Source organism: Phyllobates terribilis, unplaced genomic scaffold (genome assembly GCF_046119375.1).
Source record: "Phyllobates terribilis strain yellow unplaced genomic scaffold, ASM4611937v1 Scaffold_11__3_contigs__length_659146591, whole genome shotgun sequence".
Taxonomy (NCBI): Eukaryota; Metazoa; Chordata; class Amphibia; order Anura; family Dendrobatidae; genus Phyllobates; species Phyllobates terribilis.
In genome coordinates this window covers 596317451-596389539 of record NW_027362771.1, presented here as the reverse complement: position 1 = coordinate 596389539, position 72089 = coordinate 596317451, and the positions used below count along the sequence as shown (strand labels likewise).

The 72089-nt window shown below is 37.2% G+C and overlaps 1 protein-coding gene across 1 annotated transcript; it reads left to right on the top strand.

Moving 5' to 3' along the window:
* The first annotated feature begins 17679 nt into the window (after positions 1 to 17679).
* On the top strand, positions 17680 to 61475 carry NAT16 (N-acetyltransferase 16 (putative)). Its single transcript, XM_073654417.1, has 4 exons — positions 17680 to 17824; positions 57916 to 58270; positions 59662 to 59886; positions 60067 to 61475. Exons 2-4 carry the CDS (start codon positions 58073 to 58075, stop codon positions 60616 to 60618), a joined length of 975 nt encoding a protein of 324 aa, XP_073510518.1. The 5' UTR covers positions 17680 to 17824; positions 57916 to 58072; the 3' UTR covers positions 60619 to 61475.
* The last annotated feature ends 10614 nt before the right edge of the window (positions 61476 to 72089 follow it).

Here is a 72089-nt window from a genome sequence, read left to right as displayed (position 1 = left end):
CCCCATAGTGTATCCAACCTGCCCCACATAGTGTCTCCATTCTGCCCTCATAGTGTTTCCATTCTGCCCTCATAGTGTCTCCATTCTGCCCTCATAGTGTCTCCATTCTGCCCCATTGAGTCTCTATTCTGCCCCCATAGTATCTCCAACCTGCCCCCATAGTGTCTCCATCCTGACCCCATAGTGTCTCCATCCTGCTCCCATAGTGTCTCCATTCGGCCCCCATAGTGTGTCCATCCTGCCCCCATAATGTCTCCATCCTGCCCCAATAGAGTCTCCATCCTTCCTATAGTGTCTCCATTCTGTCCCCATAGTGTCTCCATTGTGCCCTCATGTGTCCATCCTGCCCCCATAGTGTCTCCATCTTGCCCCCATAGTGTCTACATCCTTCCAATAGTGTCTCCATCCTGCCCCCATAGTGTCTCCATCGTGCCCTCATGTCTCCATCCTGCCCCCCATTGTGTCTCCATCCTGCCCACATAGTGTCTCCATACTGCCCCCATAGTGTCTCCATCGTGCCCCCATAGTGTCTCTATCCTTCCTATAGTTTCTCCATCCTGCCCCCATAGTGTCTCCATCGTGCCCTCATGTCTCCATTCTGCCCCCCATAGTGTCTCCATCCTGCCCACATAGTGTCTCCATCCTGCCCCCATAGTGTCTCCATCGTGCATTCATGTCTCCATTCTGCCCCATTGTCTCCATTCTGCCCCCATAGAGTCTCTATTCTGTCCCCATAGTGTCTCCAACCTGCCACCATAGTGTCTCCAACCCGCCCCCGTAGTGTCTCCAACCCACCCCCATAGTGTCTCCATTCTGTCCCATAGTCTCTACATCCTGCCCCCATAGTGTCTCCATTCTGCCCCCATAGTGTCTCCATCCTGCCCCCATAGTGTCTCCATTCTGCCCCATTGTCTCCATTCTGCCCCCATAGACTCTCTATTCTGCCCCCATAGTGTCTCAAACCGGCCCCCATAGTGTCTCCATCCTTCCCCCATAGTGTCTCCATCCTTCCCCCATAGTGTCTCCATTCTTCCTCCATAGTGTCTCCATCCTGCCCCCATAGTGTCTCCATTCTGCCCCATAGTGTCTCCATTCAGCCCCCATAGTGTGTCCATCCTGCCCCCATAATGTCTCCATCCTGCCCCAATAGAGTCTTCATCCTTCCTATAGTGTCTCCATTCTGTCCCCATAGTGTCTCCATAGTGCCCTCATGTCTCCATCCTGCCCCCATAGTGTCTCCATCTTGCCCCCATAGTGTCTCCATCCTGCCCCCATAATGTCTCCATCTTGCCCCCATAGTGTCTCCATCCTTCCTATAGTTTCTCCATCCTGCCCCCATAGTGTCTCCATCGTGCCCTCATGTCTCCATTCTGCCCCCCATAGTGTCTCCATCCTGCCCACATAGTGTCTCCATCCTGCCCCCATAGTGTCTCCATCGTGCATTCATGTCTCCATCCTGCCCCATAGTGTCTCCATCGTGCCCCCATAGTGTCTCCATCCTGCCCCCCATAGTGTCTCCATCCTGCCCCCATAGTGTATCCAACCTGCCCCACATAGTGTCTCCATTCTGCCCTCATAGTGTCTCCATTCTGCCCTCATAGTGTCTCCATTCTGCCCTATTGAGTCTCTATTCTGCCCCCATAGTATCTCCAACCTGCCCCCATAGTGTCTCCATCCTGACCCCATAATGTCTCCATCCTGCTCCCATAGTGTCTCCATTCGGCCCCCATAGTGTGTCCATCCTGCCCCCATAATGTCTCCATCCTGCCCCAATAGAGTCTCCATCCTTCCTATAGTGTCTCCATTCTGTCCCCATAGTGTCTTCATTGTGCCCTCATGTGTCCATCCTGCCCCCATAGTGTCTCCATCTTGCCCCCATAGTGTCTACATCCTTCCTATAGTGTCTCCATCCTACCCCCATAGTGTCTCCATCGTGCCCTCATGTCTCCATCCTGCCCCCCATAGTGTCTCCATCCTGCCCCCATAGTGTCTCCATACTGCCCCCATAGTGTCTCCATCGTGCCCCCATAGTGTCTCCATCCTGCCCCCCATAGTGTTTCCATCCCACCCCCATAGTGTCTCCATCCTGCCCCCATAGTGTATCCAACCTGCCCCACATAGTGTCTCCATTGTTCCCCCATAGTGTCTCCATTCTGCCCCATTGTCTCCATTCTGCCCCCATAGAGTCTCTATTCTGCCCCCATAGTGTCTCCAACCTGCCTCATAGTGTCTCCATTCTGCCCCCATAGTGTCTCCATTCTGCCCCATAGTGTTTCCATCCTGCCGCCATAATGTCTCCATCCTGCCCCCATAGTGTCTCCATTCTGCCCCATTGTCTCCATTCTGCCCCATAGAGTTTCTATTCTGCCCCCATAGTGTCTCCATTGTGCCCCATAATGTCTCCATTGTGCCCCATAGTGTCTCCATCCTGCCCCCATAATGTCTCCATCCTGCCCCCATAGTGTCTCTATCTTGTCCCCATAGTGTTTCCATTCTGCCCCCATCGTGTGTCCATTCTGCCCCCATAATGTCTCCATCCTGCCCCCATAGTGTCTCTATCCTTCCTATAATGTCTCCGTTCTATCCCCATAGAGTCTCCATCGTGCCCTCATGTCTCCATCCTGCCCCCATAGTGCCTCCATCCTGCCCCTATAGTGTCTCCATCCTGCCCCCATAGCGTCTCCATCCTGCCCCCATAATGTCTCCGTTCTGCCCCCATAGTGTCTCCATCCTTCTTATAGTGTCTCCATCCTGCCCCATAGTGTCTCCATCGTGCCCTAATGTCTCCATCCTGCCCTCATAGTGTCTCCATCCTATCCTCCATAGTGTCTCCATTCTGCCCCCCATAGTGTCTCCATCCAGCCCCATAGGGTCTCCATCCTGCCCCCATAGTGTCTCCATCCTTCCTATAGTGTCTCCATCCTGCCCCCATAGTGTCTCCATCGTGCCTTCATGTCTCCATCCAGCCCCCATAGTGTTTTCATGCTTACAAAAAAAAGTGAAAAAAAAGTTTCTCGTTACCTTGCGGTGCTCCAGCACCCGGCTCTTCCATCACCCAAAGCACAATCGCTGGCACATGGCAGTGACTTCATTCGCCAGCGACGTGCGTGCTGATGTCAGCTGCCGGCCTGTGATTGGCTGGCGGCTGTTAACTATTGCCGTGCCGGAAGCCTCTCCATTCTGCCCCCATAGTGTCTCCATTCTGCCCCCATAGTGTCTCCATTCTGCCCCCATAGTGTCTCTAACCTGCCCCCATAGTGTCTTTAACCCGCCCCTATAGTGTCTCCATTCTGTCCCATAGTCTCTACATCTTGCCCCCATAGTGTCTCCATTCTGCCCCCATAGTGTCTCCATCCTACCCCATAGTGTCTCCATTCTGCCCCATTGTCTCCATTCTGCCCCCATAGAGTCTATATTCTGCCCCCATAGTGTCTCCAACCTGCCCCCATAGTTTCTCCATCCTTCCCCCATAGTGTCTCCATTCTGCCCCCATAGTGTCTCCATCCTGCCCCCATAATGTCTCCATCCTGCCCCAAAGAGTCTCCATCCTTCCTATAGTGCCTCCATCCTGCCCCCATAGTGTCTCCATCGTGCCCTCATGTCTCCATCCTGCCCCCATAGAGTCTCCATCCTGTCCCCATAGTGTCTCCATTGGGCCCTCATGTCTCCATCTTGCCCCCATAGTGTCTCCATCCTACCACCATAATTTCTCTATCTTGCCCCCATAGTTTCTCCATCCTTCCTATAGTGTCTCCATCCTGCCCCCATAGTGTCTCCATCCTGCCCCCATAGTGTCTCCATCGTGCCCTCATGTCTCCATCCTGCCCCCATAGAGTCTCCATCCTGCCCCCATAGTGTCTCCATCCTGCCCCCATAGTGTCTCCATCCTGCCCCCATAGTGTCTCCATCGTGCCCCCATAGTGTCTCCATCCTGCCCCCCATAGTGTTTCCATCCTGCCCCCATAGTGTCTCCATCCTGCCCCCATAGTGTCTCCATTGTGCCCCCATAGTGTCTCGATCCTGTCCCATAGTGTCTCCATCCTGCCCCCATAGTGTCTCCATCATGCCTTCATGTCTCCATCCTGCCCCCATAGTGTCTCCATCCTGCCCCCATAGTGTCTCCATCCTGCCCCCATAGTGTCTCCATCGTGCCTTCATGTCTCCATCCTGCCCCCATAGTGTCTCCATCCTGCCCCCATAGTGTCTCCATCCTGCCCCCATAGTGTCTCCATCCTGCCCCCATAGTGTATCCAACCTGCCCCACATAGTGTCTCCATTGTTCCCCCATAGTGTCTCCATTCTGCCCCATTGTCTCCATTCTGCCCCCATAGAGTCTCTATTCTGCCCCCATAGTGTCTCCAACCTGCCTCATAGTGTCTCCATTCTGCCCCCATAGTGTCTCCATTCTGCCCCATAGTGTTTCCATCCTGCCGCCATAATGTCTCCATCCTGCTCCCATAGTGTCTCCATTCTGCCCCATTGTCTCCATTCTGCCCCATAGAGTTTCTATTCTGCCCCCATAGTGTCTCCATTGTGCCCCATAATGTCTCCATTGTGCCCCATAGTGTCTCCATCCTGCCCCCATAGTGTCTCCATCCTGCCCCCATAATGTCTCCATCCTGCCCCCATAGTGTCTCTATCTTGTCCCCATAGTGTTTCCATTCTGCCCCCATCGTGTGTCCATTCTGCCCCCATAATGTCTCCATCCTGCCCCCATAGTGTCTCTATCCTTCCTATAATGTCTCCGTTCTATCCCCATAGAGTCTCCATCGTGCCCTCATGTCTCCATCCTGCCCCCATAGTGCCTCCATCCTGCCCCTATAGAGTCTCCATCCTGCCCCCATAGCGTCTCCATCCTGCCCCATAATGTCTCCGTTCTGCCCCCATAGTGTCTCCATCCTTCTTATAGTGTCTCCATCCTGCCCCATAGTGTCTCCATCGTGCCCTAATGTCTCCATCCTGCCCTCATAGTGTCTCCATCCTATCCTCCATAGTGTCTCCATTCTGCCCCCCATAGTGTCTCCATCCAGCCCCATAGGGTCTCCATCCTGCCCCCATAGTGTCTTCATCCTTCCTATAGTGTCTCCATCCTGCCCCCATAGTGTCTCCATCGTGCCTTCATGTCTCCATCCAGCCCCCATAGTGTTTTCATGCTTACAAAAAAAAAGTGAAAAAAAAGTTTCTCGTTACCTTGCGGTGCTCCAGCACCCGGCTCTTCCATCACCCAAAGCACAATCGCTGGCACATGGCAGTGACTTCATTCGCCAGCGACGTGCGTGCTGATGTCAGCTGCCGGCCTGTGATTGGCTGGCGGCTGTTAACTATTGCCGTGCCGGAAGCCTCTCCATTCTGCCCCCATAGTGTCTCCATTCTGCCCCCATAGTGTCTCCATTCTGCCCCCATAGTGTCTCTAACCTGCCCCCATAGTGTCTTTAACCCGCCCCTATAGTGTCTCCATTCTGTCCCATAGTCTCTACATCTTGCCCCCATAGTGTCTCCATTCTGCCCCCATAGTGTCTCCATCCTGCCCCCATAGTGTGTCCATCCTGCCCCCATAGTGTCTCCATTCTGCCCCATTGTCTCCATTCTGCCCCCATAGAGTCTATATTCTGCCCCCATAGTGTCTCCAACCTGCCCCCATAGTTTCTCCATCCTTCCCCCATAGTGTCTCCATTCTGCCCCCATAGTGTCTCCATCCTGCCCCCATAATGTCTCCATCCTGCCCCAAAGAGTCTCCATCCTTCCTATAGTGCCTCCATCCTGCCCCCATAGTGTCTCCATCGTGCCCTCATGTCTCCATCCTGCCCCCATAGAGTCTCCATCCTGTCCCCATAGTGTCTCCATTGGGCCCTCATGTCTCCATCTTGCCCCCATAGTGTCTCCATCCTACCACCATAATTTCTCCATCTTGCCCCCATAGTTTCTCCATCCTTCCTATAGTGTCTCCATCCTGCCCCCATAGTGTCTCCATCGTGCCCTCATGTCTCCATCCTGCCCCCATAGAGTCTCCATCCTGCCCCCATAGTGTCTCCATCCTGCCCCCATAGTGTCTCCATCCTGCCCCCATAGTGTCTCCATCGTGCCCCCATAGTGTCTCCATCCTGCCCCCCATAGTGTTTCCATCCTGCCCCCATAGTGTCTCCATCCTGCCCCCATAGTGTCTCCATTGTGCCCCCATAGTGTCTCGATCCTGCCCCATAGTGTCTCCATCCTGCCCCCATAGTGTCTCCATCATGCCTTCATGTCTCCATCCTGCCCCCATAGTGTCTCCATCCTGCCCCCATAGTGTCTCCATCCTGCCCCCATAGTGTCTCCATCGTGCCTTCATGTCTCCATCCTGCCCCCATAGTGTCTCCATCCTGCCCCCATAGTGTCTTTATCCTGCCCCCATAGTGTCTTTATCCTGCCCCCATAGTGTCTTTATCCTGCCTCCCATAGTGTCTCCATCCTGCCCCCATAGTGTCTCCATCCTGCCCCCATAGTGTCTCCACAAAAAGTGAAGAAAAAAAGTTTCTCCTTACCTTGCGGTGCTCCAGCACCCGGCTCTTCCATCACCCAAAGCACAATCGCTGGTAGCAACAGTCCTTTAAGAAAGTTTATCAAATCCAGACTACAAATCTCACAACTGTAGCAAGTTTATCTAGCCTAGTCGGCAGCCGATCTCTATTCGATAAGCCATCGATCCATCCATGGTTCAGGTCCTCAGACTACAACCCCTGGCAAATATTATGGAATCACCGGGCTCGGAGGATGTTCATTCAGTTGTTTAATGTTGTTGAAAAAAAGCAGATCACAGACATGACACAAAACTAAGGTCATTTCTAATGGCAACTTTAGGGCTTTAAGAAACACTAAAAGAAATCAAGATTAAAAATGTGGTACTCAGTAAGGGTATTTTTTTTTCAGACCAAGCAGAGGGAAAAAATTATGGAATTACTCAATTATGAGGAAAAAATTATGGAATCACCCTGTAAATTTTCATTTCCAAGACTAACACCTGCATCAAATTAGATCTGCTCGTTAGTCTGCAGCTAAAAAGGAGTGATCACACCTTGGAGAGCTGTTGCACCAAGTGGACTGACATGAATCATGGCTCCAACACGAGAGATGTCAATTGAAACAAAGGAGAGGATTATCAAACTCTTAAAAGAAGGTAAATCATCACGCAATGTTGCAAAAGATGTTGGTTGTTCACAGTCAGCTGTGTCTAAAATCTGGACCAAATAAAAACAACATGGGAAGGTTGTTAAAGGCAAACATACCGGTACACCAAGGAAGACATCAAAGCGTCAAGACCGGAAACTTAAAGCAATATGTCTCCAAAACAGGAAATGCACAACAAAACAAACGAGGAACGTATGGGAGGAAACTGGAGTCAATGTCTATGACCGAACTGTAAGAAACCGCCTAAAGGAAATGGGATTTACATACAGAAAAGCTAAACATAAGCCATCATTAACACCTAAACAGAAAAAAACAAGGTTACAATGGGCTAAGGAAAAGCAATCATGGACTGTGAATGACTGGATGAAAGTCATATTCAGTGATGAATCGCGAATCTGCATTGGGCAAAGTGATGATGCTGGAACTTTTGTTTGGTGCCGTTCCAATGAGATTTATAAAGATGACTGCATGAAGAGAACATGCAAATTTCCACAGTCATTGATGATATGGGGCTGCATGTCAGGTAAAGGCACTGGGGAGATGGCTGTCATTACATCTTCAATAAATGCCCAAGTTTACATTGATATTTTGGACAGTTTTCTTATTCCATCAAGTGAAAGGATGTTTGGGGATGATGACATCATTTTTCAAGATGATAATGCATCCTGCCATAGAGCAAAAACTGTGAAAACATTCCTTGAAAGAAGACACATAAGGTCAATGTCATGGCCTGCAAATAGTCCGGATCTCAATCCAATTGAAAATCTTTGGTGGAAGTTGAAGAAAATGGTCCATGACAAGGCTCCAACCTGCAAAGCTGATCTGGCATCAGCAATCAGAGAAAGTTGGAGCCAGAATGATGAAGAGTACTGTTTGTCACTCATTAAGTCGATGCCTTAGAGACTGCAAGCTGTTATTAAAGCCAGAGGTGGTGCAACAAAATACTAATGATGCATTAGAGTGTTCTTTTATGTGTTTGTTTTTCATGATTCCATAATTTTTTCCTCAGGATTGAGTGATTCCATAATTTTTTCCCACTGCTTGGTCTGAAAAAAATTACCCTTACTGAGTACCACATTTTTTATCTTGATTTCTTTTAGTGTTTCTTAAAGCCCTAAAGTTGCCATTTGAAATGACTTTAGTTTTGTACCATGTCTGTTTTCTGCTTTTTTTCAACAACATTAAACAACTGAATGAACATCCCCCGAGCCCAGTGATTCCATAATTTTTGCCAGGGGTTCATCCAGTTTTCTCAAAGCATATTCCATGTCGCCCCTTGCGAATAAACTCCAGAATCCCCATTCCTCCCCGGTGTACATCAGTATAATACAGAAAATTAATTCATCTCACACTCATAAAATAGTTGCAGTGTATATTTATTAACAGGCAAAATAAACCAAACCATAGGCGTACTTCACTATGTAATGGTGACATTTGTGTTGTGTCTCGGCTGTTACATTGTATCACTGTGTGATGGTGACATTTGTGTTGTGTCTCGGCTGTTACATTGTATCACTGTGTGATGGTGACATTTGTGTTGTATTCCGACTGTTATGTTGCATGTCTGTGTGATGGTCACATTTGTGATGTGTCCTGGCTGTTACATTGTATCACTGTGTGATGGTGACATTTGTGTCGTGTCCCGGCTGTTACATTGTATCACTGTGTGATGGTGACATTTGTGTTGTATCCCAGCTGTTACATTGTATCACTATGTAATGGTGACATTTGTGTTGTGTCTCGGCTGTTACATTGTATCACTGTGTGATGGTGACATTTGTGTTGTGTAGTGGCTGTTACATTGTATCTCTGTGTGATGGTGACATTTGTGTTGTGTCTCGGCTGTTACATTGTATCACTGTGTGATGGTGACATTTGTGATGTGTCCTGGATGTTACATTGTATCACTGTGTGATGGTGACATTTGTGTTGTGTCTCGGCTGTTACATTGTATCACTGTGTGATGGTGACATTTGTGTTGTGTCTCGGATGTTACATTGTATCACTGTGTGATGGTGACATTTGTGATGTGTCCTGGATATTACATTGTATCACTGTGCGATGGTGACATTTGTGTTGTGTCTCGGCAGTTACATTGTATCACTGTGTGATGGTGACATTTGTGATGTGTCCTGGATGTTACATTGTATCACTGTGTGATGGTGACATTTGTGTTGTGTCTCGGCTGTTACATTGTATCACTGTGTGATGGTGACATTTGTGATGTGTCCTGGATGTTACATTGTATCACTGTGTGATGGTGACATTTGTGTTGTGTCTCGGCAGTTACATTGCATCACTGTGTGATGGAGACATTTGTGTTGTATCGCAGCTGTTACATTGTATCACTATGTAATGGTGACATTTGTGATGTGTCCTGGATGTTACATTGTATCACTGTGTGATGGTGACATTTGTGTTGTATCCCAGCTGTTACATTGTATCACTGTGTGATGGTGACATTTGTGATGTGTCCTGGATGTTACATTGTATCACTGTGTGATGGTGACATTTGGGTTGTGTCTCGGCTGTAACATTGTATCACTGTGTGATTGTGCCATTTGTGTTATGTCTCAGCTGTTACATTGTATCACTGTGTGATGGTGACATTTGTGTTGTTCTTCAGCTGTTACATTGTATCACTGTGTGATGGTGACATTTGTGTTGTGTCCTGACTGTTACATTGTATCCATGTGTGGTGACATTTGGGTTGTGTCCTGGATGTTGCATTGTATCACTGTGTGATTGTGCCATTTGTGTTATGTCTCAGCTGTTACATTGTATCACTGTATGATGGTGACATTTGTGTTGTGTCTCGGATGTTACATTGTATCACTGTGTGATGGTGACATTTGTGATGTGTCCTGGATGTTACATTGTATCACTGTGTGATGGTGACATTTGTGTTGTGTCTCGGATGTTACATTGTATCACTGTGTGATGGTGACATTTGTGATGTGTCCTGGATGTTACATTGTATCACTGTGTGATGGTGACATTTGTGTTGTGTCCTGACTGTTACATTGTATCCATGTGTGGTGACATTTGGGTTGTGTCTCGGCTGTAACATTGTATCTCTGTGTGATGGTGAAATTTGTGTTGTGTCCTGGATGTTGCATTGTATCACTGTGTGATTGTGCCATTTGTGTTATGTCTCAGCTGTTACATTGTATCACTGTGTGATGGTGACATTTGTGTTGTGTCTCGGATGTTACATTGTATCACTGTGTGATGGTGACATTTGTGATGTGTCCTGGATGTTACATTGTATCACTGTGCGATGGTGACATTTGTGTTGTGTCTCGGCAGTTACATTGTATCACTGTGTGATGGTGACATTTGTGATGTGTCCTGGATATTACATTGTATCACTGTGTGATGGTGACATTTGTGTTGTGTCTCGGCTGTTACATTGTATCTTTGTGTGATGGTGACATTTGTGTTGTGTCTCGGATGTTACATTGTATCACTGTGCGATGGTGACATTTGTGTTGTGTCTCGGCAGTTACATTGTATCACTGTGTGATGGAGACATTTGTGTTGTATCGCAGCTGTTACATTGTATCACTATGTAATGGTGACATTTGTGATGTGTCCTGGATGTTACATTGTATCACTGTGTGATGGTGACATTTGTGTTGTATCCCAGCTGTTACATTGTATCACTGTGTGATGGAGACATTTGTGTTGTATCGCAGCTGTTACATTGTATCACTATGTAATGGTGACATTTGTGATGTGTCCTGGATGTTACATTGTATCACTGTGTGATGGTGACATTTGTGTTGTATCCCAGCTGTTACATTGTATCACTGTGTGATGGTGACATTTGTGATGTGTCCTGGATGTTACATTGTATCACTGTGTGATGGTGACATTTGGGTTGTGTCTCGGCTGTAACATTGTATCACTGTGTGATTGTGCCATTTGTGTTATGTCTCAGCTGTTACATTGTATCACTGTGTGATGGTGACATTTGTGATGTGTCCTGGATGTTACATTGTATCACTGTGTGATGGTGACATTTGGGTTGTGTCTCGGCTGTAACATTGTATCACTGTGTGATTGTGCCATTTGTGTTATGTCTCAGCTGTTACATTGTATCACTGTGTGATGGTGAAATTTGTGTTGTTCTTCAGCTGTTACATTGTATCACTGTGTGATGGTGACATTTGTGTTGTGTCCTGGTTGTTACATTATATCACTGTGTGATGGTGACATTTGTGTTATGTCTCGGCTGTTACATTGTATCACTGTGTGATGGTGACATTTGTGTTGTGTCTCGGCTGTTACATTGTATCACTGTGTGATGGTGACATTTGTGTTGTATTCCGACTGTTATGTTGCATGTCTGTGTGATGGTGACATTTGTGATGTGTCCTGGCTGTTACATTGTATAACTGTGTGATGGTGACATTTGTGTCGTGTCCCGGCTGTTACATTGAATCACTGTGTGATGGTAACATTTGTTTTGTATCCCAGCTGTTACATTGTATCACTGTGTGATGGTGACATTTGTGTTGTGTCTCGGCTGTTACATTGTATCACTGTGTGATGGTGACATTTGTGTTGTGTCTCGGCTGTTACATTGTATCACTGTGTGATGGTGACATTTGTGTTGTGTCCTCGCTGTTACATTGTATCTCTGTGTGATGGTGACATTTGTGATGTGTCCTGGATGTTACATTGTATCACTGTGTGATGGTGACATTTGTGTTGTGTCTCGGCTGTTACATTGTATCACTGTGTGATGGTGACATTTGTGTTGTGTCTCGACTGTTACGTTGTATCACTGTGTGATGGTGACATTTGTGTTGTGTCTCGGCTGTTACATCGTATCACTGTGTGATGGTGACATTTGTGTTGTGTCTCGGCTGTTACATTGTATCACTGTGTGATGGTGACATTTGTGTTGTTCTTCAGCTGTTACATTGTATCACTGTGTGATGGTGACATTTGTGATGTGTCCTGGCTGTTACATTGCATCACTGTGTGGTGACATTTGTGTTGTGTCCTGGCTGTAACATTGTATCTCTGTGTGGTGGAGATATTTAAGATGTTTTCCGACTTTTATGTTGTATCACTATGTAATGGTGACATTTGTGTTGTGTCTCGGCTGTTACATTGTATCACTGTGTGATGGTGACATTTGTGTTGTGTCTCGGCTGTTACATTGTATCACTGTGTGATGGTGACATTTGTGTTGTATTCCGACTGTTATGTTGCATGTCTGTGTGATGGTGACATTTGTGATGTGTCCTGGCTGTTACATTGTATCACTGTGTGATGGTGACATTTGTGTTGTATCCCAGCTGTTACATTGTATCTCTGTGTGATGGTAACATTTGTGTTGTATCCCAGCTGTTACATTGTATCACTATGTAATGGTGACATTTGTGTTGTGTCTCGGCTGTTACATTGTATCACTGTGTGATGGTAACATTTGTGTTGTATCCCAGCTGTTACATTGTATCACTATGTAATGGTGACATTTGTGTTGTGTCCTGGCTGTTACATTGTATCTCTGTGTGATGGTGACATTTGTGATGTGTCCTGGATGTTACATTGTATCACTGTGTGATGGTGACATTTGTGTTGTGTCTTGGCTGTTACATTGTATCACTGTGTGATGGTGACATTTGTGATGTGTCTCGGCTGTTACATTGTATCACTGTGTGATGTTGATATTTGTGTTGTGTCTCGGCTGTTACATTGTATCACTGTGTAATGGTGACATTTGTGTTGTGTCTCGGCTGTGACATTGTATCACTGTGTGATGGTGACATTTGTGATGTGTCCTGGATATTACATTGTATCACTGTGCGATGGTGACATTTGTGTTGTGTCTCGGCAGTTACATTGTATCACTTTGTGATGGAGACATTTGTATTGTATCCCAGCTGTTACATTGTATCACTATGTAATGGTGACATTTGTGATGTGTCCTGGATGTTACATTGTATCCATGTGTGGCGACATTTGTGTTGTGTCCTGGCTGTTACATTGTATCACTGTGTGATTGTGACATTTGTGTTGTGTCTCGGCTGTAACATTGTATCACTGTGTGATTGTGCCATTTGTGTTATGTCTCAGCTGTTACATAGTATCACTGTGTGATGGTGAAATTTGTGTTGTTCTTCAGCTGTTACATTGTATCACTGTGTGATGGTGACATTTGTGATGTGTCCTGGCTGTTACATTGCATCACTGTGTGGTGACATTTGTGTTGTGTCCTGGCTGTTACATTGTATCACTGTGTGATGGCGACATTTGTGTTGTATCCCTGCTGTTACATTGTATCACTGTGTGATGGTGACATTTGTGATGTGTCCTGGATGTTACATCGTATCACTGTGTGGTGGAGATATTTAAGTTGTATTTCGACTTTTATGTTGTATCTCTGTGTGATGGTGACATTTGTGTTGTGTCTCGGCAGTTACATTGTATCACTGTGTGATGGAGACATTTTGTTGTATCCCAGCTGTTACATTGTATCACTATGTAATGGTGACATTTGTGATGTGTCCTGGATGTTACATTGTATCACTGTGTGATGGTGACATTTGTGTTGTATCCCAGCTGTTACATTGTATCACTGTGTGATGGTGACTTTTGTGATGTGTCCTGGATGTTACATTATATCACTGTGTGATGGTGACATTTGTGTTGTGTCTCGGCTGTTACATTGTATCCATGTGTGATGGTGACATTTGTGTTGTGTCCTGGCTGTAACATTGTATCTCTGTGTGGTGGAGATATTTAAGTTGTATTCCGACTTTTATGTTGTATCTCTGTGTGATGGTGACATTTGTGTTGTGTTTCGACAGTTACATTGTATCACTATGTAATGGTGACATTTGTGTTGTGTTCCGACTGTTACGTTGTATCACTGTGTGATGGTGACATTTGTGATGTGTCCCGGCTGTTACATTATATCACTGTGTGATGGTGACATTTGTGTTGTGTCCCGGTTGTTACATTGTATCACTGTGTGATGGTGACATTTGTGTTGTGTCCCGGTTGTTACATTGTATCACTGTGTGATGGTGACATTTGTGTTGTGTTCCGACTGTTAGGTTGTATCACTGTGTGATGGTAACATTTGTGATGTGTCCCGGCTGTTACATTATATCACTGTGTGATGGTGACATTTGTGATGTGTCCCGGCTGTTACATTATATCACTGTGTGATGGTGACATTTGTGTTGTTTTCCGACTGTTACGTTGTATCACTGTGTGATGGTGACATTTGTGTTGTGTTCTGACTGTTACATTGTATCACCATGTGATGGTGACATTTGTGTTGTGTCCTGGCTGTTACATTGTATCTCTGTGTGGTGGAGATATTTAAGTTGTATTCCGACTTTTATGTTGTATCACTGTGTGATGGTGACATTTGTGTTGTGTTTCGACAGTTACATTGTATCACTATGTAATGGTGACATTTGTGATGTGTCCTGGCTGTTACATTATATCACTGTGTGATGGTGACATTTGTGTTGTGTCCCGGCTGTTACATTATATCACTGTGTGATGGCGACATTTGTGATGTGTCCCGGCTGTTACATTATATCACTGTGTGATGGTGACATTTGTGTTGTGTCCCGGCTGTTACATTGTATCACTATGTAATGGTGACATTTGTGATGTGTCCCGGCTGTTACATTATATCACTGTGTGATGGTGACATTTGTGATGTGTCCCGGCTGTTACATTATATCACTGTGTGATGGCGACATTTGTGATGTGTCCCGGCTGTTACATTATATCACTGTGTGATGGTGACATTTGTGTTGTGTCCTGGCTGTTACATTATATCACTGTGTGATGGTGACATTTGTGTTGTGTTCCGACTGTTACATTATATCACTGTGTGATGGTGACATTTGTGATGTGTCCCGGCTGTTACATTATATCACTGTGTGATGGCGACATTTGTGATGTGTCCCGGCTGTTACATTATATCACTGTGTGATGGTGACATTTGTGTTGTGTCCTGGCTGTTACATTATATCACTGTGTGATGGTGACATTTGTGTTGTGTCCCGGCTGTTACATTATATCACTGTGTGATGGCGACATTTGTGATGTGTCCCGGCTGTTACATTATATCACTGTGTGATGGTGACATGTGTGTTGTGTTCCGACTGTTACGTTGTATCACTGTGTGATGGTGACATTTTTGTTGTGTCCTGGCTGTTACATTGTATCACTGTGTGATGGTGACATTTGTGTTGTGTCCCGGCTGTTACATTGTATCACTGTGTGATGGTGACATTTGTGTTGTGTCCCGGCTGTTACATTGTATCACTGTGTGATGGTGACATGTGTGTTGTGTCCTGGCTGTTACATTGTATCACTGTGTGATGGTGACATGTGTGTTGTGTCCTGGCTGTTACATTCTATCACTGTGTGATGGTGACATTAGTGTTGTGTCCCGGCTGTTACATTCTATCACTGTGTGATGGCGACATGTGTGTTGTGTCCCGGCTGTTACATTGTATCACTGTGTGATGGTGACATTTGTGTTGTGTCCCGGCTGTTACATTGTATCACTGTGTGATGGTGACATTTGTGTTATGTCCTGGCTGTTACATTCTATCACTGTGTGATGGTGACATTAGTGTTGTGTCCCGGCTGTTACATTGTATCACTGTGTGATGGTGACATTTGTGTTATGTCCTGGCTGTTACATTCTATCACTGTGTGATGGTGACATTAGTGTTGTGTCCCGGCTGTTACATTGTATCACTGTGTGATGGTGACATGTGTGTTGTGTCCCGGCTGTTACATTGTATCACTGTGTGATGGTGACTTGTGTTGTGTCCCGGCTGTTACATTGTATCACTGTGTGATGGTGACATTTGTGTTGTGTCCCGGCTGTTACATTGTATCACTGTGTGATGGTGACATTTGTGTTGTGTCCTGGCTGTTACATTCTATCACTGTGTGATGGTGACATTAGTGTTGTGTCCCGGCTGTTACATTGTATCACTGTGTGATGGTGACATGTGTGTTGTGTCCTGGCTGTTACATTGTATCACTGTGTGATGGTGACATTTGTGTTGTGTCCCGGCTGTTACATTGTATCACTGTGTGATGGTGACATTTTTGTTGTGTCCTGGCTGTTACATTGTATCACTGTGTGATGGTGACATTTGTGTTGTGTCCCGGCAGTTACATTATATCACTGTGTGATGGTGACATTTGTGTTGTGTCTCGGATGTTACATTGTATCACTGTGTGATGGTGACTTGTGTTGTGTCCCGGCTGTTACATTGTATCACTGTGTGATGGTGACATTTGTGTTGTGTCCCGGCTGTTACATTGTATCACTGTGTGATGGTGACATTTGTGTTGTGTCCTGGCTGTTACATTCTATCACTGTGTGATGGTGACATTAGTGTTGTGTCCCGGCTGTTACATTGTATCACTGTGTGATGGTGACATGTGTGTTGTGTCCTGGCTGTTACATTGTATCACTGTGTGATGGTGACATTTGTGTTGTGTCCCGGCTGTTACATTGTATCACTGTGTGATGGTGACATTTTTGTTGTGTCCTGGCTGTTACATTGTATCACTGTGTGATGGTGACATTTGTGTTGTGTCCCGGCAGTTACATTATATCACTGTGTGATGGTGACATTTGTGTTGTGTCTCGGATGTTACATTGTGTCACTGTGTGATGGTGACATTTGTGTTGTGTCCTGGCTGTTACATTGTATCACTGTGTGATGGTGACATTTGTGTTGTGTCCCGGCTGTTACATTGTATCACTGTGTGATGGTGACATGTGTGTTGTGTCCCGGCTGTTACATTGTATCACTGTGTGATGGTGACATTTGTGTTGGGTTTTGACTGTTACATTGTATCACTGTGTGATGGTGACATGTGTGTTGTGTCCCGGCTGTCACATTGTATCACTGTGTGATGGTGACATTTGTGTTGGGTTTTGACTGTTACATTGTATCACTGTGTGATGGTGACATGTGTGTTGTGTCCCGGCTGTTACATTGTATCACTGTGTGATGGTGACATGTGTGTTGTGTCCCGGCTGTTACATTCTATCACTGTGTGATGGTGACACATTTGTTGTGCTCCAGATGTTATATTGTATCAGTATATTATTGTCGCTTAGCATCATTTTTTTTACTTTCTTACATCTTTTTCTCCACCTGTTTTTTTTTCTTTGCCCTTCATCTTTACCCTTCATGTTGGGTACCAGAGGAGAGAGCCGTCCAGGCCCCCTGCCCCTCATTGATGCCTGGTACAGACATTCCCTTTATGTCAGAACCGAGCATGGAGGGGGTCGGAGACGTGCAATCACCCACAGAAGAAACAGATGAATGCTCCTCATCCTCGCCATGATCTCAGAGGCCGGCATTTCTCGCCATCCTTGTGCCCATTTCATGCCTGGCCCTCTGAATGGAAGCTGGGAGGGATGGAGGGATAGAGAGAGAGATGGAGGGAGGGTGAGAGAGATGGAGGGAGGGTGAGAGAGATGGAGGGGGCGCTTTTCTTTCTTCCATAGAGGGGGAGGGGAGCAGAAAAGGTTTTCGCATTGGGGAGGGCGCATAGAGATGATATAGACAGAAGCGCAGGGAACAGGAGCGAGAAGGACATAGGAAGAAATCCAAGGACGGCCGCCCTCGCCTCATCGGTAACACTGACTATATTCTATGTATCCTGCACTGCATATAGGGGGCTGAGGTCTGAGTATGGGGGGATGTGGGGTGTATGAGCGCAGGGACCCCAGATGTGACACCTGCACAGAGGAGAGGCATGGATCCGGACAGGTGACACTTCTACAAATGATGGTAATATAGAGAGGGCTCCTGGAGACGGAGGAGGAGGAGGAGGAGGTCACCAGCAGCGAGGAGAAGGTGAAAGCAGCGGGGCAGAGAGAAGGACAGGTGGCGAGTCAGTGACACGGTATGAGGTGACAGGGAGGTCTGTGTATTAGGAGGAGGAGGAGAGGTCTGTGTGTCCTGATGTCTGTGTATTAGGAGGAGGAGGAGAGGTCTGTGTGTCCTGATGTCTGTGTATTAGGAGGAGGAGAGGTCTGTGTGTTCTGATGTCTGTGTATTAGGAGGAGGAGGAGAGGTCTGTGTGTCCTGATGTTTGTGTATTAGGAGGAGGAGGAGAGGTCTGTGTGTCCTGATGTCTGTGTATTAGGAGGAGGAGGAGAGGTCTGTGTGTCCTGATGTCTGTGTATTAGGAGGAGGAGGAGAGGTCTGTGTGTCCTGATGTCTGTGTATAAGGAGGAGGAGGAGAGGTCTGTGGTCCTGATGTCTGTTGATGTCTGTGTATTAGGAGAGGAGGAGAGGTCTTGTGTGTACTGATGTCTGTGTATTAGGAGGAGAGGTCTGTGTGTCCTGATGTCTGTGTATTAGGAGGAGGAGGGAGAGGTCTGTGTGTACTGATGTCTGTGTATAGAAGGAGGAGAGGTCTGTGTGTCTGATGTCTGTGTATTAGGAGGAGGAGAGAGGTCTGTGTGTCCTGATGTCTGTGTATAAGGAGGAGGAGGAGAGGTCTGTGGTCCTGATGTCTGTGTATTAGGAGGAGGAGGAGAGTCTGTGTGTCCTGATGTCTGTGTATTAGGAGGAGGAGGAGAGGTCTGTGTGTCCTGATGTCTGTGTATAAGGAGGAGGAGGAGAGGTCTGTGGTCCTGATGTCTGTGTATTAGGAGGAGGAGAGGTCTGTGTGTCCTGATGTCTGTGTATTAGGAGGAGGAGAGGTCTGTGTGTCCTGATGTCTGTGTATTAGGAGGAGGAGGAGAGGTCTGTGTGTCCTGATGTCTGTGTATTAGGAGGAGGAGGAGAGGTCTGTGTGTCCTGATGTCTGTGTATTAGGAGGAGGAGGAGAGGTCTGTGTGTCCTGATGTCTGTGTATTAGGAGGAGGAGGAGAGGTCTGTGTGTCCTGATGTCTGTGTATTAGGAGGAGGAGGAGAGGTCTGTGTGTCCTGATGTCTGTGTATTAGGAGGAGGAGGAGAGGTCTGTGTGTCCTGATGTCTGTGTATAAGGAGGAGGAGGAGAGGTCTGTGGTCCTGATGTCTGTGTATTAGGAGGAGGAGGAGAGGTCTGTGTGTCCTGATGTCTGTGTATTAGGAGGAGGAGGAGAGGTCTGTGTGTCCTGATGTCTGTGTATTAGGAGGAGGAGGAGAGGTCTGTGTGTTCTGATGTCTGTGTATTAGGAGGAGGAGGAGAGGTCTGTGTGTTCTGATGTCTGTGTATTAGGAGGAGGAGGAGAGGTCTGTGGTCCTGATGTCTGTGTATTAGGAGGAGGAGGAGAGGTCTGTGTGTCCTGATGTCTGTGTATTAGGAGGAGGAGGAGAGGTCTGTGTGTCCTGATGTCTGTGTATTAGGAGGAGGAGGAGAGGTCTGTGTGTCCTGATGTCTGTGTATTAGGAGGAGGAGGAGAGGTCTGTGTTTCCTGATATCTGTGTATAAGGAGGAGGAGGAGAGGTCTGTGGTCCTGATGTCTGTGTATTAGGAGGAGGAGGAGAGGTCTGTGCGTCCTGATGTCTGTGTATTAGGAGGAGGAGGAGAGGTCTGTGCGTCCTGATGTCTGTGTATTAGGAGGAGGAGGAGAGGTCTGTGTGTCCTGATGTCTGTGTATTAGGAGGAGGAGGAGAGGTCTGTGTGTACTGATGTCTGTGTATTAGGTGGAGGAGAGGTCAGTGTGTCCTGATGTCTGTGTATGAGGAGGAGGAGGAGAGGTCTGTGTGTCCTGATGTCTGTGTATAAGGAGGAGGAGGAGAGGTCTGTGGTCCTGATGTCTGTGTATTAGGAGGAGGAGGAGAGGTCTGTGTGTCCTGATGTCTGTGTATGAGGAGGAGGAGGAGAGGTCTGTGTGTCCTGATGTCTGTGTATTAGGAGGAGGAGGAGAGGTCTGTGCGTCCTGATGTCTGTGTATGAGGAGGAGGAGGAGAGGTCTGTGTGTCCTGATGTCTGTGTATAAGGAGCAGGAGAGGTCTGTGTGTCCTGATGTCTGTGTATGAGGAGGAGGAGGAGAGGTCTGTGTGTCCTGATGTCTGAGTATAAGGAGGAGGAGGAGAGGTCTGTGCGTCCTGATGTCTGTGTATAAGGAGGAGGAGAAGAGGTCTGTGTGTCCTGATGTCTGTGTATAAGGAGGAGGAGAAGAGGTCTGTGTGTCCTGATGTCTGTGTATAAGGAGGAGGAGGAGAGGTCTGTATGTCCTGATGTCTGTGTATAAGGAGGAGGAGAAGAGGTCTGTGTGTCCTGATGTCTGTGTATTAGGAGGAGGAGGAGAGGTCTGTATGTCCTGATGTCTGTGTATTAGGAGGAGGAGAGGTCTGTGTTTCCTGATGTCTGTGTATTAGGAGGAGGAGGAGAGGTCTGTGTGTCCTGATGTCTGTGTATGAGGAGGAGGAGGAGAGGTCTGTGTGTCCTGATGTCTGTGTATAAGGAGGAGGAGGAGAGGTCTGTGCGTCCTGATGTCTGTGTATTAGGAGGAGGAGGAGAGGTCTGTGTGTCCTGATGTCTGAGTATAAGGAGGAGGAGGAGAAGAGGTCTGTGCATCCTGATGTCTGTGTATAAGGAGGAGGAGGAGAGGTCTGTGCATCCTGATGTCTGTGTATAAGGAGGAGGAGGAGAGGTCTGTGTGTCCTGATGTCTGTGTATAAGGAGGAGGAGGAGAGGTCTGTGTGTCCTGATGTCTGTGTATTAGGAGGAGGAGGAGAGGTCTGTATGTCCTGATGTCTGTGTATTAGGAGGAGAGGTCTGTATGTCCTGATGTCTGTGTATTAGGAGGAGGAGGAGAGGTCTGTGTGTCCTGATGTCTGTGTATTAGGAGGAGGAGGAGAGGTCTGTATGTCCTGATGTCTGTGTATTAGGAGGAGAGGTCTGTATGTCCTGATGTCTGTGTATTAGGAGGAGGAGGAGAGGTCTGTGTGTCCTGATGTCTGTGTATTAGGAGGAGGAGGAGAGGTCTGTGTGTCCTGATGTCTGTGTATTAGGAGGAGGAGGAGAGGTCTGTGTGTCCTGATGTCTGTGTATTAGGAGGAGGAGGAGAGGTCTGTGTGTCCTGATGTCTGTGTATAAGGAGGAGGAGGAGAGGTCTGTGTGTCCTGATGTCTGTGTATAAGGAGGAGGAGGAGAGGTCTGTGTGTCCTGATGTCTGTGTATAAGGAGGAGGAGGAGAGGTCTGTGCGTCCTGATGTCTGTGTATAAGGAGGAGGAGGAGAGGTCTGTGCGTCCTGATGTCTGTGTATAAGGAGGAGGAGGAGAGGTCTGTGCGTCCTGATGTCTGTGTATAAGGAGGAGGAGAAGAGGTCTGTGCGTCCTGATGTCTGTGTATAAGGAGGAGGAGAAGAGGTCTGTGTGTCCTGATGTCTGTGTATAAGGAGGAGGAGGAGAGGTCTGTATGTCCTGATGTCTGTGTATAAGGAGGAGGAGAAGAGGTCTGTGTGTTCTGATGTTTGTGTATTAGGAGGAGGAGGAGAGGTCTGTATGTCCTGATGTCTGTGTATTAGGAGGAGGAGAGGTCTGTGTTTCCTGATGTCTGTGTATTAGGAGGAGGAGGAGAGGTCTGTGTGTCCTGATGTCTGTGTATGAGGAGGAGGAGGAGAGGTCTGTGTGTCCTGATGTCTGTGTATAAGGAGGAGGAGGAGAGGTCTGTGCGTCCTGATGTCTGTGTATAAGGAGGAGGAGAAGAGGTCTGTGCGTCCTGATGTCTGTGTATAAGGAGGAGGAGAAGAGGTCTGTGTTTCCTGATGTCTGTGTATTAGGAGGAGGAGGAGAGGTCTGTGTGTCCTGATGTCTGTGTATTAGGAGGAGGAGGAGAGGTCTGTGTGTCCTGATGTCTGTGTATTAGGAGGAGGAGGAGAGGTCTGTGTGTCCTGATGTCTGTGTATGAGGAGGAGGAGGAGAGGTCTGTGTGTCCTGATGTCTGAGTATAAGGAGGAGGAGGAGAGGTCTGTGTGTCCTGATGTCTGTGTATAAGGAGGAGGAGAAGAGGTCTGTGTGTCCTGATGTCTGTGTATAAGGAGGAGGAGGAGAGGTCTGTGTGTCCTGATGTCTGTGTATTAGGAGGAGGAGGAGAGGTCTGTATGTCCTGATGTCTGTGTATTAGGAGGAGAGGTCTGTATGTCCTGATGTCTGTGTATTAGGAGGAGGAGGAGAGGTCTGTGTGTCCTGATGTCTGTGTATTAGGAGGAGGAGGAGAGGTCTGTATGTCCTGATGTCTGTGTATTAGGAGGAGGAGGAGAGGTCTGTGTGTCCTGATGTCTGTGTATTAGGAGGAGGAGGAGAGGTCTGTATGTCCTGATGTCTGTGTATTAGGAGGAGGAGGAGAGGTCTGTGTGTCCTGATGTCTGTGTATTAGGAGGAGGAGGAGAGGTCTGTGTGTCCTGATGTCTGTGTATTAGGAGGAGGAGGAGAGGTCTGTGTGTCCTGATGTCTGTGTATTAGGAGGAGGAGGAGAGGTCTGTGTGTCCTGATGTCTGTGTATTAGGAGGAGGAGTAGAGATCTGTTTCCTGATGCCTGTGTATTAGGAGGAGGAGGAGAGGTCTGTGTGTCCTGATGTCTGTGTATTAGGAGGAGGAGGAGAGGTCTGTGTGTACTGATGTCTGTGTATTAGGAGGAGAGGTCTGTGTGTCCTGATGTCTGTGTATTAGGAGGAGGAGGAGAGGTCTGTGTGTACTGATGTCTGTGTATAAGGAGGAGGAGGAGAGGTCTGTGTGTCCTGATGTCTGTGTATTAGGAGGAGGAGGAGAGGTCTGTGTGTCCTGATGTCTGTGTATTAGGAGGAGGAGGAGAGGTCTGTGTGTCCTGATGTCTGTGTATTAGGAGGAGGAGGAGAGGTCTGTGTGTCCTGATGTCTGTGTATTAGGAGGAGGAGGAGAGGTCTGTGTGTCCTGATGCCTGTGTATTAGGAGGAGGAGGAGAGGTCTGTGTGTCCTGATGCCTGTGTATTAGGAAGGGGAGAGGTCTGTGTTGCCTGATGTCTGTGTATTAGGAGGAGGAGGAGAGGTCTGTGTGTCCTGATGCCTGTGTATTAGGAGGAGGAGAGGTCTGTGTTGCCTGATGTCTGTGTATTAGGAGGAGGAGGAGAGGTCTGTGTGTCCTGGTGCCTGTGTATTAGGAGGAGGAGGAGAGGTCTGTGTTTCCTGATATCTGTGTATTAGGAGGAGGAGGAGAGGTCTGTGTGTCCTGATGTCTGTGTATTAGGAGGAGGAGGAGAGGTCTGTGTGTCCTGATGTCTGTGTATTAGGAGGAGGAGAGGTCTGTGTGTCCTGATGCCTGTGTATTAGGAGGAGGAGAGGTCTGTGTTGCCTGATGTCTGTGTATTAGGAGGAGGAGGAGAGGTCTGTGTGTCCTGATGTCTGTGTATTAGGAGGAGGAGGAGAGGTCTGTGTGTCCTGATGTCTGTGTATTAGGAGGAGGAGGAGAGGTCTGTGTGTCCTGATGTCTGTGTATTAGGAGGAGGAGGAGAGGTCTGTATGTCCTGATGTCTGTGTATTAGGATATGTCCATATCTGCATGGCTTCCCCTTCTATCCCCATATTTGTCCATAGCAGTGAGCTCCCCCTAGTGGTGGCTGCAGGATGGCAGAATGTTATTATCCAGCTCCTTTGTGGGTGTACAGGGTGATGAGGTGGGATTAATCTTCTGACCCCTCCGTCCTGGGTGGTATCAGCTACTTTCCATAGTTATTATTGATTGTGATAGTTTAGCCTTTACCCAATTTCCAGTATCGTTTCCTGGAGATGGACGATATTCTGGAGGTCCCAGCCTCTTGGGGGGATGAGAGTGCTGAGAGGAAAGCTCTGGTGATTGTTGGCAAGCAATGCAGAATGTGTGTCTGTTGCGGTGTGACCACCGGCGCGGTGACATGGTGAGATGTGGGGGGCGACGCACTTATCTCTGGGCTTACGTATTAATCCGTGGAGGATATATTTATGGCGTCCTGTATGTAATGTGCTGTCCAGCTGCTGCGGGGACGGGGTGACGGCTCGGCCGCTCCGCTGGATCCTTATATTACCTCTCACTGTGTACAGAATAAAGAATGTCCTCCTCCATCATTAATACTGACTCATCTGTCATTCATTCTTCATCAGTCAAGCTACCTATCTATATACAATGCTTCGAAAAAGTATTCATACCCGTGAACTTTTCTACATGTTTTAACATTACACCCACAAACTCCATGGGATTTGGGTCTGGACTGCGCCGTTCACACCTAGGAATATGCTCTGATCTAAACCCTCCATTGTAGCTCTGGCAGGATGTTTAGGGTCGTTGTCCTGCTGGAAGGTGAAAATATGCCCAATCTCAAGTCTTTTGCAGCCTCTAACAGGTTTTCCTCCAGGATTGTCCTGTATTTAGCTCCATCCATCTTCCCAAAACTCTGACCACCTTCCCTGTCCTTGCTGAAGAAAAGCCTCCCCACAGCATGATGCTGCCACCACTATGTGTGACTGTGGGGATGGTGTTTTCAGGGTGATGTGCAGTGTTGGTCTTCTGCGACAAATAGTGTTTTGCATTTAGCTCCAAAATTTCTGCTTTGGTCTCATCTGACCAGAGCACCTTCTCACTGTGTCCCCTACATGGCTTTTTACAAACTGCAAACAGGACTTCATATGGCTTGATTTAAAAAATGGCTTTCTTCCTACCACTCTCCCATAAAAGCCTGATTTGTGGAGTATACAACTAACAGTTGTCCTGTGGACAGATTCAACCCCCTGAGCTGTGGATCTCTGCAGCTCCTCCAGAGAGACCATCGGCATCTTGACTGCTTCTCTAATTAGTGCTCTCCTTGCTTGGGATGTCAGTTTAATTGGACGGCCATGTCTTGGTAGGTTTGCATTTGTGCCATAGTCCTTCCATTTTTGGATGATGGATTGAACAGAGCTCCGTGAGATGTTCATAGCTATTTTTTATAACCTAACCCTGTACTCCGCTTCAGCACAACTTTATCCCTAACTTGTCTGACGTGCTCCTTGGTTTTCATGATGCTTTATTATGATCTCTAAAGTTCTCAAACAAACCTCTGAGGCCTTCACAGAACATCTGTAGTTCTACTAAGGATAAATTACACCCAGGTGGAATTAAGTTACTAATTGTAACTTCGGGAGGGAAATGGTCATTCAGGATTTTATTTAGGAGTATCAGACTACAGGAGGCTAAATACAAATGCACATCACAATTCTCAGATTTATATTTCTAAAATAATTAGAAAACCATGTGTCATTTTCTTTACACGTCACAAATACTCGTTACCTTCTGCAATAAAATATATGTCAGTTTGTGGGTGTAATGTGAACAATGTGCAAACGTTCACGGGGTATGAATACTTTTTCTAGATATTGTATCATATCCATCTATCTATATATTATCTATCCATCTATCCATCATCTATTATCTATCTATTATCTATCATCTATCTATCATCTATTATCTATCTATTATCTATCTATCATCTATCATCTATCTATTATCTATCTATCATCTATCTATTATCTATCATCTATTATCTATCTATCTATCTATTATCTATCTATCTATTATCTATCTATCTATTACCTATCTATTATCTATCTATCTATCATCTATTATCTATCTATCTATCTATCTATCATCTATTATCTATCTATCTATCATCTATTATCTATCTATCTATCATCTATTATCTATCTATTATCTATCTATCTATTATCTATCTATCATCTATCTATCTATTATCTATATATCTATCTATCATCTATCTATCTATCATCTATCTATCATCTATCTATCTATCATCTATTATCTATCTATCTATCTATCTATCTATCATCTATCTATCATCTATTATCTATCTATCTATCTATTATCTATCTATCTATTATCTATCTATTTATTATCTATTATCTATCTATCATCTATCTATTATCTATCTATTATCTATCTATCTATCTATCATCTATCTATTATCTATCTATCTATTACCCATCTATCTATTATCTATCTATCTATTATCTATCTATTATCTATCATCTATCTCTCTATTATCTATCTATTATATATCTATCTATCATCTATCTATCATCTATCTATTATCTATCATCTATTATCTATCTATTATCTATTATCTATCATCTATCTCTCTATTATCTATCTATTATATATCTATCTATTATCTATTATATATCTATTTATTATCTATCTATCTATTATCTATCATCTATCTATCTATTATCTATCTATCTATTATCTATCATCTATCTATCTATCATCTATCAATATATCTATTATCAATCTATCATCTATCTATTATCTATCTATTATCTATCTATTATCTATCATCTATCTCTCTATTATCTATCTATTATCTATCTATCTATTATCTATCTATCTATTATCTATTATATATCTATCTATTATCTATCTATCTATTATCTATCATCTATCTATTATCTATCTATCTATTATCTATCTATTATCTATCTATTATCTATCATCTATCTATCTATTATCTATCTATTATCTATCTATTATCTATCATCTATCTCTCTATTATCTATCTATTATCTATCTATTATCTATCTATCTATCTATTATCTATCATCTATCTATTATCTATCTATCTATTATCTATCTATTATCTATCATCTATCTATCTATTATCTATCTATTATCTATTATCTATCTATTATCTATCTATTATCTATCTATTATCTATCTATCTATTATCTATTATCTATCTATTATCTATCTATTATCTATCTATTATCTATCTATTATCTATCCATGTTAAATGTCTCTGTATTGTGATTAATTTGCACTAGAAAACATGAAAGGTCTGATGCAGCAGCTGCCTTTAGTGGCCTCTCTGCATCCCCCTTTGTGCTCAGACTTCACAGCATTTCTAATTTAGTCGGAAGTTGCAGCCAGTAACATATTGTGGATGCAGGAAGTTATAATATAACATGTGGGCAATCACTGCAACACTAGGATATAACGAAAGAACCAGCAGTCAGTGGTAATTAGGTATAGAGAGCATGTCATATCCATGTTATAGTCCAAAGAGTGCAGTATGAAGTATACATATTCCTGTCAATAGGGGGCAGTATTATAGTAGTTATATTCCTGTACATAGGAGCAGTATTATAGTAGTTATATTCTTGTACATAGGAGCAGTATTATAGTAGTTATATTCTTGTACATAGGGGCAGTATTATAGTAGTTATATTCTGGTACATAGGGGGCAGTATTATAGTAGTTATATTCTTGTACATAGGAGCAGTATTATAGTAGTTATATTCTTGTACATAGGAGCAGTATTATAGTAGTTATATTCTGGTACATAGGGGGCAGTATTATAGTAGTTATATTCTGGTACATAGGGGGCAGTATTATAGTAGTTATATTCTTGTACATAGGAGCAGTATTATAGTAGTTATCTTCTTGTACATAGGGGCAGTATTATAGTAGTTATATTCTTGTACATAGGGGGCAGTATTATTGTAGTTATATTCCTGTCAATAGGGGGCAGTATTATAGTAGTTATATTCCTGTACATAGGAGCAGTATTATAGTAGTTATATTCTTGTACATAGGAGCAGTATTATAGTAGTTATATTCTGGTACATAGGGGGCAGTATTATAGTAGTTATATTCTTGTACATAGGAGCAGTATTATAGTAGTTATCTTCTTGTACATAGGGGCAGTATTATAGTAGTTATATTCTTGCACATAGGGGGCAGTATTATAGTAGTTATATTCTTGTACATAGGGGGCAGTATTATAGTAGTTATATTCTTGTAGATAGGAGCAGTATTATAGTAGTTATATTCTTGTGCATAGGGAGCAGTATTATAGTAGTTATATTCTTGTACATAGGGGGCAGTATTATAGTAGTTATATTCTTGTACATAGGAGCAGTATTATAGTAGTTATATTCTTGTACATAGGAGCAGTATTATAGTAGTTATATTCTTGTACATAGGGGCAGTATTATAGTAGTTATATTCTTGTACATAGGGGCAGTATTATAGTAGTTATATTCTTGTACATACGGGCAGTATTATAGGAGTTATATTCATGTACATAGGAGCAGTATTATAGTAGTTACATTCTTGTACATAGGGGGCAGTATTATAGTAGTTATATTCTTGTACATAGGAGCAGTATTATAGTAGTTATATTCTTGTACATAGGAGCAGTATTATAGTAGTTATATTCTTGTACATAGGAGCAGTATTATAGTAGTTATATTCTTGTACATAGGGGGCAGTATTATAGTAGTTATATTCTTGTACATAGGGGCAGTATTATAGTAGTTATATTCTTGTACATAGGGAGCAGTATTATAGTAATTATATTCTTGTACATAGGGGCAGTATTATAGTAGTTATATTCTTGTACATAGAGGGCAGTATTATAGTAGATATATTCTTGTACATAGGAAGCAGTATTATAGTAGTTATATTCTTGTACATAGGGGCAGTATTATAGTAGTTATATTCTTGTACATAGAGGGCAGCATTATAGTAGTTATATTCTGGTACATAGGGGGGCAGTATTATAGTAGTAATATTCTTGTACATAGAGGGCAGTATTATAGTAGTTATATTCTTGTACATAGGGAGCAGTATTATAGTAGTTATATTCTTGCACATAGGGGGCAGTATTATAGTAGTTATATTCTTGCACATAGGGGGCAGTATTATAGTAGTTATATTCTTGTACATAGGGAGCAGTATTATAGTAGTTATATTCTTGCACATAGGGGGCAGTATTATAGTAGTTATATTCTTGCACATAGGAGCAGTATTATAGTAGTTATATTCTTGTACATAGGAGCAGTATTATAGTAGTTATATTCTTGTACATAGCAGCAGTATTATAGTAGTTATATTCTTGTACATAGAGGGCAGTATTATAGTAGTAATATTCTTGTACATAGAGGGCAGTATTATAGTAGTTATATTCTTGTACATAGGGAGCAGTATTATAGTAGTTATATTCTTGTACATAGGGGCAGTATTATAGTAGTTATATTCTTGTACATAGGGGGCAGTATTATAGTAGTTATATTCTTGTACATAGAGGGCAGTATTATAGTAGATATATTCTTGTACATAGGGTCAGTATTATAGTAGTTATATTCTTGTACATAGGAGCAGTATTATACTAGTTATATTCTTATACATAGGAGCAGTATTATAGTAGTTATATTCTTGTACATAGGGGCAGTATTATAGTAGTTATATTCTTGTACATAGGGGGCAGTATTATAGTAGTTATATTCTTGTACATAGGGGGCAGTATTATAGTAGTTATATTCTTGTACATAGGAGCAGTATTATACTAGTTATATTCTTATACATAGGAGCAGTATTATAGTAGTTATATTCTTGTACATAGGGGGCAGTATTATAGTAGTTATATTCTTGTGCATAGGTGCAGTATTATAGTAGTTATATTCTTGTACATAGGGGGCAGTATTATAGTGGTTATATTCTTGTACATAGGTGCAGTATTATAGTAGTTATATTCTTGTACATAGGTGCAGTATTATAGTAGTTATATTCTTGTACATAGGGGGCAGTATTATAGTAGTTATATTCTTGTACATAGGGGCAGTATTATAGTAGTTATATTCTTATACATAGGAGCAGTATTATAGTAGTTATATTCTTGTACATAGGGGGCAGTATTATAGTAGTTATATTCTTGTACATAGGTGCAGTATTATAGTAGTTATATTCTTGTACATTGGAGCAGTATTATATTAGTTATATTCTTGTACATAGGGAGCAGTATTATATTAGTTATATTCTTGTACATAGGGGTAGTATTATAGTAATTATATTCATGTACATAGGGGGCAGTATTAAAGCAGTTATATTCTTGTACATAGGAGCAGTATTATCGTAGTTATATTCTTGTACATAGGGGCAGTATTATAGTAGTTATATTCTTGTACATAGAGGGCAGTATTATAGTACTTATATTCTTGTATATAGGAAGCAGTATTATAGTAGTTATATTCTTGTACATAGGGGCAGTATTATAGTAGTTATATTCTTGTACATAGAGGGCAGTATTATAGTAGTTATATTCTTGTACATAGGAAGCAGTATTATAGTAGTTATATTCTTGTACATAGAGGGCAGTATTATAGTAGATATATTCTTGTACATAGGAAGCAGTATTATAGTAGTTATATTCTTGTACATAGGGGCAGTATTATAGTAGTTATATTCTTGTACATAGAGGGCAGTATTATAGTAGTTATATTCTTGTACATAGGTGGGCAGTATTATAGTAGTAATATACTTGTACATAGAGGGCAGTAATATAGTAGTTATATTCTTGTACGTAGAGAGCAGTATTATAGTAGTTTTATTCTTGTACATAGAGGGCACTATTATAGTAGTTATATTCTTGTACATAGGGAGCAGCATTATAGTAGTTATATTCTTGTACTATAGTAGTTATATTCTTGTACATAGGGGGCAGTATTATAGTAGTTGTATTCTTGTACATAGAGGGCAGTATTATAGTAGATATATTCTTGTACATAGGGTCAGTATTATAGTAGTTATATTCTTGTACATAGGGAACAGTATTATAGTAGTTATATTCTTGTACATAGGGGTAGTATTATAGTAGTTATATTCATGTACATAGGGGGCAGTATTATAGCAGATATATTCTTGTACATAGGAGCAGTATTATAGTAGTTATATTCTTGTACATAAGGGGCAGTCTTATAGTAGTTATATTCTTGTACATTGGAGCAGTATTATAGTAGTTATATTCTTGTACATAGGGGGCAGTATTATAGTAGTTATATTCTTGTACATAGGAGCAGTATTATAGTAGTTATATTCTTGTACATTTGAGCATTATTATAGTAGCTATATTCTTTTACATAGGAGCAGTATTATAGTAGTTATATTCTTGTACATAGGAGCAGTATTATAGTAGTTATATTCTTGTACATAGGGGGCAGTATTATAGTAGTTATATTCTTGTACATTGGAGCAGTATTATATTAGTTATATTCTTGTACATAGGGAGCAGTATTATATTAGTTATATTCTTGTACATAGGGGTAGTATTATAGTAGTTATATTCATGTACATAGGGGGCAGTATTATAGCAGTTATATTCTTGTACATAGGAGCAGTATTATCGTAGTTATATTCTTGTACATAGGAGCAGTATTATAGTAGTTATATTCTTGTACATAGAGGGCAGTATTATAGTAGTTATATTCTTGTATATAGGAAGCAGTATTATAGTAGTTATATTCTTGTACATAGGGGCAGTATTATAGTAGTTATATTCTTGTACATAGAGGGCAGTATTATAGTAGTTATATTCTTGTACATAGGAAGCAGTATTATAGTAGTTATATACTTGTACATAGAGGGCAGTATTATAGTAGATATATTCTTGTACATAGGAAGCAGTATTATAGTAGTTATATTCTTGTACGTAGAGAGCAGTATTATAGTAGTTTTATTCTTGTACATAGAGGGCAGTATTATAGTAGTTATATTCTTGTACATAGGGGCAGCATTATAGTAGTTATATTCTTGTACATAGGAGCAGTATTATAGTAGTTATATTCTTGTACATAGGGGGCAGTATTATAGTAGTTATATTCTTGTACATTGGGGGCAGTATTATAGTAGTTGTATTCTTGTACATAGAGGGCAGTATTATAGTAGATATATTCTTGTACATAAGGGGCAGTCTTATAGTAGTTATATTCTTGTACATTGGAGCAGTATTATAGTAGTTATATTCTTGTACATAGGGGGCAGTATTATAGTAGTTATATTCTTGTACATAGGGGGCAGTATTATAGTAGTTATATTCTTGTACATAGGAGCAGTATTATAGTAGTTATATTCTTGTACATTTGAGCATTATTATAGTAGTTATATTCCTGTACATAGGAGCAGTATTATAGTAGTTATATTCTTGTACATAGGAGCAGTATTATAGTAGTTATATTCTTGTACATAGGGGGCAGTATTATAGTAGTTATATTCTTGTACATAGGAGCAGTATTATACTAGTTATATTCTTGTACATAGGAGCAGTATTATAGTAGTTATATTCTTGTACATAGGGGGCAGTATTATAGTAGTTATATTCTTGTACATAGGGGGCAGTATTATACTAGTTATATTCTAGTACATAAGGGCAGTATTCTAATAGTTATATTCTTGTACATAGGGGCAGTATTATAATAGGCATATTCTTGTACATAGGGGGCAGTATTATAGTAGTTATATTCTTGTACATAGAAGCAGTATTATAGTAGTTATATCCTTGTACATAGGAGCAGTATTCTAATAGTTATATTCTTGTACATAGGGCAGTATTATAATAGTTATATTCTTGTGCATAGAGGCAGTATTATAATAGTTATATTATTGTGCATAGGGGCAGTATTATAATAGTTATAATCTTGTGCATAGGGGCAGTATTATAATAGTTATATTCTATTACAAAGAAGCAGTTTTATAGTAGTTCTATTCTTGTATATAGGGAGCAGTATTATAGTAGTTCTATTCTTGTACATAGGAGCAGTATTATAGTAGTTATATTCTTGTACATTGGAGCAGTATTATAGCAGTTATATTCTTGTACATAGGGGCAGTATTATAGTAGTTATATTCTTGTACATAGAAGCAGCATTATAGTAGTCATATTCTTGTACATAAGGGCAGTATTCTAATAGTTATATTCTTGTACATAGGGGCAATATTATAGTAGTTATATTCTTGTACATACGAGCAGTATTATAGTAGTTATATTGTTGTACATAGGGAGCAGTATTATAGTAGTTATATTCTTGTACATAGAAGCAGTATTATAGTAGTTATATCCTTGTACATAGGAGCAGTATTCTAATAGTTATATTCTTGTACATAGGGGGCAGTATTATAGTAGTTATATTCTTGTACATAGGGGGCAGTATTATAGTAGTTATACTCTTGTACATAGGGGCAGTATTATAGTAGTTATATTCTTGTACATAGGAGCAGTATTATAGTAGTTATATTCTTGTACATAGGGAGCAGTATTATAGTAGTTATATTCTTGTACATAGAAGCAGTATTATAGTAGTTATATCCTTGTACATAGGAGCAGTATTCTAATAGTTATATTCTTTTACATAGGGGCAGTATTATAGTAGTTATGTTCTTGTACATAGGGGCAGTATTCTAGTAGTTATATTCTTGTACATGGGAGGCAGTATTATATTAGTTATATTCCTGTACATAGGGAGCAGTATTATAGTAGTTATATTCCTGTACATAGGGGGCAGTATTATAGCAGTTATATTCTTGTACATAGGGGGCAGTATTATAGTAGTGATATTCTTGTACATAGGAGCAGTATTATAGTAGTTATATTCTTGTACATAGGGGCAGTATTATAGTAGTTATATTCTTGTATATGGGAGGCAGTATTATAGTAGTTATATTCCTGTACATAGGGAGCAGTATTATAGTAGTTATATTCTTGTACATAGGGGCAGTATTATAGTAGTTATATTCCTGTACATAGGGAGCAGTATTATAGTAGTTATATTCCTTTACATAGGGGGCAGTATTATAGTAGTTATATTCTTGTACATAGGGGGCAGTATTATAGTAGTTATATTCCTGTACATAGGGGGCAGTATTATAGTAGTTATATTCTTGTACATAGGGGCAGTATTATAGTAGTTATATCCTTGTACATAGGGGCAGTATTATAGTAGTTATATTCTTGTACATGGGAGGCAGTATTATAGCAGTTATATTCCTGTACATAGGGAGCAGTATTATAGTAGTTATATTCCTGTACATAGGGGGCAGTATTATAGTAGTTATATTATTGCACATAGGGGGCAGTATTATAGTAGTTATATTCTTGTACATAGGGGCAGTATTATAGTAGTTATATTCTTGTACATGGGAGGCAGTATTATAGTAGTTATATTCCTGTACATAGGGAGCAGTATTATAGTAGTTATATTCTTGTACATAGGGGGCAGAATTATAGTAGTTATATTCTTGCACATAGGGGGCAGTATTATAGTAGTTATATTCTTGTATATAGGAGCAGTATTATAGTAGTTATATTCTTGTACATAGCTGGCAGTATTATAGTGGTTATATTCTTGTACATAGGGGGCAGTATTATAGTAGTTATATTCTTGTACATAGGGAGCAGTATTATAATAGTTATATTCTTGTGCATAGAGGCAGTATTATAATAGTTATATTCTTGTGCATAGGGGCAGTATTATAATAGTTATATTCTTGGGCATAGGGGCAGTATTATAATAGCTATATTCTATTGCAAAGAAGCAGTATTATAGTAGTTATATTCTTGTGCATAGGGGCAGTATAATAATAGTTATATTCTTGTGCATAGGGACAGTATTATAATAGTTATATTCTTGTACATTGGAGCAGTATTAGAGTAGTTATATTCTTGTACATTAGAGCAGTATTATAGTAGTTATATTCTTGTACACAGGAGGCAGCATTATAGTAGTTATATTCTTGTACATAGGGGGCAGTATTATAGTAGTTATATTCTTGTACTTAGGAGCAGTATTAAAGCAGTTATATTCTTATACATAGGAGCCGTATTATAGTAGTTATAATCTTGTGCATAGGGGCAGCATTATAGTAGTTATATTCTTGTACAAAGAAGCAGTATTATAGTAGTTATATTCTTGTACATAGGAGCAGTATTATAGCAGTTTTATTCTTATACATAGAATCTATATTATAGCAGTTTTATTCTTATACATAGAATCTATATTATAGCAGTTATATTCTTGTACTTAGGAGCAGTATTATAGTAGTTATATTCTTGTACATAGGAGTAGTATTATAGCAGTTATATTCTTGAACATAGAGGGCAGTATTATAGTAGTTATACTCTTAAATATAGGGGTCAGTATATACGTAGTTATATTCATATATATGGGGTGAAGTATTATAGTGGTTATATTCTTCTACATAAGGGGCAGTATTATAGTTGTTATATTCTTGTACATAGGAGCACTATTTTACTAGTTATATTCTTGTGCAGAGGTGCAGTTTTATACTAGTTATATTCTTGTACTTGGGAGCAGTATTATAACAGTTATATTCTTGTACATAGAGGGCAGTTTTATAGTAGTTATACTCTTTTACATAGGGGCAGAATTATAGTGGTTATATTCTTTTACATAGAGGCAGTATTATAGTAGTTATATTCTTGTACTTAGGAGCAGTATTATAGTAGTTATATTCTTGTATATAGAGGGTAGTTTTATAGCAATTATACTCTTTTATATAGGGGGCAGTATTATAGTAGTTATATTCTTGTATATAGAGGGCAGTTTTATAGTAATTATACTCTTTTATATAGGGGGCAGTATTATATTAGTTATATTCTTGTTTATAGAGGGTAGTTTTATAGTAATTATACTCTTTTATATAGGGGGCAGTATTATAGCAGTTATATTCTTGTATATAGAGGGCAGTTTTATAGTAATTATACTCTTTTATATAGGGGGCAGTATTTTACTAGTTATATTTTTGTACATAGGGGTAGAATTATAGTAGTTATATTCTCTTACATAGAGGGCAACATTATAGTAGTTTTATTCTTGTACATAGGAGCAGTATAATAGTAGTTATATTCTTGTACATAGGAGCAGTATTATAGCAGTTATATTGTTGTACATAGGGGGTAGTATTATATTAGTTATATTCTCGTACATAGGAGCAGTATTATAGTAGTTATATTCTCGTGCATAGGTGCAGTATTATAGTAGTTATACTATTTTACATAGGAGCAGTATTATAGTGGTTATATTCTTGTACATAGGAGCAGTATTATAGTAGTTATATTCTTGTACATAGGAGCAGTATTATAGTAGTTATATTCTTGTACATAGGAGCAGTATTATGGTAGTTATATTCTTGTACATAGGAGCAGTGTTATAGTAGTTATGTTCTTGTACATAAGAGCAGTATTATAGTAGTTTTATTCTTGTACATAAGTGGCAGTATTAGAGTAGTTATATTCTTGTACATAGGAGCAGTATTATAGTAGTTATATTCCTGTGCATAGGAGCAGTATTATAGTAGTTATATTCTTGTACAAAGAAGCAGTATTATAGTAGTTATATTCTTGTACATGGGAGCAGTATTATAGCAGTTTTATTCTTATACATAGAAGCTATATTATAGCAGTTATATTCTTGTACTTAGGAGCAGTACTATAGCAGTCATATTCTTGAACATAGAGGGCAGTTTTATAGTAGTTATACTTTTAAATATAGGGGTCAGTATGTAAGTAGTTATATTCATATATATGGGGTGCAGTATTATAGTGGTTATATTCTTCTACATAAGGGGCAGTATTATAGTTGTTATATTCTTGTACATAGGGGTACTATTATACTAGTTATATTCTTGTGCAGAGGTGCAGTATTATACTAGTTATATTCTTGTACTTGGGAGCAGTATTATAACAGTTATATTCTTGTACATAGAGGGCAGTTTTATAGTAGTTATACTTTTTTACATAGGGGCAGTATTATAGTAGTTATATTCTTGTACATCTGGCAGTATGATAGTGGTTATATTCTTGCACATAGGAGCAGTATTATAGTAGATATATTCTTGTACATAGGAGCAGTATTATAGTAGTTATATTCTCGTGCATAGGTGCAGCATTATAGTAGTTATACTATTTTACATAGGGGGCAGTATTATAGTAGTTATATTCTTGTACATTAGAGTAGTATTATAGTAGTTAGTTATACTCTTATACATACTGTGCAGTATTATGTTAGTTATATTCTTCTACATAAGGGGCAGTATTATAGTAGTTATGTTCTTTTACATAGGGAGCAGTATTATAGTAGGTATATTCTTGTACATAGGGAGCAGTATTTTAGTAGTTATGTTCTTGTACATAAGGGCAGTATTATACTAGTTATATTCTTGTGCATATGTGCAGTATTATAATAGTTATATTCTTGTACTTAGGAGTAGTATTATAGTAGTTATATTCTTGTATATAGAGGGTAGTTTTATAGTAATTATACTCTTTTATATAGGGGGCAGTATTATAGCAGTTATATTCTTGTATATAGAGGGCAGTTTTATAGTAATTATACTCTTTTATATAGGGGGCAGTATTATAGTAGTTATATTCTTGTATATAGAGGGTAGTTTTATAGTAATTATACTCTTTTATATAGGGGGCAGTATTATAGCAGTTATATTCTTGTATATAGAGGGCAGTTTTATAGTAATTATACTCTTTTATATAAGGGCAGCATTATAGTAGTTATATTCTTGTACATAGGGGGTAGTACTATAGTAGTTATATTCTTTTACATAGAGGGCAACATTATAGTAGTTTTATTCTTGTACATAGGAGCAGTATTATAGTAGATATATTCTTGTACATAGGGTTAGTATTATTGTAGTTATATTCTTTTACATAGAGGGAAATATTATAGTAGTTATATTCTTGTTTATAGAGGCAGTATTATAGTAGTTAAATTCTTGTAAATAGAAGCAGTATTATAGTAATTATATTCTTGTACATAGGCGAGCAGTATTATAGTAGTTATGTTCTGGTACATAGGGGGCAGTATTATAGTACTTATATTCTTGTACATAGCAGCAGTATTATAGTAGTTATATTCTTTTACATAGGAGCAGTATTATAGTAGTTATATTCTTGTACATAGGAGCATTATTATAGTAGTTATATTCTTTTACATAGGAGTAGTATTATAGTAGTTATATTCTTGTACATAGGAGTAGTATTATAGTAGTTATATTCTTGTACTTAGGAGCAGTATTATAGTAGTTATATTCTTGCACGTAGGAGCAGTATTATAGTAGTTATATTCTTGCACATAGGAGCAGTATTATAGTAGTTATATTTTTGTACATAGGTGCAGTATTATAATAGTTATATTCTTTAACATAGAGGCAGTATTATAGTAGTTATATTCTGTTACTTAGGAGCAGTATTATAGTAGTTATATTCTTTTACATAGAGACAGTATTATAGTAGTTATATTCTCATACATAGGGGGCAGTATTATAGTAGTTATATTCTGATACATAGGCGGCAGTATTATTGTAGTTTTATTCTTGTACATAGGAGCAGTATTATAGTAGTTATATTCTTCTACATAGGAGCAGTATTATAGTAGTTATATTCTCGTACATAGGAGCAGTATTAAAGTAGTTATATTCTTGTACATAGGAGCAGTATTATAGCAGTTATATTCTTGTACATAGGGGGCAGTATTATAGTTGTTATATCCTTGTACATAGGGGGCAGTATTATAGTGGTTATATTCTTGTACATAGGGAGCAGTATTATAGTAGTTATATTCTTGTACATAGGAGCAGTATTATAGTAGTTATATTCTTGTATATAGGGGGCAGTATTATATTAGTTATATTCTTGTACATAGGAGCAGTATTATAGTAGTTATATTCTCGTGCATAGGTGCAGTATTATAGTAGTTATACTATTTTACATAGGAGCAGTATTATAGTAGTTATATTCTTGTACATAGGAGCAGTATTATAGTAGTTATATTCTTGTACATAGGAGCAGTATTATAGTAGTTATATTCTTGCACATAGGAGCAGTATTATAGTAGTTATATTCTTGTACATAGGAGCAGTATTATAGTAGTTATATTCTTGTACATAGGAGCAGTATTATAGTAGTTATATTCTTGTACATAGGAGCAGTATTATAGTAGTTATATTCTTGTACATAAGGGGCAGTATTATAGTAGTTATATTCTTGTACATAGGAGCATTATTATAGTAGTTATATTCTTTTACATAGGAGCAGTATTTTAGTAGTTATATTCTTGTACTTAGGAGCAGTATTATAGTAGTTATATTCTTGCACGTAGGAGCAGTATTATAGTTGTTATATTCTTGCACATAGGAGCAGTATTATACTAGTTAAATTTTTGTACATAGGGGCAGTATTATAATAGTTATATTCTTTAACATAGAGGCAGTATTATAGTAGTTATATTCTGTTACTTAGGAGCAGTATTATAGTAGTTATATTCTTGCACATAGGAGCAATATTATAGTAGTTATATTCTTTTAAATAGAGGCAGTATTATAGTAGTTATATTCTCATACATAGGGGGCAGTATTATAGTAGTTATATTCTCATACATAGGCTGCAGTATTATTGTAGTTATATTCTTGTACATAGGAGCAGTATTATAGTAGTTATATTCTTGTACATAGGAGCAGTATTATAGTAGTTATATTCTTGTACATAGGAGCAGTATTATAGTAGTTATATTCTCGTACATAGGAGCAGTATTATAGTAGTTATATTCTTGTACATAGGAGCAGTATTATAGCAGTTATATTCTTGTACATAGGGGGTAGTATTATATTAGTTATATTCTTGTACATAGGAGCAGTATTATAGTAGTTATATTCTCGTGCATAGTTGCAGTATTATAGTAGTTATACTATTTTACATAGGAGCAGTATTATAGTGGTTATATTCTTGTACATAGGAGCAGTATTATAGTAGTTATATTCTTGTACATAGGAGCAGTATTATAGTAGTTATATTCTTGTACATAGGAGCTGTATTATAGTAGTTATATTCTCGTACATAGGAGCAGTATTATAGTAGTTATATTCTTGTACATAGGAGCAGTATTATAGCAGTTATATTCTTGTACATAGGGGGTAGTATTATATTAGTTATATTCTTGTACATAGGAGCAGTATTATAGTAGTTATATTCTCGTGCATAGTTGCAGTATTATAGTAGTTATACTATTTTACATAGGAGCAGTATTATAGTGGTTACATTCTTGTACATAGGGAGCAGTATTATAGTAGTTATATTCTTGTACATAGGAGCAGTATTATAGTAGTTATATTCTTGTACATAGGAGCAGTGTTATAGTAGTTATGTTCTTGTACATAAGAGCAGTATTATAGTAGTTTTATTCTTGTACATAAGTGGCAGTATTATAGTAGTTATATTCTTGTACATAGGAGCAGTATTATAGTAGTTATATTCTTGTGCATAGGAGCAGTATTATAGTAGTTATATTCTTGTACAAAGAAGCAGTATTATAGTAGATATATTCTTGTACATAGGGTTAGTATTATTGTAGTTATATTCTTTTACATAGAGGGAAATATTATAGTAGTTATATTCTTGTTTATAGAGGCAGTATTATAGTAGTTAAATTCTTGTAAATAGAAGCAGTATTATAGTAATTATATTCTTGTACATAGGCGGGCAGTATTATAGTAGTTATGTTCTGGTACATAGGGGGCAGTATTATAGTACTTATATTCTTGTACATAGCAGCAGTATTATAGTAGTTATATTCTTGTACATAGGAGCAGTATTATAGTAGTTATATTCTGGTACATAGGAGCATTATTATAGTAGTTATATTCTTTTACATAGGAGCAGTATTATAGTAGTTATATTCTTGTACATAGGAGTAGTATTATAGTAGTTATATTCTTGTACTTAGGAGCAGTATTATAGTAGTTATATTCTTGCACGTAGGAGCAGTATTATGGTAGTTATATTCTTGCACATAGGAGCAGTATTATAGTAGTTATATTTTTGTACATAGGTGCAGTATTATAATAGTTATATTCTTTAACATAGAGGCAGTATTATAGTAGTTAAATTCTGTTACTTAAGAGCAGTATTATAGTAGTTATATTCTTTTACATAGAGACAGTATTATAGTAGTTATATTCTCATACATAGGGGGCAGTATTATAGTAGTTATATTCTCATACATAGGCGGCAGTATTATTGTAGTTTTATTCTTGTACATAGGAGCAGTATTATAGTAGTTATATTCTTGTACATAGGAGCAGTATTATAGTAGTTATATTCTCGTACATAGGAGCAGTATTAAAGTAGTTATATTCTTGTACATAGGAGCAGTATTATAGCAGTTATATTCTTGTACATAGGGGGCAGTATTATAGTTGTTATATCCTTGTACATAGGGGGCAGTATTATAGTGGTTATATTCTTGTACATAGGGAGCAGTATTATAGTAGTTATATTCTTGTACATAGGAGCAGTATTATAGTAGTTATATTCTTGTATATAGGGGGCAGTATTATATTAGTTATATTCTTGTACATAGGAGCAGTATTATAGTAGTTATATTCTCGTGCATAGGTGCAGTATTATAGTAGTTATACTATTTTACATAGGAGCAGTATTATAGTAGTTATATTCTTGTACATAGGAGCAGTATTATAGTAATTATATTCTTGTACATAGGAGCAGTATTATAGTAGTTATATTCTTGCACATAGGAGCAGTATTATAGTAGTTATATTCTTGTACATAGGAGCAGTATTATAGTAGTTATATTCTTGTACATAGGAGCAGTATTATAGTAGTTATATTCTTGTACATAGGATCAGTATTATAGTAGTTATATTCTTGTACATAAGGGGCAGTATTATAGCAGTTATATTCTTGTACATAGGGGGCAGTATTATAGTAGTTGTATTCTTGTACATAGGGGGCAGTATTATAGTAGTTATATTCTTGTACATAGGAGCAGTATTATAGTACTTATATTCTTGTACTTAGGAGCAGTATTATAGTAGTTATATTCTTGCACGTAGGAGCAGTATTATAGTAGTTATATTCTTGCACATAGGAGCAATATTATAGTAGTTATATTCTTTTAAATAGAGGCAGTATTATAGTAGTTATATTCTCATACATAGGGGGCAGTATTATAGTAGTTATATTCTCATACATAGGCTGCAGTATTATTGTAGTTATATTCTTGTACATAGGAGCAGTATTATAGTAGTTATATTCTTGTACATAGGAGCAGTATTATAGTAGTTATATTCTTGTACATAGGAGCAGTATTATAGTAGTTATATTCTCGTACATAGGAGCAGTATTATAGTAGTTATATTCTTGTACATAGGAGCAGTATTATAGCAGTTATATTCTTGTACATAGGGGGTAGTATTATATTAGTTATATTCTTGTACATAGGAGCAGTATTATAGTAGTTATATTCTCGTGCATAGTTGCAGTATTATAGTAGTTATACTATTTTACATAGCAGCAGTATTATAGTGGTTATATTCTTGTACATAGGAGCAGTATTATAGTAGTTATATTCTTGTACATAGGAGCAGTATTATAGTAGTTATATTCTTGTACATAGGAGCTGTATTATAGTAGTTATATTCTCGTACATAGGAGCAGTATTATAGTAGTTATATTCTTGTACATAGGAGCAGTATTATAGCAGTTATATTCTTGTACATAGGGGGTAGTATTATATTAGTTATATTCTTGTACATAGGAGCAGTATTATAGTAGTTATATTCTCGTGCATAGTTGCAGTATTATAGTAGTTATACTATTTTACATAGGAGCAGTATTATAGTGGTTACATTCTTGTACATAGGGAGCAGTATTATAGTAGTTATATTCTTGTACATAGGAGCAGTATTATAGTAGTTATATTCTTGTACATAGGAGCAGTGTTATAGTAGTTATGTTCTTGTACATAAGAGCAGTATTATAGTAGTTTTATTCTTGTACATAAGTGGCAGTATTATAGTAGTTATATTCTTGTACATAGGAGCAGTATTATAGTAGTTATATTCTTGTGCATAGGAGCAGTATTATAGTAGTTATATTCTTGTACAAAGAAGCAGTATTATAGTAGATATATTCTTGTACATAGGGTTAGTATTATTGTAGTTATATTCTTTTACATAGAGGGAAATATTATAGTAGTTATATTCTTGTTTATAGAGGCAGTATTATAGTAGTTAAATTCTTGTAAATAGAAGCAGTATTATAGTAATTATATTCTTGTACATAGGCGGGCAGTATTATAGTAGTTATGTTCTGGTACATAGGGGGCAGTATTATAGTACTTATATTCTTGTACATAGCAGCAGTATTATAGTAGTTATATTCTTGTACATAGGAGCAGTATTATAGTAGTTATATTCTGGTACATAGGAGCATTATTATAGTAGTTATATTCTTTTACATAGGAGCAGTATTATAGTAGTTATATTCTTGTACATAGGAGTAGTATTATAGTAGTTATATTCTTGTACTTAGGAGCAGTATTATAGTAGTTATATTCTTGCACGTAGGAGCAGTATTATGGTAGTTATATTCTTGCACATAGGAGCAGTATTATAGTAGTTATATTTTTGTACATAGGTGCAGTATTATAATAGTTATATTCTTTAACATAGAGGCAGTATTATAGTAGTTAAATTCTGTTACTTAAGAGCAGTATTATAGTAGTTATATTCTTTTACATAGAGACAGTATTATAGTAGTTATATTCTCATACATAGGGGGCAGTATTATAGTAGTTATATTCTCATACATAGGCGGCAGTATTATTGTAGTTTTATTCTTGTACATAGGAGCAGTATTATAGTAGTTATATTCTTGTACATAGGAGCAGTATTATAGTAGTTATATTCTCGTACATAGGAGCAGTATTAAAGTAGTTATATTCTTGTACATAGGAGCAGTATTATAGCAGTTATATTCTTGTACATAGGGGGCAGTATTATAGTTGTTATATCCTTGTACATAGGGGGCAGTATTATAGTGGTTATATTCTTGTACATAGGGAGCAGTATTATAGTAGTTATATTCTTGTACATAGGAGCAGTATTATAGTAGTTATATTCTTGTATATAGGGGGCAGTATTATATTAGTTATATTCTTGTACATAGGAGCAGTATTATAGTAGTTATATTCTCGTGCATAGGTGCAGTATTATAGTAGTTATACTATTTTACATAGGAGCAGTATTATAGTAGTTATATTCTTGTACATAGGAGCAGTATTATAGTAATTATATTCTTGTACATAGGAGCAGTATTATAGTAGTTATATTCTTGCACATAGGAGCAGTATTATAGTAGTTATATTCTTGTACATAGGAGCAGTATTATAGTAGTTATATTCTTGTACATAGGAGCAGTATTATAGTAGTTATATTCTTGTACATAGGATCAGTATTATAGTAGTTATATTCTTGTACATAAGGGGCAGTATTATAGCAGTTATATTCTTGTACATAGGGGGCAGTATTATAGTAGTTGTATTCTTGTACATAGGGGGCAGTATTATAGTAGTTATATTCTTGTACATAGGAGCAGTATTATAGTACTTATATTCTTGTACTTAGGAGCAGTATTATAGTAGTTATATTCTTGCACGTAGGAGCAGTATTATAGTAGTTATATTCTTGCACATAGGAGCAGTATTATACTAGTTAAATTTTTGTACATAGGTGCAGTATTATAATAGTTATATTCTTTAACATAGAGGCAGTATTATAGTAGTTATATTCTGTTACTTAGGAGCAGTATTATAGTAGTTATATTCTTTTACATAGAGACAGTATTATAGTAGTTATATTCTCATACATAGGGGGCAGTATTATAGTAGTTATATTCTGATACATAGGCGGCAGTATTATTGTAGTTTTATTCTTGTACATAGGAGCAGTATTATAGTAGTTATATTCTTCTACATAGGAGCAGTATTATAGTAGTTATATTCTCGTACATAGGAGCAGTATTAAAGTAGTTATATTCTTGTACATAGGAGCAGTATTATAGCAGTTATATTCTTGTACATAGGGGGCAGTATTATAGTTGTTATATCCTTGTACATAGGGGGCAGTATTATAGTGGTTATATTCTTGTACATAGGGAGCAGTATTATAGTAGTTATATTCTTGTACATAGGAGCAGTATTATAGTAGTTATATTCTTGTATATAGGGGGCAGTATTATATTAGTTATATTCTTGTACATAGGAGCAGTATTATAGTAGTTATATTCTCGTGCATAGGTGCAGTATTATAGTAGTTATACTATTTTACATAGGAGCAGTATTATAGTAGTTATATTCTTGTACATAGGAGCAGTATTATAGTAGTTATATTCTTGTACATAGGAGCAGTATTATAGTAGTTATATTCTTGCAGATAGGAGCAGTATTATAGTAGTTATATTCTTGTACATAGGAGCAGTATTATAGTAGTTATATTCTTGTACATAGGAGCAGTATTATAGTAGTTATATTCTTGTACATAGGAGCAGTATTATAGTAGTTATATTCTTGTACATAAGGGGCAGTATTATAGTAGTTATATTCTTGTACATAGGAGCATTATTATAGTAGTTATATTCTTTTACATAGGAGCAGTATTTTAGTAGTTATATTCTTGTACTTAGGAGCAGTATTATAGTAGTTATATTCTTGCACGTAGGAGCAGTATTATAGTTGTTATATTCTTGCACATAGGAGCAGTATTATACTAGTTAAATTTTTGTACATAGGGGCAGTATTATAATAGTTATATTCTTTAACATAGAGGCAGTATTATAGTAGTTATATTCTGTTACTTAGGAGCAGTATTATAGTAGTTATATTCTTGCACATAGGAGCAATATTATAGTAGTTATATTCTTTTAAATAGAGGCAGTATTATAGTAGTTATATTCTCATACATAGGGGGCAGTATTATAGTAGTTATATTCTCATACATAGGCTGCAGTATTATTGTAGTTATATTCTTGTACATAGGAGCAGTATTATAGTAGTTATATTCTTGTACATAGGAGCAGTATTATAGTAGTTATATTCTTGTACATAGGAGCAGTATTATAGTAGTTATATTCTCGTACATAGGAGCAGTATTATAGTAGTTATATTCTTGTACATAGGAGCAGTATTATAGCAGTTATATTCTTGTACATAGGGGGTAGTATTATATTAGTTATATTCTTGTACATAGGAGCAGTATTATAGTAGTTATATTCTCGTGCATAGTTGCAGTATTATAGTAGTTATACTATTTTACATAGGAGCAGTATTATAGTGGTTATATTCTTGTACATAGGAGCAGTATTATAGTAGTTATATTCTTGTACATAGGAGCAGTATTATAGTAGTTATATTCTTGTACATAGGAGCTGTATTATAGTAGTTATATTCTCGTACATAGGAGCAGTATTATAGTAGTTATATTCTTGTACATAGGAGCAGTATTATAGCAGTTATATTCTTGTACATAGGGGGTAGTATTATATTAGTTATATTCTTGTACATAGGAGCAGTATTATAGTAGTTATATTCTCGTGCATAGTTGCAGTATTATAGTAGTTATACTATTTTACATAGGAGCAGTATTATAGTGGTTACATTCTTGTACATAGGGAGCAGTATTATAGTAGTTATATTCTTGTACATAGGAGCAGTATTATAGTAGTTATATTCTTGTACATAGGAGCAGTGTTATAGTAGTTATGTTCTTGTACATAAGAGCAGTATTATAGTAGTTTTATTCTTGTACATAAGTGGCAGTATTATAGTAGTTATATTCTTGTACATAGGAGCAGTATTATAGTAGTTATATTCTTGTGCATAGGAGCAGTATTATAGTAGTTATATTCTTGTACAAAGAAGCAGTATTATAGTAGATATATTCTTGTACATAGGGTTAGTATTATTGTAGTTATATTCTTTTACATAGAGGGAAATATTATAGTAGTTATATTCTTGTTTATAGAGGCAGTATTATAGTAGTTAAATTCTTGTAAATAGAAGCAGTATTATAGTAATTATATTCTTGTACATAGGCGGGCAGTATTATAGTAGTTATGTTCTGGTACATAGGGGGCAGTATTATAGTACTTATATTCTTGTACATAGCAGCAGTATTATAGTAGTTATATTCTTGTACATAGGAGCAGTATTATAGTAGTTATATTCTGGTACATAGGAGCATTATTATAGTAGTTATATTCTTTTACATAGGAGCAGTATTATAGTAGTTATATTCTTGTACATAGGAGTAGTATTATAGTAGTTATATTCTTGTACTTAGGAGCAGTATTATAGTAGTTATATTCTTGCACGTAGGAGCAGTATTATGGTAGTTATATTCTTGCACATAGGAGCAGTATTATAGTAGTTATATTTTTGTACATAGGTGCAGTATTATAATAGTTATATTCTTTAACATAGAGGCAGTATTATAGTAGTTAAATTCTGTTACTTAAGAGCAGTATTATAGTAGTTATATTCTTTTACATAGAGACAGTATTATAGTAGTTATATTCTCATACATAGGGGGCAGTATTATAGTAGTTATATTCTCATACATAGGCGGCAGTATTATTGTAGTTTTATTCTTGTACATAGGAGCAGTATTATAGTAGTTATATTCTTGTACATAGGAGCAGTATTATAGTAGTTATATTCTCGTACATAGGAGCAGTATTAAAGTAGTTATATTCTTGTACATAGGAGCAGTATTATAGCAGTTATATTCTTGTACATAGGGGGCAGTATTATAGTTGTTATATCCTTGTACATAGGGGGCAGTATTATAGTGGTTATATTCTTGTACATAGGGAGCAGTATTATAGTAGTTATATTCTTGTACATAGGAGCAGTATTATAGTAGTTATATTCTTGTATATAGGGGGCAGTATTATATTAGTTATATTCTTGTACATAGGAGCAGTATTATAGTAGTTATATTCTCGTGCATAGGTGCAGTATTATAGTAGTTATACTATTTTACATAGGAGCAGTATTATAGTAGTTATATTCTTGTACATAGGAGCAGTATTATAGTAATTATATTCTTGTACATAGGAGCAGTATTATAGTAGTTATATTCTTGCACATAGGAGCAGTATTATAGTAGTTATATTCTTGTACATAGGAGCAGTATTATAGTAGTTATATTCTTGTACATAGGAGCAGTATTATAGTAGTTATATTCTTGTACATAGGATCAGTATTATAGTAGTTATATTCTTGTACATAAGGGGCAGTATTATAGCAGTTATATTCTTGTACATAGGGGGCAGTATTATAGTAGTTGTATTCTTGTACATAGGGGGCAGTATTATAGTAGTTATATTCTTGTACATAGGAGCAGTATTATAGTACTTATATTCTTGTACTTAGGAGCAGTATTATAGTAGTTATATTCTTGCACGTAGGAGCAGTATTATAGTAGTTATATTCTTGCACATAGGAGCAGTATTATACTAGTTAAATTTTTGTACATAGGGGCAGTATTATAATAGTTATATTCTTTAACATAGAGGCAGTATTATAGTAGTTATATTCTGTTACTTAGGAGCAGTATTATAGTAGTTATATTCTTGCACATAGGAGCAATATTATAGTAGTTATATTCTTTTAAATAGAGGCAGTATTATAGTAGTTATATTCTCATACATAGGGGGCAGTATTATAGTAGTTATATTCTCATACATAGGCTGCAGTATTATTGTAGTTATATTCTTGTACATAGGAGCAGTATTATAGTAGTTATATTCTTGTACATAGGAGCAGTATTATAGTAGTTATATTCTTGTACATAGGAGCAGTATTATAGTAGTTATATTCTCGTACATAGGAGCAGTATTATAGTAGTTATATTCTTGTACATAGGAGCAGTATTATAGCAGTTATATTCTTGTACATAGGGGGTAGTATTATATTAGTTATATTCTTGTACATAGGAGCAGTATTATAGTAGTTATATTCTCGTGCATAGTTGCAGTATTATAGTAGTTATACTATTTTACATAGGAGCAGTATTATAGTGGTTATATTCTTGTACATAGGAGCAGTATTATAGCAGTTATATTCTTGTACATAGGAGCAGTATTATAGTAGTTATATTCTTGTGCATAGGAGCAGTATTATAGTAGTTATATTCTTGTACAAAGAAGCAGTATTATAGTAGTTATATTCTTGTACATATGAGCAGTATTATAGCAGTTTTATTCTTATACATAGAAGGTATATTATAGCAGTTATATTCTTGTACTTAGGAGCAGTATTATAGCAGTTATATTCTTGAACATAGAGGGCAGTATTTTAGTAGTTATACTCTTAAATATAGGGGTCAGTATGTAAGTAGTTATATTCATATATATGGGGTGCAGTATTATAGTGGTTATATTCTTCTACTTAAGGGGCAGTATTATAGTTGTTATATTCTTGTACATAGGGGTACTATTATACTAGTTATATTCTTGTGCAGAGGTGCAGTATTATACTAGTTATATTCTTGTACTTGGAAGCAGTATTATAACAGTTATATTCTTGTACATAGAGGGCAGTTTTATAGTAGTTATATTTTTTTACATAGGGGCAGAATTATAGTGGTTATTTTCTTTTACATAGAGGCAGTATTATAGTAGTTATATTCTTGTACATCTGGCAGTATTATAGTAGTTATATTCTTGTACATAGGAGCAGTATTATAGTAGTTATATTCTTATACATAGGAGCAGTATTATAGTAGTTATATTCTTGTACATAGGGAGCAGTATTATAATTTTATAGTCTGGTACTTAGGTGCAGTATGATAGTAGTTATATTCTTGCACATAGGAGCAGTATTATAGTAGATATATTCTTGTACATAGGAGCAGTATTACAGTAGTTATATTCTCGTGCATAGGTGCAGCATTATAGTAGTTATACTATTTTACATAGGGGGCAGTATTATAGTAGTTATATTCTTGTACATTAGAGTAGTATTATAGTAGTTATACTGTTATACATACTGTGCAGTATTATGTTAGTTATATTCTTCTACATAGAGAGCAGTATTATAGTAGTTATATTCTTGTACATAGGGAGCAGTATTATAGTAGTTATGTTCTTTTACATAGGGAGCAGTATTATAGTAGTTATATTCTTGTACATAGGGAGCAGTATTATAGTAGTTATGTTCTTGTACATAAGGGCAGTATTATACTAGTTATATTCTTGTGCATATGTGCAGTATTATAATAGTTATATTCTTGTACTTAGGAGTAGTATTATAGTAGTTATATTCTTGTATATAGAGGGTAGTTTTATAGTAATTATACTCTTTTATATAGGGGGCAGTATTATAGCAGTTATATTCTTGTATATAGAGGGCAGTTTTATAGTAATTATACTCTTTTATATAGGGGGCAGTATTATAGTAGTTATATTCTTGTATATAGAGGGTAGTTTTATAGTAATTATACTCTTTTATATAGGGGGCAGTATTATAGCAGTTATATTCTTGTATATAGAGGGCAGTTTTATAGTAATTATACTCTTTTATATAAGGGCAGTATTATAGTAGTTATATTCTTGTACATAGGGGGTAGTATTATAGTAGTTATATTCTTTTACATAGAGGGCAACATTATAGTAGTTTTATTCTTGTACATAGGAGCAGTATTATAGTAGATATATTCTTGTACATAGGGTTAGTATTATTGTAGTTATATTCTTTTACATAGAGGGAAATATTATAGTAGTTATATTCTTGTTTATAGAGGCAGTATTATAGTAGTTAAATTCTTGTAAATAGAAGCAGTATTATAATAATTATATTCTTGTACATAGGGGGGCAGTATTATAGTAGTTATGTTCTGGTACATAGGGGGCAGTATTATAGTACTTATATTCTTGTACATAGCAGCAGTATTATAGTAGTTATATTCTTGTACATAGGAGCAGTATTATAGTAGTTATATTCTTGTACATAGGAGCATTATTATAGTAGTTATATTCTTTTACATAGGAGCAGTATTATAGTAGTTATATTCTTGTACATAGGAGTAGTATTATAGTAGTTATATTCTTGTACTTAGGAGCAGTATTATAGTAGTTATATTCTTGCACATAGGAGCAGTATTATAGTAGTTATATTCTTGCACATAGGAGCAGTATTATATTAGTTATATTTTTGTACATAGGTGCAGTATTATAATAGTTATATTCTTTAACATAGAGGCAGTATTATAGTAGTTATATTCTGTTACTTAGGAGCAGTATTATAGTAGTTATATTCTTTTACATAGAGACAGTATTATAGTAGTTATATTCTCATACATAGGGGGCAGTATTATAGTAGTTATATTCTCATACATAGGCGGCAGTATTATTGTAGTTTTATTCTTGTACATAGGAGCAGTATTATAGTAGTTATATTCTTGTACATAGGAGCAGTATTATAGTAGTTATATTCTTGTACATAGGAGCAGTATTATAGTAGTTATATTCTCGTACATAGGAGCAGTATTAAAGTAGTTATATTCTTGTACATGGGAGCAGTATTATAGCAGTTATATTCTTGTACATAGGGGGCAGTATTATAGTTGTTATATCCTTGTACATAGGGGGCAGTATTATAGTGGTTATATTCTTGTACATAGGGAGCAGTATTATAGTAGTTATATTCTTGTACATAGGAGCAGTATTATAGTAGTTATATTCTTGTATATAGGGGGCAGTATTATATTAGTTATATTCTTGTACATAGGAGCAGTATTATAGTAGTTATATTCTCGTGCATAGGTGCAGTATTATAGTAGTTATACTATTTTACATAGGAGCAGTATTATAGTAGTTATATTCTTGTACATAGGAGCAGTATTATAGTAATTATATTCTTGTACATAGGAGCAGTATTATAGTAGTTATATTCTTGCACATAGGAGCAGTATTATAGTAGTTATATTCTTGTACATAGGAGCAGTATTATAGTAGTTATATTCTTGTACATAGGAGCAGTATTATAGTAGTTATATTCTTTTACATAGGAGCAGTATTATAGTAGTTATATTCTTGTACATAAGGGGCAGTATTATAGTAGTTATATTCTTGTACTTAGGAGCAGTATAAAATCAGTTATATTCTTATACATAGGAGCCGTATTATAGTAGATATATTCTTGTGCATAGGGGCAGTATTATAGTAGTTATATTCTTGTACAAAGAAGCAGTATTATAGTAGTTATATTCTTGAACATAGAGGGCAGTATTATAGTAGTTATACTCTTTTACATAGGGGCAGTATTATAGTAGTTATATTCTTGTACATAGGGGCAGTATTATAGTAGTTATACTCTTTTACATAGGGGCAGTATTATAGTAGTTATATTCTTGTACATAGGGATCAGTATTATAGTAGTTATATTCTTGTACATAGGAGCAGTATAATAGCAGTTATATTTTTGTACATAGGGGGCAGTATTATAGTAGTTATATTCTTGTACATAGGGGCAGTATTATAGTAGTTATATTCTTGTACATAGGAGCAGTATTATAGTAGTTATATTCTTGTACATAGGGGGCAGAATTATAGTAGTTATAATCTTGTACATAGGAGCAGTATTATAGTAGTTATATTCTTGTACATAGGAGCAGTATTATAGTAGTTATATTCTTGTACATAGGAGCAGTATTATAGTAGTTATATTCTTGTATATAGGAGCAGTATTATAGTAGTTATATTCTTGTACATAGGGGCAGTATTATAGTAGTTATATTCTTGTACATAGGGGGCAGTATTATAGTAGTTATATTCTTGTACATAGGAGCAGTATTATAGTCGTTATTCTCTTGTACATAGGAGTAGTATTATAGTAGTTATATTCTTCTACATAGGAGCAGTATTATAGTAGTTATATTCCTGTACATAGGGGCAGTATTATAGTAGTTATATTCTTGTACATAGGGGGCAGTATTATAGTAGTTATATTCTTGTACATAGGAGCAGTATTATAGTAGTTATATTCTTGTACATAGGGGGCAGTATTATAGTAGTTATATTCTTGTACATAGGAGCAGTATTATAGTCGTTATTCTCTTGTACATAGGAGTAGTATTATAGTAGTTGTATTTTTATACATATGGGGCAGTATTATAATATTCATTTGCTTGTTTTTTCTGTTTTAATTTTGTTTCTGCCATCTTTCACCTTAATACTTGACAACTTATTTTTTCTCATTTTCTGGTAAACTCTGTCTTATAAGTACCGTATCACACCCTATCTATTATTTATGACTTCTAGAGAGCAGAAGATTCTAATTTCATTGCACATAACAGAATGACTTTTATTTGAAAATAAAAAAGTGTTTTAGTTCCAAGTAGATTATTCTATTTACTGCAAATTAAACTTAGCAAATATGTAAATGTTATTTTCCCTAAATTTGCATACTTATATCCTATGTCTGGAGTCCCTGTCGTCCGTGGAATTAGTCGTGACCCGTCTGTGTTTGCCAATATTTTTGAATAATTTCCAAGAATTCCGGAAGTTGTTTTTCTGTCTTTGTACTGTATCTAGACGTCCCATGTTCTGTATATTAATGTGACATTATGTGAAAGGTTACATAAAGATAAAAATAAATATATATATATTTTTTTAATATTTTATGTCTATTTAAATGATGGCAGCTTTGAAAAAATGCTGTTAGAAATCTCAATAAATGTTTTTTTCGCGGAAACGTTTTTGATGACTAAAACTAACTTTATTAATCATTAATCACAAAACACGCATAAGTAATCTGCACCCAGAAAATGCTGCAAAACAGGCATTTTGAACTCAGAAAAAAACTGCAGCCAAAATACTGCAGCAAAACATTGAGTGTGAACATAGCCTATCAGCAGCTCTCAAGCCAAGCATTCCTGTGTATGGGAGCGTCGGGATAGATCGCTGTCGGGCATTCGACAACTATCTACTGTATACTGTATGGTATAAATAGTAAAATAAACCCATTACCTAAAACACAAAGACTCTTCTTACATAAGAAGTAATGTCCATAATTATTTGGTAATTAACTACATATAATAATTAAAAGAAAGAAAATAAAAACACAGAGAAAGTAAACTAAAAAAGAATAAGTACAGAGAGGACTAAAATGAAAATTCAAAAATTAAAAATGAAGTAAGAAAAATTAAAACGTTGAAAAGATTAAATAAATGATATCAGGTGGAAAAAAAAAACAAAAAAATGCTAGAAGTAATGTAAAGAGTTAAGTATAAAAATAGTATATATATATAAAGATAGTATATATACAATACAGACCAAAAGTTTGGACACACCTTTTTAAAGATTTTTCTGTATTTTCATGACTATGAAAATTGTACATTCACACTGAAGGCATCAAAACTATGAATTAACACATGTGGAATTATATACTTAACAAAAAAGTGTGAAACAACTGAAAATATGTCTTATATTCTAGGTTCTTCAAAGTAGCCACCTTTTGCTTTGATGACTGCTTTGCACACTCTTGGCATTCTCTTAAAGAGCTTCAAGAGGTAGTCACCGGAAATGGTTTTCACTTCACAGGTGTGCCCTGTCAGGTTTAATAAGTGGGATTTCTTGCCTTATAAATGGGGTTGGGACCATCAGTTGTGTTGTGCAGAAGTCTGGTGGATACACAGCTGATAGTCCTACTGAATAGACTGTTAGAATTTGTATTATGGCAAGAAAAAAGCAGCTAAGTAAAGAAAAACGAGTGGCCATCATTACTTTAAGAAATGAAGGTCAGTCAGCGCAAAAAATTGGGAACACTTTGAAAGTGTCCCCAAATTCAGTTGCAAAAACCATCAAGTGCTACAAAGAAACTGGCTCACATGAGGACCGCCCCAGGAAAGGAAGACCAAGAGTCGCCTCTGCTTCTGAGGATAAGTTTATCCGAGTCACCAGCCTCAGAAATCGCAGGTTAACAGCAGCTCAGATTAGAGACCAGGTCAATGCCACACGGAGTTCTAGCAGCAGTCACATCTCTTCAACAACTGTTAAGAGGAGACTTTGTGCAGCAGGCCTTCATGGTAAAATAGCTGCTAGGAAACCACTGCTAAGGACAGGCAACAAGCAGAAGAGACTTGTTTGGGCTAAAGAACACAAGGAATGGACATTAGACCAGTGGAAATCTGTGCTTTGGTCTGATGAGTCCAAATTTGAGATCTTTGGTTCCAACCACCGTGTCTTTGTGCGACGCAGAAAAGGTGAACGGATGGACTCTACATGCCTGGTTCCCACCGTGAAGCATGGAGGAGGAGGTGTGATGGTGTTGCGGTGCTTTGCTGGTGACACTGTTGGGGATTTATTCAAAATTGAAGGCATACTGAACCAGCATGGCTACCACAGCATCTTGCAGCGGCATGCTATTCCATCCGGTTTGCGTTTAGTTGGACCATCATTTATTTTTCAACAGGACAATGACCCCAAACACACCTCCAGGCTGTGTAAGGACTATTTGACCTAGAAGGAGAGTGATGGGGTGCTACACCAGATGACCTGGCCTCCACAATCACCAGACCTGAACCCAATCAAGAAGGTTTGGGGTGAGCTGGACCGCAGAGTGAAGGCAAAAGGGCCAACAAGTGCTAAGCATCTCTGGGAATTCCTTCAAGATTGTTGGAAGACCATTTCCGGTGACTACCTCTTGAAGCTCATCAAGAGAATGCCAAGAGTGTGCAAAGCAGTCATCAAAGCAAAAGGGGGCTACTTTGAAGAACCTAGAATATAAGACATATTTTCAGTTGTTTCACACTTTTTTGTTAAGTATATAATTCCACATGTGTTAATTCATAGTTTTGATGCCTTCAGTGTGAATGTACAATTTTCATAGTCAAGAAAAAACAGAAAAATCTTTAAATGAGAAGGTGTGTCCAAACTTTTGGTCTGTACTGTGCATTAAAAAGAATTGTAGAGAAAAAAAACACAAAAAGGACAAAATGAAAAAAAAAAAGGAATGACACCAATTATTAAAAATGAAAAGATAAAATAAAAAAGGAAAAACAAAAAATGAAATTCTATTATTTTAAAATGACCATGTGCCTTCCTTTCCAATGAATTGGCTGAGTTCAGACCCAACTCTTAAATTGTTTCCGGCTCCGTGAACTTGTAATTAGTATATTTTATATTCATGAGATTTTTTTCTTAGCATTTCTGTGTTTTTTCGGCTCTTTAGTTGCCAGATCTCTTATTTTGTCCTATTCTGCAGCCACAAAGTAGAACATCTTGTTCTGAATATTCTTTTTTTTTTTGATCATTTTGCTCAGTTGGCAAATTAATCGACCTCACTTCCAACACCCACTCCCGGATCATAATGAATAAATTAAAAATAAAAATCCCGTGAGGTTACGCTGAGAGCTTCGAAAGGGTTTATGTAGATAATGTATTCCATCGCGATCCTCGCGCTCGACACTTCAGTCATTAGGCGGAAGAATTTTTAGGCTTGTTTACACGATGTCGGTCTTCTGTTAAATATAGTCGGAAAATGATGAAGGTCGTCACACTCTCAAAATGATGGTAATTTGTTATCTACTAAAAGAGGAGGTAGATAACCTAAATATCTATCTTGATTCAATCATTTTTTTTAAAACTTTTTTGGGACCCTATGGGTATAATAAAAAAAATAAAATTTTTTAAAGAGAAACATGTTATCAGAAAATGATCTACTTTTTAAATCACGTTTTTGTGGTTTTTTTTTCCATATTTTTATTAAAAATCAAAAATCTAGAATTGTTCACATTGGCCATTGTGGATTTTTTTTTTACAATCAAACTTACTTTGTTTCAGGAAACAACACATGTACATAGCCACAAAGGTCAGACCCTGACCATAATTTTGTATTGAAAGAAGCACTCCCATCAAAGTTTTTATCCTCTTATTATATTGCAGTCATCATATGATATAGCACTAACAATTGATCATTTTGCCTTCTACCCATTAATTATTCTCTTTTCTCTGCTCTATGTAGAAACAGGAAGTCTCTTGTCCCTGCATGATTCATTTCCCTCTTCAAATCCCGACCCAGCTGCTCCGCTCTTCTCCCCTGCCATAGACTTTTGCAGTGACTCATGATTTGTGCAGACAAAATGTACTTCCTGTTTCTACATAGAGCTTAGAAGGATTCAGCTAGTCAGTTTTTAATCACGTGATGTCATAGACCTAATGGAAAAGAGAAGAATTAACTGGGTGGAAGGACAAAATAAGCAATTGTGAGTACACAGTGCTATATAATATGATGACTGCAATATATTAAGAGGATAAAAACTTTGATGGGAGTGCTTCTTTAATAAAGATTAGATAAAGTATGTGAATAGAACATAGGTAAATACAATTAAGAGTAAGGCTTTGTTTATACTAGAATCATGGCCTCCATGAAAGAAAACATAACAGCTAATTTGAAGTCAACACTTTTGAAAAAATTCATAATCTCGTTGATTTGAGTTGTAATGGGGTCAGCTTGGTCCCCATCGCGGTTCCAGTATTTTTGATGGCAAGAATAATGGTGCAGAGTATACTTTTCTTGCTATGAAAAAGTAATGGATCCCAAATCAAATTAAACAAGTCCATTAAAAATAGTGCTGTTAACTATGGCTTCTAGTCTAATCTGTTCATCTACTAGCTTTTATAGATGATCACATAATATTATATGCCACAAAATACTGTGCTTTAATACACTCACTCAACAATGCTCAAGCGTGAAAACTTTTAGATTCCCACAGGCTAAAATATTGATTAGGCTTTTTGATTAATTCATCCTTTCAAGGCTGAGAGAACAAACATAGATGACAGCTGTGGCATGAACAGATGATTGGAAATCATCTATTAACACTTAAAGAGGCCATGTAATGTATAGATAAAATAAAAAAAATCACTCTGCCATGTCCATGGACTTGGCATGAGTAATACTGTATCATTAACAGTTACACTATTAAGTTCTAGTGTATGAAAAGCTATAGTTGAAAATACACAGTTTAGGCAAAATGTAAAATGTTAATAATATTAAGTATTTTTATTTTGCATACTGTATTTGCTTTTTTTTGTCTTTCTGTGACATTTTCTCCGTAGATCTCCTGTGATATCTTATTACAAAGATCGATCTTACTCAACATCTCAACCTCATCAAGTGTCTTGTTTCGCTTACTGGTGGCATTGGTATCCCTCACCACTTTCGTGGCTTCCTCACTCTCTTTTCTTTGGCGTTCCTGGCTCTTCTGGCCTCCACATGAAGATTGAAGCTATACCCGGTGCTCCTCAGGATGGGGATTTGGAATTTGTGCTAGCCACCGAGAAGGAATTTCAAGAAGTTATCTCTATGTCTCATGGGATCTATGCAGGCCTGGACTATCTGCCAAGTCGATACCACAGTTGGGTCAATGAGAAAGATCGAATGGTTGTGCTAGCCAAGAAGGAAGGAGATGTTGTAAGAAAACACAATGGTTCAAAGAAACCTCTACCTTTCATAAACTTTTTGACCAACTGGGCTTCCATCTTGCCCTAGTGGTCTAATATATTGCTTATGCCCATGGGTATATGTTGACTAACACCATTGTCTGCTGTCTCTGTCCATGGATATTGCCCTGTCCCTGAGCTCCTTTCTTCATGCATTGATATGGACTTTATGAGGCCTCAAGGGCCATTCACACAGCCGATGGTGCCATGAAAAGAACTTGTTGTATGATCCATTGAACTTTGATAATGAATTCGCCCGATTTGCTGTGTCAATGGTCCTTTCCAGTCAACAGTTGCCATTAAATGGCATTAAACCCAACGAATGAACAGGAAAGACTGAAAGCCCAAATTAATCAACATGAAAAATTGAACGAAAATTGCACTGCCCTAATTTTTCTTTATTTTTATGCCAAAACTAAAGTCATCTGGATTAACAAGGGAAAACTTGGATTCCCTACCCAGCACCAACCACCCTTTTCCTGGTGGAACTTAATGGACTTAATGTAATTATCTATACGTGTACAAAAAAAAAGCTCATAAAATATGTTGGTGGTTGACAAATTCATAATCACCTTTTCATTGAAATATCTTGAAATATCAGCCATGATGGAACATGTGACCATAAAGTTGCGTATATACACGTAGGGTTGATAAAACCTAAAGGGTGGTTCAGAGTTTTTAACATATATGCTCTCTTTGGATGAAGCCTCCGTATGCTGGACACCCCATTGGTCACCAAAAGAATATGCAACGCTGTAATGTATATCCTCAGTTGCTTGCAGTGCCCTCTACGGGAGACTTAGAGCCATCTTTAATAAATCAGTAGATCGCTTGAATTTTATAGCCTTCCATGGATGGAACATGGACTAAGCTTGGATGCCACATTTGAATAGCCTCTAGTTAAGAGAAGAGGGTGGCCCAGCGAAGGCGATTTTAGATTTATATGGCATAAAGGGACCACATGGAACCTTTAGAAGAAAATAACCACCACAATTCCAGTCAATCCCATTATCAACATTTTATTGTAATATAGCTTTTGACTATTTTTTAAGAACCTGATTGAAAAAGATCAGATTAGCATCCTTTGTGAAAGTCCTAGAGGGGGTATGGTGTAGTATAATCACCAAATAAGGGAGGGGGGGGGCACAAATAAAGTCTATGGAACGGGCATGCACCTTGTCAATGAGATGGGCTGCCGATGATTCCAAGTAGTAGCAGCTTAAGTTTATATATACGGTAGCATTCGAAGCCTCTCCCAAGATGCAGTTATAAGGTCTCAAGAAGATCAGTTTGACACATAACAGAGCTCTTCTAGGTTTTGCATCTAGATGCTAATTTTTTTCCCTTCGACCTCATCCCTAGATTGCCCTTCTTTCCATGTTCGTGGTGGATGGTGGAGAGACAGCTCTACTTGAAGGACTTCGAGTGGCACCATGGGAGCGAGGCAGAGGTGTTGCGGGGGTTCTTCAGAGGTTTTGCTGCCAATTGGTGAAGCATCGATACCCAAGTGTCAAAGTCACGAGGCTGACGCGAGATGACAAGTTGTCTCCAAAGGAGCTTAACAAGTATAGAGTCATTGCTAAACAGGTATGGTCGTGACATCTTTGGACATGGTGGTGGTGGTGGACAAGACTTGTAGTATTAAGATTTCTGCTTAGAATTCAGCAATAGATCTTTAAAGATACTTTCTCGCTTTTGTTTTTTTTTTCTTTTCCTTCCTTTCTGTCCATGTTGACATTTACATGCCATCTCACATTCCTCACACAGGGCATACTGCTTGTCCGTTTCAATGCACCTGAGTTTTCCTCTCGTTTGTCCTCCATACCACTACCTGCCGGGCCATCTCGTTCATCTCCACCTACCCTCTTGTCTCCTGATGAGGTCCATGCAGTTTTCCTGGAGCGTGGTGGCCTACTGAAAGACCTACTACCCAATCAGACTGTAATCCAAGACTGGCAACCATTTCAGGCGCTTCCCGGGAATTATGATCTACTTCGTCGCAAGTCACTTCGCTGGATGACTGATGATAGCGTTCGACCTCGGGTGGCTTCTCTTTGCACCCCACCATTCCCAGTTCCGGCAGGACCGCTCTGTTTCTACCTCAACATTGATGTCTTTGGTTCTGGTTTGCGAGGAGCCCAGGAGCAATTATTATCTCACCTAGCTGCTCATGTCCCTCTTCTTCCAGGAGATGTAAAATGCCAGCTTTTCCTGCCCCCAAATATGTGGAGGCCCATGGCTGATTTTTGCACCTCCGTGCTGGGTTTTCAGCTGGAAAAAGGTTACACGGAGCAATATCTTCTAGAAGAAGATATATAGAGGGACTTAGAGGCCCCTAAAAGTCCCTCTTATATAAAATGAGGGTGGGGGAGCCAACCCAATCTACATTATAGTAGCCACTTCCTATAGCCGAGCCCACCCATTAGATGTAAAAACTCACATAGACCCTTACTCATCACTACAGATATGTTTCCCCTTATATGTAAAAACAAAATCCTATATTACCTCTACTTTACTCAAATATATATATATATATTTCGAGCAAGAGGGATCATAGGATATTGACCATTATTATATATTGTCCTAACTGGCTCCTCGTGGGTGAGGCTTTAAAATGTGGGTGTGGCTAAGTGTTGATTGGGTAGAGCTTGGGCAGTTCCTCCCCAATGTATTGTCAATCTATATGTATATATATATGTATATATATATATGTATATATATATATGTGGAGAGACCTTTCCTTTTTCGTACTGTTCTGCTAACATTGCACTATACGTATGAGTGTACGTGTGTGTATATATATATATTTAAGGATATATATGCACAATATATATTTATACAGGGGCTAGGGGGGAGTGTAAGGTATAATAAGGGGGAGGGGTAGGGATTTTATACTCTGCACTGAGTTTTTCGGGTGCGTGTGATAAAATATTTCTATATTTATTGCACTTTTTTCAGACGGAGGGTAAGGCCGATGCCACGCACTGTGTATATATACATACACATACACGGTTTATATAGTGTAACCGCAGCTGTCTAGATGTGATACATGAGAGATAGACTTATGCAATAATTTGCACTGCACGCGCTGACGTTAAAGTGGACCTGACTTCCTCCCATACCGGTTCGTGGCCATTTTGTGGACCAGAGTGGCTTCCCATATATCCCATATATATTAGTAGAGGCGAAGAGATATATTTTAACATAACTGCTGACAGCTCCGGGGGTCTTTTTTTGGGGGGTGGGGGGGGGGGGGGAGTGTCTACTAACCCTAGGTTTGGGTAGATGTATGGGCTGTCGGCAGGGGGGTATATTGTATTAGTATAATATATGATTATAGAGTTTATGGTGTACTAACAACGCAGTGGCCATGGATGGCGCTCTGTAGCCTCTCAATGACGATACCAGCACTTAATACTGTAGGTTAGGACCCCCTCTTTCATTTTGGAGGGTGACACCATCATGAGTGGTCACCTTCTTGGGTTGCTGCAGGGATAGGCAAGTAGTGCATGGGCACCCACCTATAACAATCGGGTGCCCACCGGTGGCGTAGTGGGGCAAGGCCAATATTGCTTTATTGTCCTGAGGACTCCGTTAAAACAAGTATTTTCCCTATTAATGCTCTTTTTAAAAAGTAATGATGCCCATCCTAAGCGCAAGAAAAATTGCCACCTCTGACCCCCAAAAATAAAGTTTCTACTCTCCTAATCCGAGCGATCGGTGCCACTTCTCCCCCCGTAAAGGGACGTCAATGCGCCACCTGTGCAATAAGGGGCGGGTGTAGAGATTTTAAATTCCGCGCCAAGTTTTTCGAGAGCGCAATGAAATATTTCTGTTTACTGCAATTTTTTTTTTCAGACGGACCTCCCACTTTATTTTTTTTAGGGTGGGTGAATTTTGCACCTTTATGAATTTTATGCCCAGGACAACCTCGCCTCCACCCCACGCTAAGCCACCGGTGCACGCTATCAATACAGAGTAGGGGGGACCACCCCATTTTTTCTAAGCTAGTCGAATATTCCCTTGCAGTCACATTCAGTCACCACTAGATGTCAGTACAGTTTAATCCACACGGTAGAAATCGCTGATCCTTCCTCAATCCCTGATCGATGACTTTTCTCTCTGATGCTGCGACACGTAAGTGACGTGCTACAAAACTCGATGTGCGCTTGAATATTGTGTTGCTTTGTATGATCATATGGATTTTACTTGACGTGCTACTATTATATTTTACTTTAGATCCTAAAGCAGCTATTGCTCTCTGTTATCTCCAGACTCCTTTGTCTTCCAATAGAATGGAAAGGCTACTGTTCACTATTCATGCCCCGCCCATTTCTTCATCTCATTTGCATAGACTTGTTATCCATCCAGTAACAAAGACCTTAAAGGGTTTTTTTCCACCTTAAAATAATGGCACCTTTAATTCTATAAAAATGGCGGAAAACAAAAAATAAAAAAATTGCATTATATGCAAATTAGCACTTTTTTTTTTTTTTTAAAGGGACCAGATATGACATAAGCACAGGCCATGTGATAGAGGTGCCCACCAAAGATCTGTTATTGACTTAGTGGAGTTTCTACATTTAAAGGGGAACTCCATCCAAAATTGAAAACCTCCAAGCTTTTTTTAAATGCACTTAGTTATGTCAAGTTTACTTGGCTAGACATTTTAATTTTGGAATTCATGAACATCACACCCCATACACTTAAGTAAAAATGAATGCAAATTAGGTCATTAAAAAAAGAAAAAATTAGTTACCACGTTATAAAAAAAAAAAATCTTGTTATGCTATTTAACATGGGCTTGTATATATCCCTTTAACAGTGCCCTATTGATAGGTTAAGGACCTCCAACCCCCAGTCTTTTAATAGCAACAGTGATTGGTTGTAAAAGAAAAAAGAGTGGCGCTATTGCATTGGGGCCTAAAGAAAATTGATGCAAATCAGGTAGTGGTGAAAAATGGTACTGCAAGCTGAATACAAAAACAGAAAGGTAAATTGCAATAACTTTTGAACAGAAATAGAAGAAACTCATTTTCATCAGCAGGGAGGTTCCTACGATATAAAGAAGGGACCTGACTTTAGGGCAAAAATGATCTCTGTACTAAACCCGGATTGTATATTTTGCATTTAGGATAAAGTCTGTTGTAGTGTATTTTCCATATTTCTAAGGTGGCACAATTGTGATATTATATGTAATCGGTAAAATGATGTGTGTCTGTTCATCTGCACCCCAATGTCTGTAAACTGCTGTAATATTTTACCCCAAGTTCTGCAGTAACATAAAACACTAAATCCGGCTCCTGATAATGACTGAATATGTCCGTCACTGTATGACCCTACAGACCCCATAAACTGCAAAACCCCTCCAATAACTATCTATATCTATAATATCTATCGTCTGCGAGGTGACCAATGATCGACCAGCAGCTGCAGGTATAGAGATCCTCCACTCTGTACAGGTATGTATATCTGACTATAGGGGGCAGTATTATAGTAGTTATATTCTTGTACATAGGGGGCAGTATTATAGTAGTTATATTCTTGTACATAGGGGGCAGTATTATAGTAGTTATATTCTTGTACATAGGGGGCAGTATTATAGTAGTTATATTCTTGTACATAGGGGGCAGTATTATAGTAGTTATATTCTTGTATATAAGAACAGTATTATAGTAGTTATATTCTTGTACATAGGGGGCAGTATTATAGTAGTTATATTCTTGTACATAGGGGCAGTATTATAGTAGTTATATTCTTGTACATAGGGGGCAGTATTATAGTAGTTATATTCTTATACATAGGGGAAGTATTATAGTAGTTATATTCTTGTACATAGGGGCAGTATTATAGTAGTTATATTCTTGTACATAGGGACAGTATTATAGTAGTTATATTCTTGTACATAGGAGGGAGTATTATAGTAGTTATATTCTTGTACATAGGGGCAGTATTATAGTAGTTATATTCTTGTACATAGGGGGCAGTATTATAGTAGTTATATTCTTGTACATAGGAGCAGTATTATAGTAGTTATATTCTTATACATAGGGGAAGTATTATAGTAGTTATATTCTTATACATAGGAGCAGTATTATAGTAGTCATATTCTTGTACATAGGGGGCAGTATTATAGTAGTTATATTCCTGTACATAGGGGGCAGTATTATAGTAGCTATATTCTTATACATAGGGGAAGTATTATAGTAGTTATATTCTTGTACATAGGGGCAGTATTATAGTAGTTATATTCTTGTACATAGGGACAGTATTATAGTAGTTATATTCTTGTACATAGGAGGGAGTATTATAGTAGTTATATTCTTATACATAGGAGCAGTATTATAGTAGTTATATTCTTGTACATAGGGGCAGTATTATAGTAGTTATATTCTTGTACATAGGGGGCAGTATTATAGTAGTTATATTCTTGTACATAGGAGCAGTATTATAGTAGTTATATTCTTATACATAGGGGAAGTATTATAGTAGTTATATTCTTATACATAGGAGCAGTATTATAGTAGTCATATTCTTGTACATAGGGGGCAGTATTATAGTAGTTATATTCCTGTACATAGGGGGCAGTATTATAGTAGCTATATTCTTGTACATAGGAGCAGTATTATAGTAGTTATATTCTTATACATAGGAGCAGTATTATAGTAGTTATATTCTTGTACATAGGGGAAGTATTATAGTAGTTATATTCTTATACATAGGAGCAGTATTATAGTAGTTATATTCTTATACATAGGAGCAGTATTATAGTAGTTATATTCTTGTACATAGGGGGCAGTATTATAGTAGTTATATTCTTGTACATAGGAGCAGTATTATAGTAGTTATATTCTTGTACATAGGAGCAGTATTATAGTAGTTATATTCTTGTACATAGGGGAAGTATTATAGTAGTTATATTCTTATACATAGGAGCAGTATTATAGTAGTTATATTCTTATACATAGGAGCAGTATTATAGTAGTTATATTCTTGTACATAGGGGAAGTATTACAGTAGTTATATTCTTGTACATAGGAGCAGTATTATAGTAGTTATATTCTTGTACATAGGGGGCAGTATTATAGTAGTTATATTCTTGTACATAGGAGCAGTATTATAGTAGTTATATTCTTGTACATAGGGGGCAGTATTATAGTAGTTATATTCTTGTACATAGGAGCAGTATTATAGTAGTTATATTCTTGTACATAGGGGGCAGTATTATAGCAGTTATATTCTTGTACATAGGAGCAGTATTATAGTAGTTATATTCTTGTACATAGGAGCAGTATTATAGTAGTTATATTCTTGTACATAGGGGGCAGTATTATAGTAGTTATATTCTTGTACATAGGAGCAGTATTATAGTAGTTATATTCTTGTACATAGGGGGCAGTATTATCGTAGTTATATTCTTGTACATAGGGGAAGTATTATAGTAGTTATATTCTTATACATAGGAGCAGTATTATAGTAGTTATATTCTTGTACATAGGGGGCAGTATTATAGTAGTTATATTCTTATACATAGGGGAAGTATTATAGTAGTTATATTCTTATACATAGGAGCAGTATTATAGTAGTTATATTCTTATACATAGGAGCAGTATTATAGTAGTTATATTCTTGTACATAGGGGGCAGTATTATAGTAGTTATATTCTTGTACATAGGAGCAGTATTATAGTAGTTATATTCTTGTACATAGGGGGCAGTATTATAGTAGTTATATTCTTATACATAGGGGAAGTATTATAGTAATTATATTCTTATACATAGGAGCAGTATTATAGTAGTTATATTCTTGTACATAGGTGGCAGTATTATAGTAGTTATATTCTTGCACATAAGAGCAGTATTATAGTAGTTATATTCTTGTACATAGGAGCAGTATTATAGTAGATATATTCTTATACATAGGAGCAGTATTATAGTAGTTATATTCTTATAAATAGGAGCAGTATTATAGTAGTTATATTCTTGTACATAGGGGGCAGTATTATAGTAGTTATACTCTTGTACATAGGGGGCAGTATTATAGTAGTTATATTCTTGTACATAGGGGCAGTATTATAGTAGATATATTCTTGTACATAGGGGGCAGTATTATAGTAGTTATATTCTTGTACATAGGGGCGGTATTATAGTAGTTATATTCTTATACATAGGAGCAGTATTATAGTAGTTATATTCTTGTACATAGGTGGCAGTATTATAGTAGTTATATTCTTGCACATAAGAGCAGTATTATAGTAGTTATATTCTTGTACATAGGAGCAGTATTATAGTAGATATATTCTTATACATAGGAGCAGTATTATAGTAGTTATATTCTTATACATAGGAGCAGTATTATAGTAGTTATATTCTTGTACATAGGGGGCAGTATTATAGTAGTTATATTCTTGTACATAGGGGGCAGTATTATAGTAGTTATATTCTTGTACATAGGGGCAGTATTATAGTAGTTATATTCTTGTACATAGGGGGCAGTATTATAGTAGTTATATTCTTGTACATAGGAGCAGTATTATAGTAGTTATACTCTTGTACATAGGGGGCAGTATTATAGTAGTTATATTCTTGTACATAGGGGGCAGTATTATAGTAGTTATAATCTGTATATAGGAGCAGTATTATAGTAGTTATATTTTTGTACATAGGAGCAGTATTATAGTAGATATATTCTTATACATAGGAGCAGTATTATAGTAGTTATATTCTTGTACATAGGGGCAGTATTATAGTAGATATATTCTAGTACATAGGGGGCAGTATTATAGTAGTTATATTCTTGTACATAGGGGTGGTATTATAGTAGTTATATTCTTGTACATAGGAGCAGTATTATAGTAGTTATATTCTTGTACATAGGGGTGGTATTATAGTAGTTATATTCTTGTACATAGGAGCAGTATTATAGTAGTTATATTCTTGTACATAGGAGCAGTATTATAGTAGTTATATTCTTGTACATAGGGGCAGTATTATAGTAGTTATATTCTTGTACATAGGAGCAGTATTATAGTAGTTATATTCTTGTACATAGGGGGCAGCATTATAGTAGTTATATTCTTGTACATAGGGGCAGTATTCTAGTAGTTATATTCTTGTACATAGGGGCAGTATTATAGTAGTTATATTCCTGTACATAGGAGCAGTATTATAGTAGTTATATTCTTGTACATAGGAGCAGTATTATAGTAGTTATATTCTTGTACATAGGAGCAGTATTATAGCAGCTATATTCTTGTACATAGGAGCAGTATTATAGTAGTTATATTCTTGTACATACGGGCAGTATTATAGTAGTTATATTCTTGTACATAGGAGCAGTATTATAGTAGTTATATTCTTGTACATAGGGGGCAGTATTATAGTAGTTATATTCTTGTACATAGGGGCAGTATTATAGTAGTTATATTCTTGTACATAGGGGGCAGTATTATAGTAGTTATATTCTTGTACATAGGAGCAGTATTATAGTAGTTATATTCTTATACATAGGGGAAGTATTATAGTAGTTATATTCTTATACATAGGAGCAGTATTATAGTAGTTATATTCTTGTACATAGGGGGCAGTATTATAGTAGTTATATTCCTGTACATAGGGGGCAGTATTATAGTAGCTATATTCTTGTACATAGGAGCAGTATTATAGTAGTTATATTCTTATACATAGGAGCAGTATTATAGTAGTTATATTCTTGTACATAGGGGAAGTATTATAGTAGTTATATTCTTATACATAGGAGCAGTATTATAGTAGTTATATTCTTATACATAGGAGCAGTATTATAGTAGTTATATTCTTGTACATAGGGGGCAGTATTATAGTAGTTATATTCTTGTACATAGAAGCAGTATTATAGTAGTTATATTCTTGTACATAGGAGCAGTATTATAGTAGTTATATTCTTGTACATAGGGGAAGTATTATAGTAGTTATATTCTTATACATAGGAGCAGTATTATAGTAGTTATATTCTTATACATAGGAGCAGTATTATAGTAGTTATATTCTTGTACATAGGGGAAGTATTATAGTAGTTATATTCTTATACATAGGAGCAGTATTATAGTAGTTATATTCTTGTACATAGGGGGCAGTATTATAGTAGTTATATTCTTGTACATAGGAGCAGTATTATAGTAGTTATATTCTTGTACATAGGAGCAGTATTATAGTAGTTATATTCTTGTACATAGGGGGCAGTATTATAGTAGTTATATTCTTGTACATAGGAGCAGTATTATAGTAGTTATATTCTTATACATAGGAGCAGTATTATAGTAGTTATATTCTTGTACATAGGAGCAGTATTATAGTAGTTATATTCTTGTACATAGGGGAAGTATTATAGTAGTTATATTCTTATACATAGGAGCAGTATTATAGTAGTTATATTCTTGTACATAGGGGGCAGTATTATAGTAGTTATATTCTTGTACATAGGGGGCAGTATTATAGTAGTTATATTCTTGTACATAGGAGCAGTATTATAGTAGTTATATTCTTGTACATAGGGGGCAGTATTATAGTAGTTATATTCTTGTACATAGGAGCAGTATTATAGTAGTTATATTCTTGTACATAGGGGGCAGTATTATAGTAGTTATATTCTTGTACATAGGAGCAGTATTATAGTAGTTATATTCTTGTACATAGGGGGCAGTATTATAGTAGTTATATTCTTGTACATAGGAGCAGTATTATAGTAGTTATATTCTTGTACATAGGAGCAGTATTATAGTAGTTATATTCTTGTACATAGGGGGCAGTATTATAGTAGTTATATTCTTGTACATAGGAGCAGTATTATAGTAGTTATATTCTTGTACATAGGGGGCAGTATTATCGTAGTTATATTCTTGTACATAGGGGAAGTATTATAGTAGTTATATTCTTATACATAGGAGCAGTATTATAGTAGTTATATTCTTGTACATAGGGGGCAGTATTATAGTAGTTATATTCTTATACATAGGGGAAGTATTATAGTAGTCATATTCTTATACATAGGAGCAGTATTATAGTAGTTATATTCTTATACATAGGAGCAGTATTATAGTAGTTATATTCTTGTACATAGGGGGCAGTATTATAGTAGTTATATTCTTGTACATAGGAGCAGTATTATAGTAGTTATATTCTTCTACATAGGGGGCAGTATTATAGTAGTTATATTCTTGTACATAGGGGGCAGTATTATAGTAATTATATTCTTATACATAGGAGCAGTATTATAGTAGTTATACTCTTGTACATAGGGGGCAGTATTATAGTAGTTATATTCTTGTACATAGGAGCAGTATTATAGTAGATATATTCTTATACATAGGAGCAGTATTATAGTAGTTATATTCTTGTACATAGGGGCAGTATTATAGTAGATATATTCTTGTACATAGGGGGCAGTATTATAGTAGTTATATTCTTGTACATAGGGGTGGTATTATAGTAGTTATATTCTTGTACATAGGAGCAGTATTATAGTAGTTATATTCTTGTACATAGGGGTGGTATTATAGTAGTTATATTCTTGTACATAGGAGCAGTATTATAGTAGTTATATTCTTGTACATAGGAGTAGTATTATAGTAGTTATATTCTTGTACATAGGGGCAGTATTATAGTATTTATATTCTTGTACATAGGAGCAGTACTATAGTAGTTATATTCTTGTACATAGGGGGCAGCATTATAGTAGTTATATTCTTGTACATAGGGGCAGTATTCTAGTAGTTATATTCTTGTACATAGGGGCAGTATTATAGTAGTAATATTCTTGTACATAGGAGCAGTATTATAGTAGTTATATTCTTGTACATAGGAGCAGTATTATAGTAGTTATATTCTTGTACATAGGAGCAGTATTATAGCAGCTATATTCTTGTACATAGGAGCAGTATTATAGTAGTTATATTCTTGTACATACGGGCAGTATTATAGTAGTTATATTCTTGTACATAGGAGCAGTATTATAGTAGTTATATTCTTGTACATAGGGGGCAGTATTATAGTAGTTATATTCTTGTACATATGGGCAGTATTATAGTAGTTATATTCTTGTACATAGGGGGCAGTATTATAGTAGTTATATTCTTGTACATAGGAGCAGTATTATAGTAGTTATACTCTTGTACATAGGGGGCAGTATTATAGTAGTTATATTCTTGTACATAGGCGGCAGTATTATAGTAGTTATAATCTTGTATATAGGAGCAGTATTATAGTAGTTATATTTTTGTACATAGGAGCAGTATTATAGTAGATATATTCTTATACATAGGAGCAGTATTATAGTAGTTATATTCTTGTACATAGGGGCAGTATTATAGTAGATATATTCTTGTACATAGGGGGCAGTATTATAGTAGTTATATTCTTGTACATAGGGGTGGTATTATAGTAGTTATATTCTTGTACATAGGAGCAGAATTATAGTAGATATATTCTTGTACATAGGGGGCAGTATTATAGTAGTTATATTCTTGTACATAGGGGGCAGTATTATAGTAGTTATATTCTTGTACATAGGAGCAGTATTATAGTAGTTATATTCTTGTACATAGGGGCAGTATTATAGTAGTTATATTCTTGTACATAGGAGCTGTATTATAGTAGCTATATTCTTGTACATAGGAGCACTATTATAGTAGTTATATTCTTGTACATAGGGGCAGTATTATAGTAGTTATATTCTTGTACATAGGAGCAGTATTATAGTAGTTATATTCTTGTACATAGGAAGCAGTATTATAGTAGTTATATTCTTGTACATAGGGAGCAGTATTATAGTTGTTATTTTCTTGTACATAGGAGCAGTATTATAGTAGCTATATTCTTGTACATAGGAGCAGTATTATAGTAGTTATATTCTTGTACATAGGGAGCAGTATTATAGTAGTTATATTCTTGTACATAGGGAGCAGTATTATAGTAGTTATATTCTTGTACATAGGAGCAGTATTATAGTAGCTATATTCTTGTACATAGGAGCAGTATTATAGTAGTTATATTCTTGTACATAGGGGGCAGTATTATAGTAGTAATATTCTTGTACATAGGGGGCAGTATTATAGTAGTTATATTCTTGTACATAGGAGCAGTATTATAGTAGTTATATTCTTGTACATAGGAGCAGTATTATAGTAGCTATATTCTTGTACATAGGAGCAGTATTATAGTAGTTATATTCTTGTACATAGGAGCAGTATTATAGTAGTTATATTCTTGTACATAGGGGCAGTATTATAGTAGTTATATTCTTGTACATAGGGGCAGTATTATAGTAGTTATATTTTTGTATATAGGGGCAGTATTATAGTAGCTATATTCTTGTACATATGAGCAGTATTATAGTAGTTATATTCTTGCATATAGGAGCAGTATTATAGTAGTTATATTTTTGTACATAGAGGGCAGTATTATAGTAGTTATATTCTTGTACATAGAGGGCAGTATTATAGTGTTTATATTCTTGTACATAGGGAGCAGTATTATAGTAGTTACATTCTTGTACATAGGGGCAGTATTATAGTAGTTATATTCTTGTACATAGGGGCAGTATTATAGTAGTTATATTCTTGTACATAGGGAGCAGTATTATAGTAGTTATATTCTTGTACATAGGAGCAGTATTATAGTAGTTATACTCTTGTACATAGGGGGCAGTATTATAGTAGTTATATTCTTGTACATAGGGGGCAGTATTATAGTAGTTATAATCTTGTACATAGGAGCAGTATTATAGTAGTTATATTTTTGTACATAGGGGCAGTA

Bases quoted from the DNA above. Each gene is read 5' to 3' on its own strand.
- NAT16 (XM_073654417.1), top strand. From the start codon at position 58,073: ATGAAGATTGAAGCTATACCCGGTGCTCCTCAGGATGGGGATTTGGAA. The intron at 58,271-59,661 runs GTAAGAAAACAC...CCTCATCCCTAG, and splicing joins CCAAGAAGGAAGGAGATGTT to ATTGCCCTTCTTTCCATGTT. The intron at 59,887-60,066 runs GTATGGTCGTGA...TTCCTCACACAG, and splicing joins ATAGAGTCATTGCTAAACAG to GGCATACTGCTTGTCCGTTT.